Raw genomic sequence first — 72,089 nt, forward strand, 5'->3', positions numbered from 1 at the left:
GCAATTGTTGCTATTTTCATTAAAACCTGTGATATACTATTCTGACAATTCAATATCAAGGAAAGTAACTTTTACCTCCACAATTATTTTGTTCAGAGGTTTTCACCATATTGAAGGAAGTATAGCCAACTACTATATCCACAATATATGGTTTGCTTCAATGATGTTACGGCTCTTTAATGAACATAATTTGAATTGATTTTAAGTATGAATTTCAAAGATACTCTTATATTTGGATTATTTTTTATAGAAGACAAAATAACCTAAGATGAATACAAATGTGATCAGAGATGTATAATGGCCACTCAATCATAGTCACCCATGGTGAGAAGAAATTTCATGGAGTGAGAATCAAAAGGCATTGCTTGTCTTCCCCTTAAAATGAAAATCTACTGGCCAGAATGAGAATGGGTTGCTCACAGGCATGCCTTAATTCACTGAATAATGACTATGCTTTTATGGCAGAAATTCAAGTCAGATGAGGGCCTGAAAGAGTACTCAGTGGGAAGTAACCGTACTTCCCTGGAGATGATGAACTTTGGAACTGAGGTAAGTTGAGGAAAAATGGAAATCAGGCATCCTACTGTATCTGTAGCAAGCATTCACACTGATAATGTAATAGATATTGATGCCTGCCCACAGAGATGAATGGTGAAAGAAGAAAAGAGACATTTTTCAGCTCTTCTTGATTCCATATTATTCTTCTCATGAGTACTGCTTGAAAGCTAATGAAATGATTCAAGAACACCATTACCTCTGGAATGTATCTAATTGGATAAATTGCAGCAGGTCATGGTCCCCACTGATGGACAGGTAGGTACAGTTATGTCCTATGTTTGTTTAAGGAAGCCTTAAAATGTTCAGTGAATTTTGTTATTTTTGAAAGACTATGATAATAATGCTTTTATCCTTATTTCTTTAGACATGTATTGGTATTTCAAGCACTATATCCAAAACCTATCATATTCTATTATCAGTGAAAAACTATAAAGTAACACCTACCTTAAAATAAGGAAAGAAAATAAAGCCTTTGTATTCTCTATAATGTTTATCTGGTGGAGTTGTTCTTCAGAAAACAAAACTTTAATAACCTAATTTTGGTTTAGTTTCTACAGAATAATTTTCTTTATGCTATCTACTGGTAAGTATATTACACAACCATATGAAAAAAATAACTGGACAGGTGCTCTATGTTATTTTAATATCTAACAAAAATTATACTTGTGGTTAAATTTTTAATGTCAAAATATAAGGGTTTTCCAATACAAATCCAGTCAAAATATATGATGTGATGGAAGAAAATGGGCAATTTCTATAATAATAATAGGAAAAATATTCTAGATTTTCATGATCTTACTCCTGTTGAATTCTACATCATTTTCTACAAGGTCAAATTCTATGTCATTTTCTGATTGATTTGCAAGATATCTTATCATTTTGGATTTGGTACTATTAAAGTAACTATAAAAAAGAGGGTGAATGATGATTTTACTTCAATTTCAAATAGGACACAATTGTTTTCACTTCTCAACATTATAACTTTAAAATATTATATTATGTATAGTATTTAAACTATGCATATGATATTCTACAATTATTTTAAATCAAAATTTAGTAATCTGAAGCTTGTGAAAGTGATTTCATGTTTTGATATTAGTGAAAAAGTGAATTATTCTATATATGGACAGTATCCTATTTAAATGAAACACAAGTATATATGTGCAATTAACATGCATGGATGTTCAGAAACCTCTGACAGAATTCATGCTTGTGTGTGTACAAACACACACGCAGATAAGAAAGGTAGCAATATGCCAAATCTCACAAATAATGCCTTCTAATCAAATTACATTATAACCATATTACTGATATAAATTATATATTTGGTATTTTATTTTATTTTACACTAGTAAGTTGTTTAGAATAGGACTAAAGTTTTAGCTCTGAGAGAATTAAACAAAAGGAAATTGACCTGTGAGTCATTCAATCTTATGAGAAGAGTGCTGGATTGTCTTGTTCAAGTTACTTTTACCTGGGGAACAAGTGGACCCAAAGCCAGAATATCCCTGACAGCCAGGAGGCTACAGAGATACCTGATAAAGGGAAGATATAAAATTTTCCCCACTGCACACCTATGGTATTGATGGTGATTGTCATTCATTGGGAATGTGGGGGACTAAGAAAGTTCTATCTCCATCTGGGAGCATTTTATTCTATCTTCTGCTACATGTAGCTCAATACATACAAATATGCTTCCATATCCTCTTTCATAATGGATGCCTACTTATATTTTAATTATATTGGACGCCATTTTTCCATCAATACTATAACAGACCCACCTTGAAGGTGACTTTGATGTATATTTTATGATCTGGAATTATGATTAACATAATCCATATAAAGTTTATCAACCATAATATTCTTAAAATATTCTCCATAGAAAAGAAATAAAATAAAAACACAGATTATTTTGTTACTTCTGTTCTATATTTTGCCAAAGGACTGATAAATATTCCTCATATATATATATATATATATATATATATATATATACATATATGATATATATATATCATAAGAGGATAAATATTCCTCATATATGTGTATATATATATATATATATATATATATATATAAATTGATGAGTAAGTTAGTATATAAGAAAAGGAAAATTCAGTGTTCCAAACAACTAATAAAAGAGTTTGTTATTTTTATCAATAAAATGCAATGTATAGGTATTTTTAAATTTCTAGAAATCCCAAATGATATACTAAAAAACCTAAAGTTTTCCAGAATGGAGTTTCCTCAAAAAACTAAAAATAGAACTACCCTACAACTCAGCAATTGCACTACTAAGTATTTATACAAGGGATACAGGTATGCTGTTTTGAAGGGACACATGCACTCCCATGTTTATAGCAGCACTATCAACAATAGCCAAAGTATGGAAAGAGCCCAAATGTCCATCGATGAACACACACACACAATGGAGGATTACTCAGCACTCAAAAAGAATGAAATCTTGCCATCTGCAACCACGCGAATGGAACTAGAGGGTATTATGCTAAGTGAAATTAGTCAGTCATTGAAAGACAAAAATCATATGACTTCACTCATATGAGGACTTCCAGAGACAAAACAGATGAACATAAGGGAAGGGAAACAAAAATAATATAAAAACAGGGAGGGGGACAAAATATAATAAACTCATAAATATGGAGAACAAACTGAGGGTTACTGGAGGGGTTGTGGGAGGGGGGATGGGCTGAATGGATAAGGGGCATTCAGGAATCTACTCCCAAAATCATTGTTGCACTATATGCTAACTAATTTGCATGCAAATTTAAAAATTAAAAGTTAACCAAAAAAACCCTAAAGTTTTCTAGCTTTATAAATACAAAAAAAGAAAATGTGTCTTTTCCTTAGCTTGATTATGTGCTCTTGTACAGGGTTACAATAATTGAATCTAATTCTGGCATTGTAACAACAGGAGTCAACTTAACAGGCTATTTATTTATTTTTATTTTATAAACCTTTGTAAACATTTACTCAGTTCAAACTTTTCAATGAACTAGATTAATAATCTATTACTAATAATAACATTTATATGAAAGTATAAATCACCTACGTTGCCAATAAAATAATGTAAGCAAATATAACAGGTATGCAGTTGTTCTAATAGACGGTATGTCTTTGGATATGAGTTTATATAATACTATAATTAAAATATATGATAAATACCTGATAAATACATAATAAAATACAGATATAAAAATACATTAATTGCCATTCCAGGAGCATTTCCTATGCATATTCTAAGACCAGTAGTGCAAAGGAGCATTACCACAAGGCCTGTCGTTAGGGCTTTATTAAAAAACAAAATAGTAAAAACAAAAAAAAATTAAAATCATTTCATAATAAACTCACATTCTATGACAAGTTTTCAATATATTCCTACAAATTCTGTCTTTTAGGCTCACAACTTAGCTTTGACACTATGATATTTCATAGAATCGTCTCTCTGTAGAGGCCTAACACACAACTTTAGTATTCCTTAATTTCTTATAGTAGCATAGATTATAATTGTGCTTAAACATGTACAGTATGCAGCTAAATTCCATCAACCTAGGGTCACAAAGATCGCAACCTCAATTTTATTGTGATTGTTTTACCAATCCTTTCCTTGACCCTATCCTTGTACCTATAACTGAATAATTGTGGTTGATCTGAATAAACAAAATAGACTTAAACTAATCTTCCTTTTCCCATGGTTAAAAAACCACAAAGAGACATCAAATGTCATTGTATATACTATGCTTTCTGAGGAAAGAAAGCATTTAATTCAACTAGAACACTATATCCAGAGATTCTGATTAAGATTTTATTACACTTTAAAATGACGAGAGTCAGCTTTTAAGGAAATTTCTTTTATTCTGCAGATTGTCCAAGCCCTTATTTACATAAAGCTACAATTTACAGATTTGGCAAGTATAAAATTCTGCATGCACTCATCAGCAGACATTAGTACTTAGAATTTAAAGCCACAAATTTTTTGATGATAACCAAACTTGGTACTTTTGAGTTTCATCATATAATTACATAAATATAATGTGTTATTATCTTAAAAAGAAACTCCAACAAAACATGTGTATTGTATTAAGTTATTCATAATTCCTCGGGTAGCACTCACTACAGCCAATATTCTATGTGGATGCTGAATAATTTAACAATGGAATTGACCTTTTCCGAGGAAGAACCACCTTTACAATTTAACCTGTCTCTAAAAAGTTAAGGTTTCATGTTTTAAAAGTGTGGACTATGTATTAGGGTAGAAAATGATATGCTATAGTGACAGGCAATGTAAAGATGTCTATAGCAGGGGCTCTGTTCTCAAAGCACCCTGGGATCCAGGCTGACAAGGATTCTACCACCTTGTCATAACAACATCTGGACCACGTGGGATGCCTCACTTGCTGCAACAGGGAAAGACAAAGGGAGAACCAAATGTTTCCTTTTCCCTATGTCCTCTTCAAGTGAGCTACATCATTATCATTCAGAGCTCACTGGCCAATATAAGAAATATGACTTTGCCAAAGTACAAGGAAGACAAAAAAATGTAGTGAAAAAAAAGAATATTTGGTGAGTACTCTCACTGTAATAATTTGTACAGCCCAAAAAGAAAAGGGGGAAATAAAAAAGAAGTCACAATTTATAATACAGATGTTCCTACGCTAAAAGATAAAATGATTTGAAATATAATAAAGGGCTTCAAATATGCATAATTATACTTTGTATTTACATGTCTGTATCCTGATTTGGCTAATAGTAAGTGCTTAACTAAACTGATTTCATAATAGATATTAACCCTTTCACATCATATTCCAGATGATTTTCTCAAGATCCCTGTGGCAGAAATTTAAGAAATTATCTGTTCTGTGATTGAGAAGGTTCTCCTGAAAGAGAACTAAAAGCAATTTTCCCAAAAATTCTCCTTAACCCCCACAACACTCAACTTTCTGTAATGAAAAATAGGATTATAAATCATCTTCCACTCAATTTACCATGAATAAAATTGAAATTTTACAAATTTACAAATAAATGTACAAATTTTATCCAATAATAAATTACAACTGCCTCCAGTAAAGATAAGAAATGAAGCCAATATGAGCTCTTGAAATTGTGAAATACATGTTTGTGTTAAATAAATCAGCTAAACCCTTATGGATGGGCAGTAGGCGAGGTAAGCAGCAGAAATGGAGATGAAAAAGGGTGGAAGAATATGTTGATATAGAAAGTCTCTAAAACAGCTTTTACAAATTAAAATTTGTAACCATTCCTTAAGGAAAAAAAAACTACAAGGCTACAAAAATACTACAACTCTGGAACTTTAACAATAAAATGATGCAGGAAAAGCAAGCAAACATTCACATTTTGCCACTAGGAATAGAAATTGTTAAAATGTTCATTTGGAATTAATTACATCATGGTTATCAAAATTCCTACATGGCATATTGCACTAGTCCTAATAACGCATGCACATTTGTAGAAAAATTTGTGAAGATGTTCAACATTGCATTGATTTTTTTTAATGTTTTTATTTATTTTTGAGACAGAGAGAGACAGAGCATGAGCAGGGGAGGGGCAGAGAGAGAGGGAGACACAGAATCTGAAGCAGGCTCCAGGCTCTGAGCTGTCGCACAGACCCCGACGCGGGGCTTGAACTCATGGACTGTGAGATCATGACCTGAGTGAAGTCGGATGCTTAACCAAGTGAGCCACCCAGGTGCCCCATCATTGATTTTCTATCAAATGTCATGAAGGGGTTCAGGACAGCACTCCCTCTCCCCAGAATATGCCACTGTGACATGTGAGTTATTTTGATCTGAAGACGCTTAAGGATTCTGGGTGCTCAAGACAAATTTTTGTCCCTCCCATAACCACACAGAAGTACAGAATTTGGGAAGGGGGGGGGCGTCCCAGAATAAGAGTTATTAACAGAGATAGATATTTTCTGAATGACCCATCTGTAATGGCAGGACAAACATCTAACTGCCAAACACCTGCTCTTCTCATCTCCCTGTGAGGTTGCATTCCTTTCCTTGCAGTCCCAGACTCCTGTCCCCTTCTCCTTAGTTGAGGAAGACATATATATCTCATTTTGCCTGTCTTTGGAATTTCTAAGTCTGTGTGGATTCCCCAGTGAATATGCTATGGGATGTGATTCTCTGCTGTTGAACTGCCTCATGTCAATTTGATTCTTAGTCCAGCTAGAAGGACCTTTGAGGGGATAAGATTATTCCTCCCCAGCAGTCACAAACAACTTTAAAAAAGAATAAAATAATGAGGCATTATTTTATGAAATACTACCAAGTTGTTAAAGAAAGTTGCATATAAGTAACTTTATGTGGAAATATCCCTGGCAAGGAAGACTCACAAAGGCATAGGGTTAAGTACTTGGTAACAATACTATCACAGCTAATTTTATTGGGTTCTTTCTCCATATGGAGTATTATTATATCCACCCCAAGTGTATTACACTTACATCATCACAATGACTATGCAGTGTAGATAAAATTATAACCCTTCTTTTACAGATGAGAAAACTAAGTCACTGAGACATCTTTCTGGGTCTTGCTTAAGGTTGCAGAACTAGTGAACGGTTAACCTGAAAACCAATCAAGGCAGCCCGCTCCCAGCCTGTGTTATTCACATTAAGAGATTATCTCCGGGGGGGGGGGGGGAGAAAGAAAGAAAGGAAGGAAGGAAGGAAGGAAGGAAGGAAGGAAGGAAGGAAGGAAGAAAGAAAGAAAGAAAGAAAGAAAGAAAAGAAATGAAAAAAGGAGACACTTAAAGAGAAAAAAAATCCTATTTATATGGGAAAAATATGCCTGTAGCTATACACTTGCACAAATGTTTTAAAAAGAAAAAGAGGGATGCCTGGTTGACTCAGTTGGTTGGTCGTCCAACTTTGGCCCAGGTCATGATCTCACGGTTTGTGAGTTCGTGCCCCACATCGGACTCTGTCCTGACAGCTCGGAGCCTGGAGCCTGTTTCAGATTCTGTGTCTCCCTCTCTCTCTGCTCCTTCCCTGCTCTCTCTCGCTCGCTCTCTCTCAAAATAAATAAACATTTAAAAAAATTTAAAGAAAAAGAATGGGAAGATAAACATCAAAATTCCACCTGATGAACCAAAATATAGGCTTCATAATAGCTGCTGCTGTATCTATTTTATATGCTTTCTTTTCTAGCAACAGTGCCTTGTTAAGCCTTAGATAAATGCTTGTTGCTGGTTAATGAGTCATGGGCTAATATATACACAGTACTTAACTTTCTGTAAAGGAATGTATTGGGAAATGTGAAGGAAAGCATGGTGGCATGCTTTACTTCTTTTATGTTTTGATATTATTTGAATTCCTGAAAATGAGACTATATTATTACTTATATAATTTTATGCTATATTAACAGATTTGGAAACTATCTCTAATGACAAGCAAGTTAGAGTTTCTTAAATATTTTAAGTTCATGCCTTTTAGTGGGTAAGATTTTCAGACCATCTTTAGTATTAAAAGAAACACAAAACTTAACAGGCTCTGTTTTGTATTAAGGACATGGTTTATTTAATTTAATAAGCAGTTAAACCTGAATGACTTAATATATTAGCTTAGATGTTTGACATATGTCTCTATTTCCTTTGAAAATTTAGAATACCCTGGGCACCTTTTAAGTTCACTGAGGCTTGGGGGGGGGCTGGTAAAAAGTAACTTTAATGCGTTTGGGAACCACAGTGTTATAACGATATTTAAATTCCTTAAATAAATATTTTAAATGTACATTTCTATCGTCATGTTCACGGGCACAAGCTTGCATGCAAATTTATTTCCTTAGAACATCATGCCTGCTTATGTTTTGCATTTATTTCTCTTGTAATTATTTATTTGTAATTTTAATCTCAAATATGTTTTGGGGGATGTTTGTTTGTTGAAGAAAGTAATGTAGTATTTTTTACAAAAACAGCTACAGGAAGAGGTGGAAGGGGCCTATCATCATGTTTCCCTCATGGAGGGGAAAACGGTGCCTAGAATAAACAGGGCCATGTGGGGGCAAGAGGATTGCAGGCACTTGGGCAGAGTCTTTGGCTGCAGGAAGCATTCTTTGGTTACTCTCAAGAATGGGAAAGAAGTAGCCCAAGGAAAGCATCTGTCTCAGAGCTCCATTCAGGGTCCCCCGCTCTACAGGCTGGTAAGGGGTGGCTTCAGACTTCCAGTGCACCACCTGCAGCACCAAAACCACGCACCGCACAATACAAGATTCACCTAAGAAGAGGTATCAACATTGTGTGGATTGGAGCAAAACTGCAGAGCAGTTTCAGGGGACGTCCGTGGAAAGTTCTGGGCTTCAGAGTAGCTAATCGTAATGTTCAGGGATATGACAGATTTGCAGAGAATGAGTGCCAGATGGAAGGATACAGGCACTAAGGCCAGGAAGATGGCTATAGCTAGGATGGCCAGTGCAATGCGGAGTCCTAAGGGGCCTCTGAGGGAGTCTTTGATGCAGTTGCTGTAGACCCAGAAGAGCAGAAGCAGGAGACAGTAGGGGGGGTGGGGGCAGGAGGCCAGAGACCCCAGCCGCAAAGTAGCAGAGGGATGGGGCCGAGGATTACAATAAGGCCAGGGAGGAGCCATTCAGGGTGACGGTGCCATACAGGGGACAGCAGCCACTGAAGGAACCTTGGGTCCAGGTCAGCATCGCGGCTGCCATGGCCCCACGCAGGAAGGAGGCTTTGAAGAGTGAGAACTTGAAACGCTGCATGATGCAAAGTGTAATGGTGAGCAGAGTATTTTTTCTAGAATATGATGGATATCATAAAAATTTTAGACTCAAAACAAAGTTATATTTATATTTTAAAATTCTTAAATTGTTTAACTTAGATTTGTTAAGTAATTAACTTAAAATTGAATAATTAACAGAATTAGATATTTTTGCTGTTAATAATGTTAATATCAATGCTCAAAATGTATTTTTTTAAGTTTTAATGGTAACGATTTTGTAAGGGATATGATCCCTTCTCAACCTGAATAGTAACTGGCTATTTTATGATAAGTTTCTTCTGTTTTTAGGAAAATAGGTTCAATGTATAGTTCTTTAGAATGTGGCTTATTGTTTTCATGACATATTTATTTCTATATCAATACTTATAATGTTAACATGTCAAAATGAAGTATGAGCTTGATAGCATCTATAATAGCTTCTTGAATAGTGACTCTTATAAAAATAAAGACACAGATGAAGGCTATTTCACATTTCATTATTTTAAAAATGTATTTTGTTTTCCTTATAATGTGTCATATTTTTACAATGTGGAAAAGCCATAAGCCTGCCACCACATAAGACTTCCCCAAAAATTAAACAGTGACTATAGTTAATGATGACATTGACACAAAATAGCATTTTGAAAGCCTTGTGAGTTTTTCTATTAGTGAACATTCTATATCAAAGGACAAAGTTCAGTCCATAACTGAGGCATAACTTAATAGGAGTATATCCACAAATGAGTTAAATTCTCTGTAACTACTCCCTGAGACATTAAATAAAGACAGTATCATCTTCCTCACAAAGTCAATATCATGGGGTCAACTGAGGTAAACCTTATCACTAATGTCTGGCATAAGAAAGTCATTAAGCTAATAAGCACATATTTTTTTAAAAAAAAATAATGTTTATTTTTGAGAGAGAGAGACAGAGAGACAGAGCATGAGTAAGGAAGGGGCAGAGAGAGGGAGACACAGAATCTGTAGTAGGCTCCAGGCTCTGAGCTGTCAGCACAGAGCCCATCACCAGGCTTGAACTCACAAGCCCTGAGATCATGACCTGAGCCGAAGCTGGACGCCTAACCAACTGAGCCACCCAGGTGCCCCAATAAGTACATAATTTTTAAAAAGTTTAAGTAATATAATACCATTTTATAAAGTTGCAATTTATTCTTATTTCTGAGAAATTAAGTTGTTCATCTGTCATTCGGCCTAACTGGCTGACATTTCACCAATATTTACTGAGGAAAATATTTACCCATAATTTTCAACTGTGTCAGTCAACATAGTAAGCACTGGAGATATATAACTGAGCAAGACAAAGAAGGCTTTGCCTACCATGGAGCTTCTTTTTCCAGTATGAGTCTGAAAGTCAGGGATACAGAAAATGAATTACACACAAAATAAATGTGATACTTCAGAGAATGATCAATATGGTGATAAATTAGCATGAGAAAACTGGTGACTGGGAAGTTACCTTAAATAGAATGATCAGGGTAATGAGGTAACATCTGAACTTAGGGCTTAATGATGAGAAAGAACCAGTCACATACACATCCTAGGGAAATACATTCCCATTCAGAGGAAACAGCAGAAACAAAGACAGAGATGGGAAGAAAGCAGACATAACCAGAAGGAAGAAGAATGCTAATGTAGCTACAACACGGTAAGGAAGGTTACAGAGATGTTACTGCAGGAGGAGGCAGGTATCAGATTTTTAAACCATGACACGAAGGTTGGATTTGTTCAAATTCCAGTAGCAAGCCTTTGGGTAATTTTAATCAGGTGGTTGACATGATTGAATCTATTTAAAACAGCAATCCAAATCCAACTAATTGTTAGGCTCTTGTATTAATTTAAGTAGGAGAAAATGGATGTATAATAAATAGAATTAGTGGAGACAGAGGGGACTAAGCTCATTTGGGAAATATTTTGGAGATAGAACCAAGAAAATGAATTTTCTGAAGGCAGTACATGAACAGATACATCCAGGGTAATTTTATGCTGTAACAGAATGCTGATTTTATAACACGAAAATGGATCAACAGATCCATTTCATCAGAAAGGAAGCGGAAGAGAGAAGTTCAAGTATCCTACTTCATGCATGTAAAATACGGGTAACTATTACATTTCCAAAAGAAGATTCTAAGTAACCTGGAAATATGGACATATAAGTATGTAACTCCTAGGAGATATCAAGATTGTTTCTCTCAATCTGCAAATCACCAGAATATAGGATATTTCAAAGCCTTAAGGATGGATGGCATTATAGAAAAAAAAAAAAAAAAAGCCCAGCTGACGCCCTAAAGCAGTCTAGTATTTTGAGGCCTAGAAGGAAAGCCTCAGTTGTAGTTGGGGAATAAAGCAAATAATCAAGATATTCTATTGTCATTGATGCCTGGGATTGGAAGTTTTTCAAGAAATTGAGGATGGAATGCAGTCAAATCCTGCTAAGCGGCAAATTAGGATGAAAACATGGGATTAATATTGTGTAAGATTTCAGTGCTGGTGCCCTTAGTAAGAACTCTTTCACTGGCATGTTGAGAAAGACAGCTATAGTAGAGCTAACCAAAGAAAGAAGAAGAATGAAAAATAAGACAAGTCATATACAATATTTGTCATATTAATCATATTGTCTTGGGGGAAAAATGCACATTATATAAGGTTGTGGTACTTCAACTTATTTTTAAGGTAAAAATTTAGTTGATAATATAAAGTAAGAATTACACCTATTCTGCTCATGAACATACAGAATAGCAAAGTTTTGTTCCTTTTTCCAGGATTAATTAATTTTCATATTCCTTACAGTTCTACTCACTTAAATCCCCATGTTTATATTTACCAAGGGGAAATTTAATTCTGAACAAGCTTATATTTGCATCATTTAAATAGTGCCAAATAAAAATATAATTTAAACCATTTTTTTAAAATAAAAGAATTCCAATTCATTATCAAGAAAAGTTAGGTTTATTGACTGATAATGTGTTGTCAAGACTCAGTTCTTGATAATTTGGTTATACTACTGTAAGACAATCCTTTTGGTAATTAAAAATTCATGTATTTGAGTGTGTGTACAGGGACAGAGAGGGAGAGTGACACACACAGAAAGAGAGAGAAACAAAGAGAAGAGAGAGTGAGCTTTGAGAAACAAATTTTTAAAATGATTATAAGTATTGATTATGTAAAAACATTAATATTTAAATACATTTTAAAGAAGAATCATTTTACTTATCTTTCCATACTAATTATAAGCCAATTTTTAAATGTAAGTGATACAATTATTAACAAGTTTTAGATTGCTCAGTAGAGTTCCGAAGATAAATATTAATGAACACACTATATTGTATCATATGCTGATTGATTCTGGAATGTTGTAGATAATTTTATATATCATATTTTAAAAAGGATAAGCTTAAATTACAAATTAATACTAAATATAAAGGAATATAAAATATTTCTTAGAGAGAGACTAACAATATTCATATTCAATGACTCAGTGAAGGCACATGAAAGTTAAAAACATCGATACCCTTCTTCAAATATTTAGAGGGTCTTACAGAGGAAATTTGGCTTGCATTATTCAAAATGGTCCAATGCATACTCAAAAAGGTATGGTTGCTCCTTCAAATTTTCCACTGCTAATTGTATATGAAGCCAGATGGCAGTAAAGCAGCATCCAATCATGGAAATTCCACAGTAAATTCTTAAATTTTTGAGTGAACTACTTAGAAAACAGAATATTCTTTATTTGTGTTATAGACCTCTTAGCATCACATTTTGTATTACTGCACTGAAAAGATCCTCTTACTACCATATGGTAATAACTGGGTAAAATTAATGAAGTAAAATCAAAACCCCCAAATGCCACACTATTGTCCTTCCTGGAGATTTCGTGATGACTTGATCAAATTAGAGCCCTTTCATAGTGATTCAGTATTAGAGAAGAGGAAGGAGGTTATGTGACATTATTAAACCTGAACTATATTTAAATTTTCACCTGCCATAAAACTTTAGGCTTAAGCATCTATGAAGAATTCAAACTTTCTGTGAAAGGAAAGAGAATTTAATATTTCCTATCCCCAAAACATCTGCCCACACAGAAACATTTGGAGAAAACAAAGAATCAAAACTTGATTCAAAACAAAATTTTCTGAAGTTAAAAAATTGAACTATATCATTGAAAAAGGAGACTCTAACACCAGATAAAAAGATAAATGGCCAAATTTGTTTTAAACATTGACAGATGAATAATCAAATACTTTAATATTGTAAGTTCTTATACATAATACTTGTATGGAAAAGGTAAAATTAAGAAATTAAAATCTGGAATTTACTGTATGAATCATAGCTATCATTAATTTAACTTTATATAATTCCATTACATCTTTATAAATATAATAGTATTTTTAAGCCTGGAGCCTGCATCGAATGCTGTGTGTGTGTCTCTCTCTCTGCCCCTCCCCTGCTCACACTCTCTCTCTCTCAAAAAAAAAAAAAAATTAAAAAAAAACATTAAAAAACTTATTAAAATGCATGTTACATAAATTATGCAAAATATATATAAAAGATAATATATATGTAAGACTTACACTGATAGACTAAGACTAATATGTACATTTTAAGTATATATGTATATATATATGTGCATATATATACACACACACATATATCCTTAAATATATATTCTTCATATACTAGATCTTCTGGCTTACATAGAATATAATTCAATTTTCAAAATATGTTTACATTAAAGATTGTCACAACAATCTATTTGTGCAAAGTATATTTATTTTTAGTATAATAGAAAACAACAGTATATACTGTTTTAAAAAGACATGATTAAAGTGTAATATGTGGATTGCATAAATTTTACAATATAACAATATTTAAGCTGCCCATCTGGGCAGGTATTTTCTGTTTTCTAACACAATACCATCATCTCTCATCTGGACCCTTTAAATACACTCCTAAATGATCTCCTCATTGCCATTAAACTTGTCACCTCTGCTCCCTTCTCCAAATGACAGTAAGAGTGATATTTTTAAAAAGCAAATTTATTCTTGTTGCTCTCTCGCTTAATACCACTCTATTCCTATTAAATGTAGAATGAATTTCAACATGCCTAGCAGAAAGTATCTTGCTTCATCTCAACTTAATTTCATGGAACTCTGCCTCATTCATTAATCTCTAGCTGCTTTCTTTGATCCCTTTTTCTGATGGTCTTTGTTGCTGCAGGGACTTTGCACATCCTCTCTCTACATTATGAATGATCATTCAATCCTTTTCCTGCACCTCACAGCCTCAGATTTAGTATCACTTGTTATTTCAAATGAGCCTAGTTCCACTTTTTGGTGCTTCCATAGGTTATCATTTTATTTACTGTAGTTTTAACTTCATTTTTGGAAAACAAAAATATTGTGTCCCCCGCACTGAATAGAAAATTAAATGAGTTAGGGAAAAAAATCTTACACACTGCTTTATCACTAAAGGCTGGCGTATCATGTGACATAAAGTAGGTACTTAATACATTTTGGTGACTGAAAATAAATTTCAAGTAGTCTCAGTGATCTGTTATATATAGTTGTGTTATAGATTTGGGGTAAAAATTTAAATTGGTAGGCTCAAAAAGTAAAAGCTAATACAACATTTATATAGGCAGATTGTACACAAATAGTTTAATCTTTGATGTAGTATAAGCAGACATTTAGTTTATTTGCTCCCTTAAGAATATGGTATTTTCCAACTACCTAATCATTTAAAAGAACTTGTTTAGGGACACCTGGGTGGCTCAGTTAGTTGAGGCTCCAAATCTGGATTTTGGCTCAGGTCATGATCTCACAGTTTGTGTATGAGTTTGAGCCCCACGTTGGGCTCTGTGCTAAAAGTGCAGAGACTGCCTGGGATTTTCTCTTCTTCTTTCTCTCCCCCTCCCACCCCAAATAAATACACTCTTTAAAAAAATAAAGGAACTTGTTTAAAAATCAGAGTTCTCTCATGATATTGAAAGACCCATGCACTCCTGTGTTTAATGTAGTATTATTCACAATCGCCAAGATACAGAAACAACTTCAAGTATCCATCAGTGGGTTAGTGGGTAAAGATGTGCTGTACACACACACACACACACACAATGCAATATTATTCATCCATGAGGGGAAAAAAAAAGAATCTTGCCATTTGTGACAATGTGGATGGACCGGGGGGCATTATGTTAAGTGAGATAAGTGAGACAGAGAAAGACAATTACTGTATGTTCTCACTGATACGTGAAATCTAACTCAAGCAGAGCAGAACTCATAGAAACAGGGTAGAATGGTGGTTATTAGGGGCTGGGGAGTGGAGGAATTGGGAGGCTGTCGTTTAAGGATACGAACTTGCAAACAATAGATAATGAAGTCCTGAGGATCTAATGCAAAGCATAGTGATTATAGATAATAATACTATATTATAACCTTCAAAGTTGCTAACAGACTAGATCTTAATTGTTCCCACGACAGAAATCAACATGGGGGCACCTGGGTGGCTCAGTCATTTAAGCCTCTGACTCTTGATTTTGGCTCAGGTCATGATCTCAGGATTCCTGGCATTGAGCCCCACACTGGGATCCCCGATGACAACACAGAGTCTGCTTGGAATTCTCTCTTACGCTCTCTCTCTCTCTGCCCCATTCCTCCACTCCCTGTGCACATGTGTGCACATGCTCTGTCTCTCAAAAAAGCTTTTTAAAAAATCAACATGACGTATACCTTAAATTTATATAATGGTATGTGTCAATTATATCTCAATTTTTAAATATTTTTTAATGTTGATTTATTTTTGATCGAGACAGAGCATGAGTGGGAGGGGCAGAGAGAGGAGAGACAGAATCCAAAGCAGGCTCCAGGCTATGAGCTGTCACCACAGAGTCCAACATGGGGCTCGAAACCACGAACTGTGAGATGAGGACCTGAGCCGATGTCAGACACTTAACCAACTGACCAACCCACGTGCCCCAATATATCTCATTTTTTAAAAAATCAGGGTTTCCTTTATTTGTTGCTTATTTGTTGCTTATTTGTTTAGTCTTTTGTTTTTATTTTTCCTTTTTATAATGTCTTAGTATTTTAACACTCAAAATGATAAACTACAATTCTCAAAGCCTGAAAAGCATTTGGACAAGCATCAGTATGTTTTATTCTAGATTGCTCTAATATTAGTGCAAAGAATTACAGTGAGTATGTAATGAAAATTGCTTAGAAGGAACAAATTGAATTAAATCTGTATTTGCTTTTTAAATATTATGAGGTTAACTAAATTTTAAATTTTGCCATCTATGTACCATAGCAGAGAAAGTAGCATAAAAAAGAGCCAGAAAATAATTATCTAGGTCAATTTCTTTAATGATACAATTTATCAGGCTTACGAAAACGTTACCCTGTAGGAAAAAGTAGAGTTGACACACCAATATTTCACTGGCATTATAGTCTTTGGAAAATTGCGTAGTTTAAAAGTAAGATATTTTGGTTATGGTTGATTAAACTATTTAAACAATCTCTGCTAGTGTATGTGGCTTGTCTTTAGATAATCTAAAATAAACACATAAAACAAACAAAATATATTTTTATCCTGTGATTCATTGCTGTATATATTTTCATTATTTGAAATGCACAACATTGTGGTTTTTAAGCTAATTCTATTCTGGATTGAAAGTACTTTGCATAGAACTGACTCAGTCACTATCACACTCTTGCAGTAGATTGATTCACATATACAAAGGAGAAGCTTTGGCCTTTTTACTGTTTTGACTGTATTTTGGTATTAAATTATTTACTACACATTTTAATGCAAATTTATTTGACCTATGGAGTTGATTCTAAACATTATGAAAGGTTTACATGAGGGTACTTTACTTACCTTCATCAATCCCAGCATTATGCTGAATAACGCAATGTTTATAATTACTATTTTAAATCCTTTGATGGAAATTGTTTCTACGCTTATTAATTCAAATAAATATGTCAAATAATAACCAGAATTGCCAATTCCAAACATTCTACCTTCTTCATCCTAGGGACTTCATTAATATAAAGGACAAGCCATAGATAAGATTTGCCATCATGCTCACTTTTATGCACTTTTCTTTGGAGAGCTTTTTGGTTGTTGTTTATTACAATCACACACGGTTCCTCCTAATTTATAGATCCAAGCACTCGGGAACATTAATCTCTTATGATTTTTGTAACCTCAAATACAAGTTTAATTTACTGAATGCAGAAATGCAAAAAATCTTATGGAGTTAATGTGGCTTTTTTTCATTGCATCTTATGTTAAACTCTAATCCACGTTCCTGCAGATTTTATAGTTATTTACCTATATTTTTGGAGGCAAGCAACACAAAATGCCTTTGTACAGGATGAGTCACTCCAAGGAATGTGACTAGAGACAGCATATTAGTACTGCTTGACAAAGCAACTTATTATTTAAGCACAGAAAAGGACAAGAAATTGTATTTGAGTGAAAGGGAAAGGAGAGGCAGAAGAGGAAAAACATCAGTGCAAACTATAACAACCAGAAAATTGGATGAAAAGAAACAAGTCAAAGTTCTAGGAGGAATACCAATATGAGTACAGCCGGCCGCACTACTTATCAGCTGCACACAGGCCAAGCTCCTCGAGGAAATCCAATTTGTTTAGAGGAAGTGACCAAAGAGATAGAGCTAGGCAAATGATCCGAAGTGCCCTGTAACAAAACATACCAGAGAAGCTGCTTTCCATAGTTTGAAATGTTTCCCACTAGGCTTTGTCATTTTTAAGAAACCACCCACTTTAAAATGGCACAAAGAATCCCTAATTCGGACAGAGTTACTATTATATATCATATTTTTAAAAATTATGTAATGGAAAAAGATGCTGACAACTGAACTAGTAAATTCACATTTTTCTCAAGTACTGAACCCTTTAAAACCTGAAGCAGTTTATTCTGAAATATTTTAAATATACCCTTGAATGTTTCAAGACCTCCAACTCTAATTAGGAAAAATAAAAATCAAACAGTATGGCAACACGTATTTCAGATGAAGATTCAAAAGTTAAAAAATAGGCTATATGGACCAGAGGATAGCATTACTTTAAAAGACAAGTGAGACACTGATGGAAATTGGGTAGTATGTCAATAATCTATAAAGGAATTACCAAAGTTGAAGAAACAGGGGCAGGGACATTATCCCTCTCATCTTGAACCTAAAAAAAAAAATGATGTACACCAACTAAAATAAGAAAAATGCAGGCTTAAAGAAAGAAAATAGTTTACATCAAGGAGGTAATTTACACAGTATAATAATCTCTAAAATTGGCCACAGAATCATGAAATCACCAAATTTCAAGAAAATAATGTCTACAGATAGGATTCTGGGTTAGTTACAACCATTGGAATTTGATTAAAAAAAAAAAACTGGTTTGTAGGTCTTGGATAAGGTCTTCTCTCTACTTTTATCAGTTTGGAAATGAAACAAGAGAAGTTGTGCTGTGGAATCATGCAAACCAAAATGACTTTCCTTTACTACAGGTTTCTTTCAATTCTAATTTACTTTGTTAACAATTTCTATATTTTCTGTATAAGTGCCTGAATGGTGCCTATTGCCCATGCCCAGTAGAAATTAATTGCATCACAGTTGCTTAAAAGTACTACAGCATCAAAATTCTTAAAAGCATTTGCAGCCTTAATGTTGTGCAAAATGCTCTATTAGCTACAACTAAATCTAAGCTTATGTTGTCTTTATGCTGAAATGGAGCAGTTTCTGAGCTTGATGAAAAAACGCATTACGTATCCTCAAAGTATCATTTTCTCTTGTGTGTGAATTAATATTCTGACAATAAAATTGTTTTCACGGCAATTATATAATTTTTCATGGTTTCTTTTGTCTGTATTTCCACTCATTTCAAAGGTAGGAGTGTGCAAAACCATTAAATTTCTCGTCATATAATAGAAATATATTTATAATTTCTAATGGAATGTATTCCCAAAATACTTGAGGTGGTTAAGGGATAAAATAGGTAGGAGTTCGTTTTTATGGAGTCTGAGGTGTTCAAAAATACTTAGAAATAATTGACTTTATACGCATGTATCCCAGCTACTTGTGTTTATTTGATGCCTATTATATGCCAAGCACTATTTGAAGATCTTGAAATGCATCTCCTCACAAGACAGACAGTTTTCTCTCCCCCAGAAAGCCTGCATTCTTCTGAGAAGGGACAAAAAAGCAAACAAAATGAATGAATCACTGAATAACCATTTGGAAAATATGAGTCTGTTATTCATATTCTGCAAATAATTAAGATAGGGTAAGAGATGAATGACGGGGGCACCTGGGTGGTTCAGTCGGTGGAGCTTCTGACTCTTAACTGCAGCTCAGGTCACGATCTCAGGGTTGGTAAGATGGAGCCCCACCACCAGGCTCTGCCCTGAGAAGCAGGAGCCTCCTTGGGATTCTCTCTCTCCCTTTCTCTCTGCTCCTGTTTGCTTGCTCTCTCTCTCTCTCTCAAAATAAGTGAATAAACTTAAAAAAAAGAGGTGAATGATAAAGGTAAATGGTTTGACATGGGAGAGTTTTCTAACAAAGCCATAAGTATACTAAGATGAATAATAAAGAAGTGGTCATATAAAGTACTGGATAGAACGTCATTTCAAGAACAAATTAATATCATTTTTGAGGCAGATATGCCAACTTGTCACCAGATATCAGTTCTGTCTGTCTTCATAGAACTCCTTATGGTATATTTTTTCTCTGAGTAAGATTTACACCTCATTTCCTTTTTTCCTGAGGCATGCATATGGGTCTAAATTTGTACCAAATATATGTGTAACTAGAAGTGGCATGCAGCTGATGCCAGAAAACCTCCTTATAGATAACCAGCTTGTGCCCTTTGACACGTCTTTGTCCCTTCCAACTTTTTTTTGCCAAAAAGAAGAAATGGCTGAAATTAAATTTTAACTGTCATGTTGTACCGTACAGTTGAGAGTCTATACATCCATGGTGAAGCATTTAGTGGAAGAAGTTTGATTCCTTCACCATGAGGACCATGAGAATATCATGAAACATAAAGCATCACGTCAGTGATGAACTGATCAACAAAAAGGTGTTGCAGGAAAAAGAGGGGCCATGGTTAATTCAGCTTTTTCCTCAGACAACTAAAGAAATTCCTAGTTTATTCGTTCATATAGGATTGTTCAACTATAATAACACAGAAAATAACTTAGATAACTCTGTCCTGTAAAGAGTAAAGAAAAAAAAAACCTTAAATGTGTATTCTTTATACTTTACAAAAATATCAAAGATTTTGTGCTTCTGGACGAATCAAATGAGAATATGTTATTTGACCTGCCTTCTTATATGAAAAAACACCTGCAGGCCCCCAAATACGTAGTATTACTGCTATACTTTGAATAGAAGAGAGGGGTGCCTGGGTGGCTCAGCCGGTTAAGCACCTGACTCTTTCTTGATTTCAGCTCAGGTCATGTTCTAATAGTTCATGAGTTTGAGCCCTGCATTGGGCTCTGCACTGTCAGTGTGGAGCCTGTTTGGGATTCACTCTCTCTCCCTCTTTCACTGCCCCTTCCCCACCTTCTTTCTCTCTCTGCCTCAAAATAAATAAATAAACTTAAATTTTGTTGAATAAAAGAAAGATAACCTTATGAATAGAAGGTTACCTGACTTGAAAATCTTATCTGATGACTACCTTGAAATGAGACTGGTCGGGTATGGGGGTAGGTGGTATTGATTAAATATTAAGTGGGAGGAAACCGACATTTATTGAGCACTTAAAATGTTTCAGGAACATTAACATATTTTAATATATATCAAGTGTATTCTGAGATGCAGACATTGTTTAACCTATTTGTAGCCAAAATTAGTCAATCTAAGGTAATTTCAATAAATTTTCTAAAGTAATAGCATAGGAGAGCCAGGAAAATAATTGGAACTGATTTACCATCTATCTATTCAATATTAACCACAAAATGATAGTGACTCAGTTCTTTTTTTTTAAACAATCCAACTACTCTCAGTAATAAATCATGACAGTAAAGACTAGGGAGTGGAGGATATCTATGGACATTAAGGAATTATAATTGCATATTTGTCACTCTTACCTGTAATATCAATTATCTACCCCTGAAAGAATGTTTTAATGTATTCACTATTTAATTTCAGCAATCCCAATTTCCTTATCTATAAACTTTAGAAGATGATAGAACTAATGTAGGAGTAAATGAAATAATAAATATGTATCAGAATTTGACAAGTAGTTTTATTAACCACTATTTTAATTTTATATAATAAACTTAATTAAGATGATATACTATTTTAGTTAAACTTACAAGAACATAGCCATAAAATCATCAGAAATCAGATAATTTTTTTCCATTACTGAGATCACTAACTTAATCATATATTGCACATATTTATGCAAAAAAAAGTTTCACTAGCTGTAGCTATGTCAAATATGTATATTGCAGTGTTAAACACAAACCAAAAATCTTCAATTTTTTCCTACTGCCAAAGAGAAAGATAGCCTCCGTATACTTTTCTTTCAGCATTTTCTTAGAGAAACAGTATTTTTAAACTGTATCTCTGAGATATATTTAAATATTTTTAGAAGCCGAAAGAGTCTTTTGCCACTTATGAATTCTACGGTGTCTTTCTTGGGGATCTTCGAGAAGTCTATTCTAAATGTGAACATCAAGTAGAGTGGCACTCCAATGGAAGGTTAGCCTAGGCACTTGATTCCAAGTAGTAACTTCTGCTTGTTGCAAAGACATATGAAGTATTATAGTTCCTTTGAATAAAAAATGGCATGTATGTAATTGATTGTGTCTGTCTGGCTATCTAATAGGGTGAGATTTCTTTTGGTCTTCAGAATCTCTTCAGCAAATTACCTGTGCTGCACATTACAGTCTGGCTTAATGCTTATTCAGTGATAAAGATTATTTTGTTCTTTTATTTTGGGGTAGGTTTATTGGGTTGGCAGGGTATTTTATTTTTAATTATATTTCTTCAACAATTTGACAATGAGGATGGAACTGGTCTGACAGTTTCCCAACTTGGGCGGGCCAGCTGAGGGTCTTTTGGCATTATAACAAATCAGGTAAGAGACCTCAAATTATAAAAAGTCTCCCTTTTGGCTCTGTGCTTTTTGAAATAGGAACCAGACAAAACACACTCTCCAAAATCAAGATTTTATGGTCAAGTAAGTATTGGTAATATAGGTTCTTAAAACCAGTCAAGACCGCCATTAGTTTTGATGGTAGAAAAACATATTAAGCCAGAAATGCCTCTTTCTCAAAAATGGGAATATATTTCTGTCACATTTGCAATAGGTAAACATACATGAATCTAGTTTTGCAGCAACCTGAGGATGGTGCCTCTGATTTGGATGAAATAAGGTATTTATGGGAGTCCTTAGATGGAATTTGTCTAAAATAAATAGACTGCAGGTATCTGTGTGATGTATATCATTCCAAGAGCAAAGTTAAAAATTAGATAGCCAGGAGAAAATCTTGAGAAAAATAGAAAGGTGAGAATTAAAATCATTTTTTTCTTTATAGAACTCTCCTCCTTTTCCTACTGTCCCCACTCTCTTTCATCCTGCTGCATCTGTTACTTCTGTACATTCCTCAGATCAACTTCTAAGAAGAAGGAAGAATGACCTTTTAGATGAATGTGTTCTTGTTTTTTTGTTTTTTGTTTTTGTTCTGTATTGTTTTGTTTTTGTTTTTGTTTTTTTTCATTTCTGGAGCTCCCTGCAATGGGGGATGGGTGCACAATATCTTTACCTGGTAATGAATTACTTGCTTAGTTGGGGACATAAATTTATGAATCTCATGCCCTAGCTCTGAGTTCATTTCATATATTAGCCCAATTTCATCTACAAAAATCCTTTGCGACATCAATGCATCACATATCGATGAAGCAGAAATAAAAGAGATGTGATCAGAGAATAATTGAGAACTTGGATAAAATACTGTGCCCCTACATGAAGGTGATCAGCTGGACAGTAGTTACACTAGACACTTGGAAAAAGGTAAACAGAACTATTAAGTAGAAAAATACTAACACCGAGAAAAACTCAACACCATAAATTCTACATTGTTTTCACCTTAATAGGAAGGAAATCAGCCCTTCCTATTCCAATTGCCAATGGAGCTGATGCCATTGAGAGGCTCCCCAGGCCTCCTAGGTAATTCACCTGCTTTATTCACCTGATAATATTACTAAAGTTTTTTTTTTCTTCTTCCCCTGTGCTCTCATGACAACTATTCACACTCAAGTTAGTGAAAAGGTGGTAGGATAGCAAAGACAGACTATGACTCAAATATTAGCAGCAGCTGCTCAGTTTAAGGACAACAGAGACAAGTAGAAATAAAAACAAACAAAAACACAGCATTAACTGCTGAGTTAGAACTATTTATTCAATATAATCCTTATCCCGATATCCTCTGAAGGCAGAAAAAGAAGAAACAAACACCGTATATCATTATTGCAAGAGGCCAGGACACTGGAAGATGGATAGTAGAAAGAGACTCTGGCAAATGCAGAAATGGAAAGAACAAATATTCAGGAAATCCCAGAAGGATAAAACTCTCAGCCAGAAAATAATTGTCAAATGGCTTAGGTTGATGGATTGAGGGATTCTCAGGGGTAGGAAATGGTGAAATATGTTTCAATATTTTTTTATGCTACCCTATCCTTGCCTTTTCTGGTAAGTATTGGGGTTATTTGTTTCATAAAAATTTTTTGCCTTTGGCATGATGATAAATCAAAATTAGTTGATATTTTGAATCAGGTTTCTACTTTTTTTTCCTTTGTTACTTTTCCTTTTTTTTTTTTTCCTGTAGTTTTCATAGAAATAGTTTCCTCTAACAGAGGAACATGCATTCTTTCTCCTGATTAATCCATAAACCAATTGGGGAGATATTTGCTATACAAAGACCTCCATCCATATTCTGTACTCCAGATGGAATGCTTAAGGAGTTCCCTGGGGCTTAGGGAGGAAGGCATCTAACGTGGTTATTTTGTCCTTTCTGAAAGAAACATGGTATGGTATAGAGTGTCAATCTCACACTATGTTGGGAAAAATGTCCTATATGAAAGGAAATCAATATTACTTTGGGCCCTGAAGAATAATGATATTGGTTTAATTTGATATATAAAACTATTAAAAATAGCTAAGTAAAAAGATTAGCCATGGCCATGTATAAAATAATATCCTTTCTCAAGTGTTCAATTGGAAACAGCAAAATAGTTATAAAATAACTAGAAAACAAGAAGTAAAAATGGAAGTTACTCTGGAATTCTCTCACACTTCCAGGGAAGAAGGAAGGTAAATTTGATTAAGATTGTCACCATTTCACTACTATATGGATTTTTTCAAGATCTTAGTAAATAAATGTGTCGTTCTAGTAACTACTGTAGTTCCTAACCTTGTAACTATTCTGATTTTGGTACCATCATCTGTAAACTTTTTCTCTGTAGTTGATCTATATTCAGCTTTCTATTTTTGCCTATTCCTCTAGTGGATGTCTCACAATGTTTTTTTGTTTTGTTTTGTTTTTTTAAGTTAGTTAACAAATAGTGTAATAACGGTTTCAGGAGTAGAATTTAGTGATTCATATTACTTATATTTAATACCCAGTGCCTATCCCAACAAGTGCCCTCCTTATTGCCTATTACCCATTTAGCCCAACCCCCAACTAATACCCCTCAGTTTGTTCTCTGTATTTAAGACTCTCTTATGGTTTGTCTCCCTCTTTTTATCTTATTTTTCCATCTCTTCCCCTGTGTTCATCTGTTTTGTTTCTTAAATTCCACATGAGTGAAATCTTACATTTGTCTTTCTCTGACTGACTTATTTCGCTTAGCATAATACACTCTAGTTCCATCCACGTTGCTGCAAATGGCAAGATTTTTTTTTTTATTTTTGATCACCAATATTCCATTGTGTATATATACCACATCTTCTTTATCCACTCATCAATCGATGGACATCTGGGCTCTTTCCATTATTTGGTTATTGTTGATAACGTTGCTGTAAACATTGGGGTGCATGTGCCCCTTTGAAACAGCATTTTTGTATCTTTTGAATAAATACCAGTAGTGCAATTGCTGAGTCATAGGGTAGCTCTATTTTAAAATTTTTTGAGGACCTTCCATACTGTTCTCCAGAGTAGCTATACCAGCTTGCATTCACAGCAACAGTGCAAAAGAGTTCCTCTTTTTCATTTCCTCACCAACATCTGCTGTTTCTTGAGTTGTTAATTTTAGCCATTCTGACAGGTTTGAGGTGGTATCTCATTGTGGTTTTGATTTGTAGTTCCCTGATAATGAGTGTATTTAGGCATTTTTTCATGTGCCTGTTAGCCATCTGGTGGTCTTCTTTGGAAAGTGTCTGTTCATATCTTCTCCCCATTTCTTCACCGGATAATTTTTTTGGGGTGTTGAGTTTAATAAATTCCTTACAGATTTTTGGATACTAACCCTTCATTAGATATGTCATTTGCAAATATCTTCTCCCATTCTGTCGGTTGACTTTTCATTTTGTTGATTGTTTCCTTAGCTGTATTGAACCTTTTATTTTTATAAAGAATGTTTTTAAGTGTAGCTATTTTGAGAGAGAGACACTGAGCTTGGAGAAGGCAGAGAGAGAGGGAGAGAGAGAACCCCAAGCATGTTCCACACTCAAGCACAGGGCCTGATGTGGGGCTCGAACCCACAAATTATAAGATCATGACCTGAGCTAAAAGCAAGAGTTGGACACTTAACCAACTGAGCCACCTAGGTTCTCCTGTGCTGAACCTTTTTATCTTGATGAGGTCCCAGTTCATTTTTGCTTTTGTTTCCCTTGCCTCCAGAGACATTCCTAGTAAGAAGTTTCTGCAGTGGAAGTCAATGAGGTTGCTGCCTGTGTTCTCCTCTAGGATTTTGATGGTTTCCTTTCTTACATTTAGGTCTTTCACCCATTTTGAGTTTATTTTTGAGTATGGTGTAAGAAAGTGTTCTACATTCATTCTTTTGCATGTAGCTTCCAGATGCCCCAACACCATTTTCTGAATAGACTGTCTTTTTTCATTCGATATTCTTTCCTGCTTTGTCAAAGATTAGTTGCCCATATGTTTGTGGGTCCATTTCTTGGTTTTCTATTCTGTTCTGCTGATCTATGTGTCTGCCTTTGTGCCAGAACCATACTGTCTTGATGATTACAGCTTTGTAATATAGGTTAAAGTCTGGAATTGTGATGCCTCCACTTTTGGTTTTCTTTTTTGACATTATTTTAGCTATTTCGGGTCTTTTCTAGCTCCATAAAAATTTTAGAATTGTCTGTTCTAGCTCTATGAAGAATGCTGGTGTTATTTTGATAGGGATTGCCCTGAATGTATAGATTGCTTTGAACAGTATTGACATTTTAACAATATCTTCTCTTCAAATCCAGGAGCATGGAATATTTTTCCATTTCTTTGTGTCTTCTTCAATTTCGTTCATAAGTTTTCTATGGTTTGCAGCATAGAGATCTTTTACCTCTTCAGTTATAGTTATTACTATGTATTTTATGGGTTTTGGTACAATTGTAAATGGGATTGATTCCTTGATTTCTCTTTCCACTGCTTCATTTTTAGTGTATAGAAGTGCAGCTGATTGTATATTGATTTTATATCGTGAGAATTTGGTGGATTCCTATCTCAGTTCTAGCAGCTTTTCGGTGAAGTCTTTCAAATTTTCTACATAGGATCATGCTGTCTGCAAAGAGTAAAAGTTTGACTTCTTCCTTGCCAATTTGAATGCCTTTTATTTCTTTTAGTTGTGTGATTGCTGAGGTAAGGATTTCCAGTACTATGCTGAACAGCAGTGGTGAGACTGGACATCCCAGTTGTGTTTGTGACCTTAGGGGGAATGCTTTCATTTTTTTCCCATTGAGGATGATATTATCCATGGGTTTTTGTATATGGCCTTTATGATATTGAGGTATATTCCTTCTATCCCTACTTTCTTGAAGGTTTTTATCAAGAAAGAATACAGTATTTTGTCAAATGTTTTCTATGCATCTATTGAGAGGATCATGTGGTTCTTATCATTTCTTTTATTAATATGATGTATCACATTGATTGATTTGCAGATATTGAACCAGCCCTGCACCCCAGGACTAAATCCCACTTTATTGTAGCAAATAATTCTTTTAATGCATTGTTGGATCCAGTTTGCTAGTATCTTGTTGAGAATTTTTACATCCATGTTCATCAGAGAGATTGGTCTGTATTTCTCCTTTTTATAGGGGTCTTTGCCTGGTTTTCGAATCAAGGTAATGCTGGCCTTGTAGAAGGAGTTTGGAAGTCTTCCTTCCTTTTTTTTTTTTTTTTTTTTTTTTTTTTGGTAACAGCTTCAAAAGAATAGGTATTAATTCTTCTTTAAATGTTTGCTAGGAATTCCCCCTGGAAAGCTACCTGGTTCTGGACTCTTGATTGTTGGGAAATTTTGATTACTGATTCAATTTCTTTACTGGTTATGAGTCTTTTCAATTTTCTATTTCTTCCTGTTCAGTTTTGGTAGTTTGTGTGTTTCTAGGAATTTATCCATTTCTTCCAGATTTCCCAATGTGTTGGTATATAATTGCTTATAATATTCTCTTATTATTGTTTGCATTTTGTGGTGGTGGTTATGATCTCTCCTCTTTCACTCGTGATTTTATTTGGGTCCTTTTTGTTTTTGATAAATCTGGTTAGGTGTTTATCAATTTTATTAAATTTTTCAAAGAATCAGCTCCTACTTTTGTTGATCTCTTCTGGGGTTTTTTTTTGTTTTGTTTTTTTGATTTTCAGATCATTGGTTTCTTTATTATTTCCCTTCTTCTGCTGGTTTTGGGCTTTATTTGGTATTCTGTTTACAGCTCCCTTAAGTGTAAGATTAGGTTGTGTATTTGAGACATTTCTTCCTTCTTTAAGAAGGTCTGGATTGCTATATACTTTCCTCTTATGACCCCTTTGCTACATCCCAAAGGTTTAGACTTTCGTGTTTTCATTTTCATTGGCTTCCATGTAGTTTTTTAATCTCCTCTTTAATTTCCTGGTTAACCCATTCATTATTGTGTAGGATATTCTTTAATCTCCAAGTATTTGTGGCCTTTCCAAATTTTTTCATATGGTTGATTTCAAGTTTCATATGCATGGTATGATATTTATCTTTTTGTACTTGTTGAGGTCTGATTTGTGAACCAGTATGTGATCTATTCTGGACAATGTTCCATGTGCACTTGAGAAAAATGTGTATTCTGCTGCTTTAGGATGAAATGTTCTGCAAGTATTTAACAAATCCATCTGGTCCAGTGTGTGGATGATTCAAAGTCTTACTGGTTTTTGTTTAGGAAGGAGTTCAGTATTTATGGCACAGTATTCCACAAGATTTCAGTACTCTTCTTATTTTATCTAGTCCTTTATAAGGAGACTTATAGAAATTTGTCCCACAAGAGGGATCCATGACTTATTTACTATGTAGATGATCTGCTGATACCCTGGGAAATGAAATAATAATGCAAAACATATACTTCAAATTTGGCTACAATTTCTTGCTTCACAGGGGCATAAGGCCTCACTAGACATTACAATATTGCCAAAGTGAAGTAAAATATTTATGACATCTGTTAAAGGCAGCAAGTATTACAATCCAGGAGTCAGCTAATTAACACAGTCAATGTTATAATCTACGAGCTTGCAAATGTGATAGCCTAATTTTAAAAAAAGCAATTAAACAAAAACCCAAATATACAATTTGGAGACTAGTAGGATATCATAGACAGTGGATCCCAGCTTTTGCAGAAGCAGCAAAACCACTGACACAGTAACTACAAGGTAATTCTCCAGATCCTAGGATAGTTCCTAGGAACTGCAGAGATTTTGAACAACTTAAACTTGCTATTGTCTTTCTCTTAGCTTAGAAATTAAAGATTCTGAAAAACCTTTTTTTTTTTTGTCATGAAAATAAAGGTGCTGCTAGTGAAATTTTAACTCAAATTTGGATGTGGACTAGAGATCAATGGTATTTTTCTTCCTTCTTCTGAAAGAGGTGACACTGGGAATGCCTGGATGCCCCAAGCAGTCCAACAAGCCACACTTATTGTAAAGAGCTCTAGCCCTACCCATGGGTTACTGGAAAGCTGCTACCTTACAAGTGCACAGGACCCAGCATTTGTCAGTGCACTATCAGACTAGCTATGAATGAGCATTATTTTTTTCTTTTTTTTTAATGTTTATTTTTGAGAGAGAGAGACTGAGAGAGCACGTGTGCATGTATGGGAGGGAGAAAAGAGGAGAGAATCCCAAGCAGGCTCCGTGCTGTCAGCGCAGAGTCTGATGCCAACATGGGGCTCCATTTCATGAAATGTGAGATCATGACCTGAGCCAAGATCAAGTCAGTTGCTTCACCGAATAAGATACCCATTTGCCCTGAGCATTATTTTCTAATACTGATATCTACTTAGGAGACACAGTTCCCTAAAGCTTGCTGCATTTTTCATTGTTGTTGTTTTGTTTGGTGTTTTAACCAGATGCTGATCAAATAGAGGATCATGACTGTACCATGCTAATAGAAGGCACTAGTCCCTCACTGGATCTATCTGATGTATCTGTATTTGGAACAGGAATATGGCAGTATTTACTTATGAGTCACATCCTTGGGACAACAATTGCCAACTTAAGTTATCCAACGTTGTGGTTATTTCCCTTGAAATACTGAAAGCTTGTATTTTGTCTGAAATTAAGTAGGTACAAGTAGCTGAATTTATGGCAGTTATAGGAACTAAAATTGTTGGTTTATGATTTAAAGATTATTATACAGACATACACAGTGAGTTTATGTGTGTTTGGGAGTGTTTGGTGTCTGTCATGCAAGAGGGAACATTTAGAAAAAATAGGGGATTCTTGACTTTGATGAGAACTAAAATGTCGCACAGAAAATTCATCACTGATTTGTGAGAGGCTTTATAACTAACTGCCTGCTTAGATATCAGTAATGCAATGTAGAGCTCACATAGGGCAGAAAAACATTTCTAAAGGCAATAATTTTGCTGACAAACTTAAAAAACAGAAAAACTTCAAAATATGGCAGACTCCAAACTTAGAAGCCCCGCTTTTAACACAATAAAAATTTTCATTTATGTAAAAAAAAGTCACAAAAGGAAATGAACAAATGGACTTACAGAAAGAGGATGAAAATAATTCAATGAGTAATAGGAATTATCTGATGAAATAGTTTCTACACCACAGTCTTTATTTGCTTGGTTAAAATTGTTGTGTTGCCTATACAAGCATCTGAGTACCTAGGCTCTTAGTGTACCTACCAAAAAGATAAAAGTATTCAAAACATATTAAGAAACATTCTATATGTCAGAATTTTTTATAGTCCACTCCTAAGGTATTTTCAGGAAGTTGTCCAACTTTAGAAGTTACCTGGTGATAGCTGCATTTCACAGAATCACTGCCTATACAAAGGAGGAAATGTGGCTTAATTATGGAATACACAAAACTCCCACTTTGGGGTATCAGAGCATACTGAATCAAATTGGAGGATTATTCCTACTGTAATCTAGAAATTTACGAAAGTTTTACAGATTCCTATTAGTTATTTTCATATTTCCTGATCTTCAGTTCTTTGGACAAATGGAATGGATGAACCAAACTCAAAAACAACAACTACAAGTACAAAAAACCCAATTTAACAAAATGGCCTAGAGATTTACTATTAGTTTTATTAAGAACTACAGTAATCCTGCTTGCAGGGATGGTGCCTCTTCTTTTGGGCTTATGTTTGACAGGCCTATACATTTGGGTCTGAGAATCTGTCCTGTGCTAAATTTAATTGAATCTTCTTATAATCATTTTCATATTTAAAAACTGTATCTCTCTAAGAAACCAGAGGCAAAGTCAAAAGGACCTGAATGGACCCACATGAAGAAATCTGTCACCTTTATCTATCAGGGGATTTCATCTACGTAACAGTATTCCAGAGGAAAGATGGGCTCTCCCCATGCTGAGAGGGAGCCTTTCAGGTGCTGCTGACCAGTCAGAAAGCTATAAAGTGACATGAATATCCAGCAAGAATAATGCATCCCATGAGATGCCAGCATAGAAGGAGGACTGAACTGTGGCCTCCACAAGCACTTGAAAACTAAGTCTTCCCCAGTAACTGATACTGGTATTGAACTCAAACGAAAGGAGGTATTCCAGAGAACTTGCTACTATTCTCATATTTTACTTTGCTTTCCTACTTCAGTGATGGCTTCTTCAATTACTTTAAGGATTTTTTACTAGAAGATAAATATTAAACCTATTGCACTATTTTCCCTCATAGTCCCAGTAATGATTCCTATGCATATAAAAGGGAACAACTAGAGTACTGAGCCTACGACCACATCAAGAAATACAGAAAGATGTTGAAGAAAAGAAAAATTTCTCATTAGAAGACAAACAATTTAGCATTTATGGACAGAAGCTGCAAAGGACAGATCCAATATCAGTTAACAATGTGGAGGTTCTCTCCAGGAAGAGTACAAGTAGATAAACAAAGGTAGATGTCTATTATTCACAGAGACCTAACTGACATCAATATAGCTATACATTTTGACCAATGTGAAATTGGCCCATATGTTGTATTTGTCTTAATGACTTAAAACAATTAAAGCTATGTAAATTAAACACTGGAATTACAATCGATATTCGGTGAGTGCCTCATAATAAGACTTTGAAACTGAATAATGGCAATGAGTGTCATTGTGTTTCACATCTGAGAAAAATTATTTGGGGAAAACTGAGTACTTACTGACGCACCTAGATTAGTGTGTAAATATAAAGTAACTTATGTGATTAACAAAAACTCAAGAGAAATGCAGTGAGGTTTATAAGAAAAACGCTTAGATAAAAATTTAGATTATCAAGCTCCAGGGTCAAGCATAAAGACATCATGACAGTTTGTGTAATTAATGTATGATAAAGAAAAATTTTATTGCACTGCTAATCATCAACCTGCTTTAACCATTCATTATCAATATATTTAAGGGTAATTCCCCCAAGGCAAATATTGTACTTAATTTTTATTTTTCATTTTTTAAGTTTATTTATTTATTTTGAGAGAGACAGAGATGGCATGAGCATGGGAGGGGCAGAGAGAAGGGGAGACAGAGAATCCCCAGCAGGTTCCACACTATCAGTGCAGAGCCCAACATGGGGAACTGTGAGATCATGACCTGAGCCCAAACTAGCAATCAGATACTTAACTGACTGAGCCACCCAGATGCCCTGTACTTAATTTTAAAAATTTTGGGGGCGACTGGGTGACTCAGTCGGTTGAGCGTCCGACTTCAGCTCAGGTCACGATCTTGTGGTTTGTGAGTTCAAGCCCCACATCGGATTCTGTGCTGACAGCTCAGAGCCTGGAACCTGCTTCTGATTCTGTGTCTCCCTCTCTCCCTGCCCCTTCCCTGCTCATGCTCAGTCTCTCTCTCTCAAATATAAAATAAACATTACAAAATTAAAAAAAAATACATTAAAATTCATCCTGTTGTAATTCCAATAATTGTTTTGCTTTGCACTCTATTGGAGACTTACTGGCTATTTATATAGTCAGATTTTTCTTTAATTACCCAGAGAAAACAAGAAGTAGTAATGATGATAATGACAAGAATTGTAGTGTTACTATCAAATAGAAACAAATGGCAGACACATCAGAAAGGTAAATACTAATCTAAAAATAATAAATTTCAGATTCCCCCAATCCCAAAAGAGAAAGACAACCTATCTTTTCTTTTAGCCTCCCCACTCCAAAAAAAAAAAAAAAAAAGGAAAGAGAAAGAAAAGCACAGAAAAAGAAAACACTTGTGTCTGCAAATCATTTCTCTATATCTTTGAGAGATGTGTTTATTTTTTTTAAATATACATAAATGAGGCTCTTGCCAGTTTTACATTCCAGGGCTTATCTTTTTTGAACATCTTAGAATATGAATATCAAAGAGGATGGCAACCTGTAATCTACTCTCCGTGGGAGTTTAGCTGAGGCACTTGGTTCTAAGTTACAATTTCTGTTTGTCAAAAAGATACAAGAAATAAATGCAGTTATAAAAATAAAATCATTTCCTAAAATTGATATTAATAAATAAGGGCAAACATGCATTTTAGAACACTGACATTATTTAAAATAATAAAATTGATGGCCTAATATTTCCCTTCTTAACATACCTATTTTCATTATTCATCATTGGACTCATCTCCATTTTTGGGTTTTCCATGTACCCACAAATAATGATGAAGTATTTATAGCACCTTTATTTCTGATCTTGGTAAACTATATCATCACAATGTCTTTGTGTGAATACATGTACTTTGTACACTTGAAAAATTTCTATTAAAAAATCTACATCAACGATACGATTTTTATGTTCTTTTCCTAATGTTCTCAAATATTTTGTGAAAAGAATAACTTGGGAAGAATCTTACCATTAGATAATTTCTCAGAACTCCAACTTCTAAAAACATGGCTTCAAATGATTCAAGATGCCTGCAGTAGTACTGTTTTTTTGTTGCTGTTTTGGTTTTGTTGGCTCACATTTTAGTGCATCCCTACAGTTTAATACATAATATTGTACTGTGTTAATATATAAATACAATATAGCATAGCTATTGGGGAAAAAAACAGGTGAATACTTAATTCCTGAACAGATTTTAAATTTTTATATTATTTAAGAGTAAATTTTCTACGTCTACTTCTAAATATTCCCAACAGAAAATAAGTTCACAACTGTGTCCTAAAGAAGTAATTACCCCTCAAATTAGTGTGTCCATAGCATCTAGTATGTACCTATAAAGTTCACCTTTTCTTTTGATAAAACTACATAGCTAACTTCAGAAGATCTTAATTTTTATGCCGCTTGATGTGGAAAATTCCCTAGGATTCATGGTCTGAGTTACCACTGAGTAGATGTTATCAATATTTCTTTTGAAGAATATAATGGATCCAATAAAGTAAGAGGAGAGACTGCCACAATGGGACTATGAAAGAATGAATAGTTCGTTAGTATAGTGACTCTTTCCTTTCATCTGCATCTTTTGGAATTAGCATACAGTACAGGACTTGTGTGCTGACATTTGTGAAAGGGTTGGATATAGGAGTTTCTTGAGATGATGTACTTGGATATTCTTGAAAGTGCTTACTTAGCAGTTTTAGGTAACTGGTTACACATAGTTGATACAACAAACACTTGGATCTGCTAACATTTGATTAGTCAAAGGGACTGATTTCCTTTAGAAACTGTAAAACAGGTCATTAAATTGGCTTAGTCAAGATTTACAACATTAAATTATCATTTTAATTGTATTAATAGGACTCTTTGTTGCTAAGCAATAAAAAGCTTATATGTCCTCTTAACCAGAAATAGTTAATGTAGAGAGGAGACAAAGATGATACATATTTTACACTAAGAAATCCAGTGATACAGATTTGTATCAATTTGAAAAAAATTTAGAATGTGCTACAGCATTCATCACACTACAGGTAAGGAGATTTTACTTTAAGTTGAAACTTCTGAATAGTTTCACACAGTTCATTCTAACCCCAGTATAGCCTAAATAATAAAGGTAGGTATAACTTCAAAAAGATAGACTGTACAATTCTGGAAATAAAAATAAATAAATAAATAAACATGATGTATTTTATAACCTGTGCCACTCTCCACTCTGCGGTAGTGGCAACCTTTTGGATATGAGAATCTGGAGATAATTTAAAGGTAAATAGGACCACTTTGTATCAGAGAATTTTAGGAAACCCCCTCCATTATCATTTCTGTCATACCATGGGTTCTAGGATATGAATAGAGAGTTCCTGCATCCGAGTTTTATGTTGAGTCTCACATTTACATAGCTGCTAAATTCATATTTCCACTCACATCTGTCAAGACATTCAGTGATTCCAGTTACTCTCTATGGTGTGATACTGAAAATGAAGGACTGGGATGAGAAGAAGCAAACAGGGAGATACTTCAGGTAGTGATACAGTAAGTGATATGCCTAGGAGTAAGAAAGGACATAGAAATCATTATGATAAAAGTAGTGGGGTGCTCGGGCGGCTCAATTTTTTAAGCATCTGACTCTTGATTTCAGCTCAGGTCATGATCTCATGGTTCTGTGTGACTGAATCCCGCATTAGGCTCTGCGCTGACAGTATGGAGCCTGCTTGTAATTCTCTCTCTCTCTTCTCTCTGCCCCTCCACTCTCCCTCTCTCTCTTTCTCAAAAATAAATAAAACCTTTAAAAAAACTTTTAAAAAAGAGTAAGGGCTGCAACAGACTTATGTTTAGAGTTCTATGAGACCACATATGGGAGAGAAATATATTCTCTCTTGCAGTCAGAGAGCCTGAGCGAAGGGATCCAAGCATATAATCTTAAAGACAACATTTAATGAACATTATATACAGTTAGAAAATGAAAATATCTTTAGGGAGTTCGACCTCCTGGTCACAGTAAAGGAGAAATGGAAGAGAAGTTAGGGTGTCAAGATCACCCTGGAAAAAACTGTCAGGCAAAAAGGTGTCATTAAAGTTTGGGTGCTCAGATGGGCATTTGACATTGCTTACCGTAAAGAAGAAGATTTCTTGAATGTGTGTGTGTGTGTGTGTGTGTGTGTGTGTGTGTGTGTGTACACCCAGTGAATGATGTAGTAAATAGCACAAAATTATTTATTTTTTTTAATTAAGAATTATTTCTGTGCTCATGGTATATTCTCCAGAGTATATCACACACTAGGAAACAAATCAGGCCTCAACAATTACAAAAAGATTGAGATCATACCACTCATCTGACCACAACACTATGAAACTTGAAGTCAAGCACAAGAAAAAAATTGGAAAGATCACAAATACATGGAGATTAAATGCTACTAGGCAATGAATGGGTCAACTATGAAATCAAAGAAGAAACTAAAATAAATAAATAAATAAATAAATAAATAAATAAATAAGAAAACATAATAGTCTAAAACCTTTGGAATACAGCAAAAGCAGTTATAACAGGGAAGTATATAGCAATATAAGTCAACCTCAAGAAGCAAGAAAAATCTCAAATAAAAAATATAACCTTATACCTAAGGGAGCTAGAAAAAAAAAAAATGAAGCCTAAAGCCAGCTGAAGGAAGGAAATAATAGTGATTAGAACACACAAATGATATAGAAACTAAAAAACAAAAAATAATAGAACAGATCAATGAACCAGGAGCTGATTCTTTGAAAAAAGTTAATGAAATTGATAAAGTCAGATTTACCAAAAGAAAAGAGAAAGGACCCAAATAAAATCACAAATGAGAGAGCAGAAATAACAACCAATACCACAGAAATACAAGCAATCAAGAGAATATTATGAAAAACCATATACCAACAAATGGGACAACCTGGAAGATATGGATAAATTTTGAAAAACATATAAACCACCAAACCTGAAACAGGAAGAGATAGAAATTTTGAACAGACTGACAACCAGCAAAGAAACTGAAATAGTAATCAAAAATTAAGTCCAGGACTCAATGGCTTCCAACGGGAATTCTACCAAATATTTAAAGAAGAGTCAATAGATACACTTTTCAAACTATTCAAAAAACAGAAAAGGAGGGAAAACTTCTAAATTAATTCTATGAATCCAGCATTACACTGATACTGAAACCAGATAAATACTACACTAAAAAAGAAAGCTATGGGGCAACATCCCCAATGAACATGGATCCAAAACTTCTCAACAAAATACGAACAAACCGAATCCAACAATACATTAAAGGAATTGTTCACCATGATCAAGTGGGATTTATTCCTGGGTTGCCAGGGTAGCTCAATATTCACAAATTAATCAGCATTATATACCACATTAATAAAAATAAGAATTATATGATTAATTCAATAGATGCAGAAAAAGCATCTGACAAAGTAGAGCATCCATTTATGGTAACTCAACAAAGCAGGGTTAGAGGGAACATACCTCAACATAATTAAAGGCCATATACATTAAAACCACAGCTAATATCATCCTCAATGGGGAAAAACAGAGCTTTAGCTCTATAGCCAAGAACAAGACAGGGATGTCCACTCTCACCATGGTATTGGAAGTCTGAGCCACAGCAATCGGACAACAAAAAGATATAAAAAGTATCCAAATCAACAAGGAAGAACTCAAACTTTCACTATTTGTAGGTACAGGATACTCATAAGGAAACCCAAGAGACTCCACCAAAAAACATTGCTAGAACTGATACACAAATTCAGGAAAGTCACAGTATACAAAATCAACATACAGAAATCTGTTGCATTTTTATACACCAATAATGAAGTTATGGAAAGAGAAATCAAGGAATAAATCCCATTTACAATTGTACCAAAAAACATAAGATACTGAGGAATGAACCTAACCAAAGAGGTGAAAGATCTGTACTCTGAAAACTGTAGAACACTTATGAAAGAAATTGAAGAGCACATAAAGAAAAGGGAAAGCTTTCCATATTCATGGATTGGAAGAACAAACATTGTTTGTCTATACTACCCAAAGCAATCTATACATTTAATGCAATCCCTATCAAAATACCACCAGCATTTTTCACAGATCTAGAACAAACAATCCTAAAATTTGTATGGAACAACAAAAGACCTTGAATAGCCAAAGCAAATTTCAATAAGAAAAGCAAAGCTGGAGGCATCCCAATTGTAGACTTCAAGTTATACTACAAAACTGTAGTAATCAAGACAGTATATACCGGCACAAACACAGACACATAGATCAATAGAATAGAATAGAAAATCCAGAAACGAACCCACAACTGTATGGTACACTAATCTGAGACAAAGCAAGAAAGTTGGGAAAACTGGACAGCAACATGCGGAAGAATGAAACTGGACCATTTTCTTATACCATAAACAAAAAGAAATTCCCACTGAAGGGAAGACCCAAATGCAAGACAGGTAACCATTAAAATCCTGGAGGAGAACACAGGCAGTAACCTCTTTGACACTGGACATAGCAACTTCTTTCTAGATGAGTCTCCTGAGGCAAGGGAAACAAAAGCAAAAATAAACTATTGGGGCTTCCCATCAAAATAAAAATCTCTGTACAATGAAGGAAATAATTAACAAAACTGAAAGGCAACCTATGGAATAGGAGAAGATTATTTGCGGATGACATATCTGATATAAGGGTTAGTATCCAAAATACAGAATTTATGTTCCTCATGTTCAAAAAAGTTTAAAACAGAACTACCTTACCATCTAGCAACTGCCCTACTAGCTATTTACCTAGCACGGAAGGATGTAAACAATAATGCAGTCACAGGCCTCAACTGATCCTGTGGGGATCTCTGAAGCTGAGCTGACCCTTCATAGTGACCCAAAGTTGGAGCAAGAGTACTGAGCTCCGGGGCACCTGGGGGGCATAGTCAGTTAAGCGTCTGGCTTCTGCTCAGGTCATGATCTCAGGGCTCATGAGTTTGAGCCCTGAATCTGGTTCTGTGCTGATAGCTCAGAGCCTGGAGCCTGCTTTGGATTCTGTGTCTCCCCTTCTCTCTCTTTCCCTTCCCCATTCATGTTATGTCTCTCTCTCAACAATAAACATTAAAGATATAGATATAGATATAGATATAGATATAGATATAGATATAGATATAGATATCTATCTATATCTAGATAGATAGATGATAGATAGATAGATAGAAAAGAGTACTGAGAAGCTGTATTTGTGAGGGCTGCCATAAAAAAAAACACAGACTGAACAGTTTAACAACACAGATTTGTTTCCTCAAATTTCTGGAGGCTTAACTTAAATCAAGATGTTGGAAGGTTTGGTTTTTCTTGAGGCCTCTCTTTGTTGCAGATGGCCCCACCTGTATCCTCACATGGCCCTTTCTGCATGAATGCACATCCCTGATATTGCTCTCATAAAAACACCAGTTCTGTTGGATTAGGGCACCATCCTAATGATCTCATTTAACCTTCATTACCCTTTTATAAGCTTTATCTCCAAATAGTTACATTGGGGATTAGGGCTTTAACATGAAATTTGAGGGTACATAATTCTGTCCCTAACAACTGTTTTAACCCTCTATCATTCCATCACCACATGTGAGTTGACCTGGGAAGTGGGCAATTCCTTGGTTTGGGTGACGTTCCTCAGCTCAACTAGTTATTCTCTCAATATCTAAATCTATAAATGAAATGAACATGCTTAGAAGTTGGCAGAAACATTACACTGATTCTTTGATCTGTAAATATTTATCATAGTAGGAAAGTCCAAATTGAAGAACTGAAAACCAGTTCCTCTCCACCAAAGTAATAAATCAAAAAAACAAACCATTTTTCAGAAAAAAAAAAATGGTAGATCAAATAATTTTAGAGATACAAGAATAGGATCATCCCTTGAGAAGACAGCCACCTACTTGTAAGGTGATAACGTCAGTCAATGCTGCATTCTGATCAGAAGAGACCCATATTATAGATATTGGTTTGCCTTTTCTGCAGAGAATACTTCAGCCAGTGGTACTTCCCAAGGGATCATAGAGTATCTAATCCCAGGTAGCGTACCTTCTAACAGACCCACCTCTTACAATAATATAGCAATAAGCACAATCAGAAGATGCAGGGATTGTAACACTCACTCCCTCTGCAGAAACTTCTGGCCTATTAGAACACTGAAAGTCTTGAGATAGAATTAGGTGACATTTTGATGTTGACACCACTGACATAACATACGTCACAATGGAGAATATACTTTTAACCAAGAGTCAGTATATGTGTTCTGGCTTTGGTAGGTTAAATACATGACTCTAGGAACCGAGGGGTGGAAGCAAGCCCTATTCTCCATTACTGCCAATGACACATTTGAAAATGTCTGATTCCTAATTCCTACAAATGTAGATTTCTTACAAGAGCCTGGGTTCCAGAAAGGCTTATTTCCACCAAGATACATTTTAAGAGTTTAACTAAATTTAATGGTGTTGCTTCGCCTTGTCAAGTTGATTTCTAATGTGAGTCCAGCAAAGGCAAAGAAAACCATTCCCCTATTAGCAAGAGTAACTGAATCTGATTATCATGAGAAAGGGGAGTAGTTGTAAATTAATAGAGACAGTCATAAATAGATTTGGGATTCCACTGGATACACTTGTGTATCTCTTGGTACTTCTATTTACAGTATTTAAAATGAATAGCCATAAGACCATCAGGAGAAGGTCCTGGATCACCCCTCCAAGAAAACCTCTTCAACCAGAGAAATATACCTGAGGGGGCAGGTGGGGTGAACTTGAATGAATGATACAGAAGTAATATATAATTTTGATCCCAAATTCCACTGTGGCAGAGCATACCAGATTGTCTCCCTAACTCATCTCTCGTAAGTTTCTTCTGCAAGTGGTGACTTAAAATAACCTGGGTGAAGCTCTGCCCAAATGGAGTAGTTAATGTGAAGAGTAAATGAATATGAGCAACACCAAGGGTAAATGCCTGAGTGGTCATGTCCAGATCCCTTTACAAGCCTGAGGCACCTGTCCAAGAACTGTTGCAAGTACTGGATGCTGATGGCATGTAACTGCAGAATTTCTCCATTTTCAAGAATAAATAACTCTAAACAACAGCTATCTTGCCTGGAAGATTATTCACCACCATGGAGCCAGTATTCAATGAATGAAAAGATGACATACTGTCATGAAAGTACAAAAGACCTACAATAAAAATTAATAAGTATGCAAGTATGTAAAATCCATAGAAATTAGGAAATATTAAGTACCCTATTACTTTTGTTACATCAACATTATCAGTGAACATGGAAAGGCAACATATATTAGGAAAAAAACCAAACATATCAACCTCAATTTTTCTCACTTCAAGTGACAGAGTGATTGGGTTCCTAGATGGCTTTCCATACACAGCCCTCACCCAACACACACACACCTTTTTGTTTTGCCTAAAAGTATTTACAAATAAATCAATTTTATTTTTTTAATATTGAATTATTTAAAATATCCTATAATGATCAGAGAATACTAATTATAACTAATGTAATAGATCACATTTAAAGTTTTTTCCTGTCATTTAGGTTTACTGCATATATTAAAAGCAGATGGGCTGAAGCCAAAATATATTATAAAAATGGAAATAAAGTTTATGTATTAATGGAGATTTTATACACTCAGAAAAATACTATTAGTATTAGAATTGAAGAAATAATGAACTGTGTTCTCTAGAGTTTTAGGAAGAAAATGAGATTTAAGGGTCAAATAGTCTTTAGTTTCCTCTTGAGAAAGTTTTATATCTTTCAATTTCATATAGTGTAAATATAAAACTTAGAATTTAGAAAAAACAATATTTTTAAGGTACTATCATAAAAAATTAAATTAAAAGAAACATTGGATTAGAATATTTTTGAATAAGGGAAATAATTGAGTTTATATAATTATTTTGTGAGATTATAAATGTAAAATTATTCACATATAAGTGATGAAATTACAATTTTAATCTTCATATAAAATTTGGAAATGTAGAATTTATTCTGACATATAACAAGGAATACTGATTTTTTTAAGCTTTCACAAAATAACTATGCAAATAGTAATTGGCATAAAATGAAAAAAAATTTTAACATATTAGCTTATTCCATATGCACACACACAGAAATTAAAACACTTTATATTTTCAGATCCTTGGATCATCTTCCTGATAGGTTAAATCTATGCCTGTATTTGAAATATATTAAGTAAACTAAAAAATATGTTCAAATAATTCTCATTAAATCTGTAACCTGGAGAATCTTTGAAATATATATTCACCATAACCAGACGTAAATTTATTTAAAATAAATGTTAAGTGTTATTAGAAACAGTCCATTAAACTAAGAGTTTAAAAAGAGGAAGGAAGTTGGAAGACACAAGGACACTTCTACTAAACACCAAGACCATATGAATGTTCATTCATCCTTCAAATATTTGTTGAACTGTTACAACAGTACATTGATAAAAGTGATTAAAATTTGAAATACTCATTCACAGGTTATTTAATAGCCACTGTCCCAACCCTCCCATGAGTGTTCGTCCATGCCTCAGGGCCCCAAACTCCCCATAATTAAAGGCTCAAATCCAGATAAAAACAGGTAGTATCTGGGACACTATTTCAACACTATGAATTTTATCTACAGTGAATACCCAACACTAGTACACTGGTTTTAAATATTTTGTGTGGTATTGTGGATTTGTATTGGGACAACTCAGCTAGGTTGGGACTAAATTTCCCAGATTTCTCTTTCCTGCTTAGTATGCCGTTATTGTGAAACGCAGGTATTTTCTTTGTGATATTGAAGATGGACGTGAAGCAGCAGACTCATTCTTTTTATAGTCAAAGAGTTAGTGCAGAAATTATTTATTGCATAATTGGGCAATCGCTGTTGATATGAGGCAGCAAGCAGACCCAAAACATCCCTAGTTCCTGATAGATTTCTTCCTTACAGGTGTCCAACTCCTGGACAATCATCAGATGTACGATTTGCTTCATGATAAATGGCATTATCCTCTCCTGTGGAACCCTGTCATTGAAGGTGAAGACATCCAGGTATTTAGAGACTGAGGACGGTTCCAGGTCTTCTTGTGTGTACGAGCATACCCACCTGGTTTTACCGCTTTCCTTGCTTTTCCTACTTCCTGTTTATCTTTCCTTACTGAAGGCCCTACAAACTTTAGAATCTAGTTCCAGATATGGGAGCAGCCATCTCAATCTTTTTAACTATCCCCTCTGCTGTCTATAATAAATGCTTTCATCCATACTCTCTAGTGAGTTCTTCTCTAACTTTCTGATACACAATTTTGTACAGGGAGTGTTTCCAGTAGAACAAAACCTTAGAAAGAGATCATTTGGTACACTTCATCTGCAATGATTTCTCTTATAGGACTATATTTCAAGGCATTAATGACAGTATTTCCAGTGATAAAGACAGTGCTAGTAGTTCACGATATATGAAAAAACATGGAAAGTGCCAAAACAATGACGTGTCACTTGTAGATACCTATAATCAAGTGTCTATGAAGATTATTAGGTGATAAATTATTTGCTGCCATAAATAATATAGTGGAAATAAAGAATATAACTGAGTTAGACAACTGCTTCCAAATATACAAGAAAACTCAGAGTAAAAAGATGAGCTCATGACTTTAACTACTGAGGTCTTGCTTATAAATGCTCTAAAAGAAACTCGTAGCTGCAAGGTTAAGAATTCTGAAAACAAAGCCCCAGATCTAATCCTGCTTATGACTGAATTATGACAAAAGAAATTCCAGAATTTCGAGTGTCACTTTTTGTAGGAATAGGACTTCGAAAATCAGAATGCATCTATAGATAAATTTGAATAAAACCAAGGAACTTAAATTCTACATTTTTCTAATCCTCCTTCACTTGTGGAAACATCTCATTATACCCTCAATGAGATTAATCTTCCCTTGACTGAAAAAAATATATGACAACTTCCTCTGAAATAACTGCTTTTCAAAATACTGATGATCCTCTCCAAGACGTACATTTATATTACTTTTCTATTGTTTCTGTGCACAAATTACACCAAACGTTGACAAGTCTACATTTCCTTCCGGAAGCTTTAAGGGAGAATCTGTTCATCTTTTCCACCTTCTAGAGGTTGCTCATATTCCTTGCCTCAGGGCCCTTTTCTCCATTTTCAGAGACAGCAGTGTGGTGTCTTTCAGTCTCAGATTCTGTTTTCATCATCACATCTCCTTATCTGATTGTAGCCTTTCTATTTTCCTGTTAGGCCCATCCACATAATCCAGGATACAATTCCATCTTAATTCCCTTAACTTAATCATTTTAAAGTCCCTTCTGCCATATCAGATAACACATTCACAGATTCTGGGGATTAGGACATGAACACCCTAGGGTAGTGATTTGGCTTATTATACTACTTCAGTTCTCATTAATCCCATATTTATCATCAGACTTGAGTTAAAAAGAACTTTCAGGATGAATGACAAAGTATAACCTCATTAGGAGATGAGGTATATCAAAGATATAATTGCATGATTTTGCCACATGGTATCAAAAGAAACCTAGGGAACATGTGTGGGGATGTATTTTAAGATTGGGGGATCATGATATAGGAAAGAAAATAAGCTGGACTGTCGCAGATTTTGAGTCTGGAGTTCTCTCTTGTCCAGCAAGAGAATGGGTGCAGAATTGAATACGAGAGAGGCTAATGTCCAGGAAAGCGACAAGAGCCCTGAGTAAGGGTCTCACTCTGTATTTATTAGGATCAGAAGGCTTACATATCTGATGAACGTGCAGAAAGAGAAAATAAAACAGTGATCATTAACTCATGCATGTGAGAGAAAGGGATTTTCAAAGCTATGCAATGTTAGCAGTTAGGGTCAAAAATCAAAGTCCCAGTGCGGAGCAGAGAGCTGTTTACTGCAGACACCAGGCACTGTGTCTGTTTATCTTAATTTTTCTAGGGGTTACCTCAGGGTTAACAAGACATTTTTATCACTAATAGCTCTGGGCACTTTCACCCTGCTGTGGCAGCTTTCTGCCTCTTCCTGTTCATCTACCTGTTCTCGGACAATTTTGTCCTGTGGAAGCAGCTTTCTCTTCTTTGCTTTGTTCTATGCTGGGCTTTTTCACCCTGTGGCGGCTTTCTGCCCTAAGCCTTAACCCATTGGTGCAAGCTCAGAGAATTCTTGAACTTCTTCCCCATACTGGATCACATTGAGTTTATTAATATGAGCTCACTCAATAGAGATTTACAACTAGCTACAATTATGTGACTGAATTTAGAATTCAATAATGTAATAGGCATGAGTATTTCCTACTTGTTATGAAGTAAATAATTTGTCTATATATTAATCTTAATTCTCTCCTTTCCTGTCACATTCTAATTCTAATTGAAGAAGAAATTCTACTCAACTAGAAGTGGGGGGGGGGGGGCGGAACTCACTGAAGGTGGGTAAAAAACAAAAGTGCTCTCCATCCTATTTGGAGAGAAGGTTGCTGTGTTCTTAGCTCTATGAACAGATATTTTGTTAGGGAGAAGAATGATTTTTCGAATATATTTATTTGCAATACATATTAAATCTGATTGAAAGTAGTATGCACAGATACCAAGTTGATAATGTTTGATTGTGGTAGTTTTTGAATAGCATCAACCTAATTAAGCCAGAACTCCACTTCCTGGCATTCTCTTCTTTGCATTGTTTCAAATTATCGTGGGCCATAATAGATATCTTATGAGATTTGAAAGACAAAAGGGAAATAGTCATTTTTCAAAGGCCATGGGGGTTCTCTCCATTTTTTTAATACCAGAAGACTAAGATTATCATTTAAAAGGCAGGGGGATATAGAGAAAACATTCATTTAGGAAGACAGCCTAAGAGGTATGAGGTACTCAGCACTGACTAGAGAAAGTAGAGACTTGCAAAGATGAGGCAGGTTACTATGTGGTAGCATGATGAAGTCTTCATCAGATGTAAAAGGGAAAAATTCTAAAGCACTTGAAAAGAAGAATGGGTAGAATAATATAGCTACATTAAAGAAAAATAGAAATTCTGGAATTAGGACTGGAATTATTAAACTTTCTGTGCTTGATTCCAGATTTTGTTGAGGTTTTCTAAACTACAGAAATATAATCCATATTTACAGAGTCAATCTCCATGTCGAACTTCAAACATTATAACCTACTCAGAATATTTCTCATTTACCAACAGATATTAATCTTCAGGATTCAGAATTGAGAAAACAGAATTCTCTGGAATTCAATAAAATTCTAGAACCAGGAATCATTCTTGAACTATATCTAATATGTTTGATACTTGTTACTCATAATTACAGACATCTACACATTACTTAAAGCATAAGAAATATTAAGTTTATTATTATATTCAATGGACTGCAGCCCATAATGAGCCCATAATGAGCACTGATGCACTGAGAAATACCAGCAAATATTATTGGGTAGTATTCAAATAAACATGACCTTTAAATTACCTTGTAAACTGCTGAAGTTAGAGCACAACTGCTCCCAAAACAGGTTATACTTTGGAACATCACTCGTAAGATTTGTATATGTGTACCGTGTATATAGGCATATTAATATACATATTTCCTTTGAAAAGTGATTCACCTTTGTACAATAGCTGGGTCCACAAACAAACACTCATAACATGGCGACAACTACAAGCGGGACTCATTGATTAGACCATGACCACTTCTTTCCCGTTTGGTCTTGCTCTGACTCTCAGAAGTGATCAAGGGTCCTGATTTTGATTTGGTATCGGTGGATACCTGTGAATCAGTAATATCTCTGTTGATTGTCAAAAATCTAATTATCATAAGAGAATTACATTTCCCATGTTCCTAAACAATTTTCCTCAGACTATAAGATTCAGAGAAAAACATACATTTCCAAAGACTGCCAAGAAAGAGTTCTCACAAGGAGAGCATTCTACTGGACTTGTTGGGGTCTTTACATCAGTTCCCCCAGATGAAGGAAGAAACACTGGCCCCCTTTTACCTAAATGCGAGACAAAAAGGAAGAGAACTATCTTTCAATCCTCTCTTTTATTTGCCTGCACTGAAGCTTATAGGCATTCTGCCCTTCTTCTTTCTCCTCAACTTCGCTTTGTAGTTTCCTGATCTCTCTAGCTCAAGCAAACAAAATATAATCATTTAACTTATCTAAACTTTCTCTATGGGTGGGGAATATTTGGTAATCCAAACTATTTTTTTTATCCAAACTAAATCCAATTGTACTTTGTCTTTTCACAAAGTAAAGATTTAAATAAACAGGTAATGAGATCCTTATTTATACATATACAGACTTTTTTAATAAAGCCATTTAATCTTGCTATAAAATACAGGTTGCTTTTGGTAGGAATATCAGCTGAAAAAAGTATATGTGAAATTATTTCATACACTGTAAATTAATATATATCCCATTTAGAAGGCACAAAGAAAGGAAAACACACAAACGCAGTCCCTTTTTTTCTAGAAAAACAGAGCAAAGAGAATTATTCTGTGGATTTTCAGAAGAGGTAAAATATACAAAAGGACCTATTCTTGTTGTAGAGATGGGAGGGGTGAAATAATTTAATTTTATATACATTGCATTTGAGATAGTTGGGTGGCATACAAGAAGGCATGAGTTATATTAGCTAGAAATGTGGAGTCAAATTTAAAATGAAGATTCAAGAAACATAAGCACTTTGAAGCAAGAGAGAAATGTCTCATGTATCAGTAAATGCAAAATAAAGATACAACTAAAGGAAACACAGAGTGTGACAGTGAGATTTAGAAAAACTAAAGAATACATTAATACAGAAGATGGCATAGTATTAGCTGGGATAAAAACTGAGCATCAAATATTGAAGAAAAGTTAAAGGGGATGAAAACTGAGGAAATAAGTACAGGAGATACTGTAGGATAAGTTAAAAACAGACGCCAGGTTACTAAGTGTTAAGAAAAGAGCACACTGGAGCTTTAAAGACATTCACTATGGAGGAACTAAGTGGACTCCAAATGCCCACTAAATCTTTCAGATACATCTTATTAGTCACTAATTCTTAGTGTGGCAGTTGGGAAAAACAGACATGTAATTACATTTGGTAAATGATCATACCATTCATCCTTCTATAATTAAATTCTTATTACTAAAATTATTGATATGAACAAAGAAAAATAAGTGAATATTTATTTCTAAATGACCTTTCCTAGAAATCAACTGAAAATTCTGTTCATAATTTTTGTCAGTAAAAAATATCTTCTCTATTAAGAACCAATAAATGCATGACAAACTCATAACAATTCTCTTAAAGAGAAATCAATCATAAAAAAAATACTTCTAAAACCCAACATCAATCTATCATCACCTTCATATTTTTCTTTCTCCAAGAAAAAAAATCTAAGCAATGGATTTATCTTACTGTATCTCAACGTAAAAATTTCTGCAAGGAAAAATAAAACATATGAGGATTGCCTTGATTCTCAAAAAGCACATGAGAATTGCCTTGATTCTCAAAATCTGCAAAAGGCTAAAAAAAAAAACCAAGAAAAAGCATTGTTAGCTTCTTTCTTTTAAGAATAATCACAAACTATCAGCTATAGTATATGTAAAATGTTTTTACTTTTAATAGGAAAATAATAGAAAATTTTATTTGTTTTTAGTGATATGAACTCATAAAATAATCTGGGACTGGATAAATAATGATAAAATAATAAATTGAAGATATTTTCCCATGTGGCCACTCAAATCAATGAGAATCGAGGCCTCTCAGCACCTCCATGACTCACTGCTACAGGATGCAACACTATTCAAAAAGCCCAGCCATGCATGTACCAAGCACTGCTCTCGGCAGGAAAGACATTCTTTTAGAACTAGGGACTCAGCAGGATTGTGAGATATAAACTCTATAACAGACACAATTGCTACAAACATTTCTTTCTTGTCTCAGTAAAACAATATTCATTCTACATTTTATATTGAAGTATTTATCATATATACAATGTGCATATATATGTTATATATACACACGTGTGGTATATGATATACATATACATACAAAACATGTTCATTTACATATGTAGTTCATCATGACAATATATATACTGAAGCAGACACTATTCTCCAATGGAACAAGTTAGATGCATAATATTCAGTTAACATATCACCTTTTGTTACTATTCCATAATAATTGGAATTTATAAGCCCCTTCATGGACTCAAACAATCAATCAGTCTATCAATAGGACCCATATATATTGAACACTATAAATTGAGCTCCATGCTAAGGACTCTAGGATTTAAAGAGTAATTGAAGTATGTCTTGTTTTAAACCTGTAGGTGCTCAAAATTTAGTGGAGTAGAGGACAAGTATGTTAATACTTAATATCTAACAATATAGCTTTATATTAGAGTATTATAAAGACCTAAATTTTAACACTTCTGAAAATTCACAAAATGATTTAATTCCTCTTCTTACTCCAGGGAAAAAATAAATTTCTGGTATTTTCTAGTAACGAAACCTCAGGAAAACATTGACTTTTGAAGCCTCAGATTCTTTATCTATGAACAGAACTAATTAAATTTATTTTTAATTTTATTAAAATTAAATTAATTTTTATATTAAATTAAAATTTTTAATATTTTATATTAATTTATAAATTTATATTAATATAAATTATAATAATTTATATAATAAATTATTTATAATTATAATAAATATAATAATATATTATAATATATTAATAAAATTAAATTTATATTTAAAAACAGAGTATAATAACTGTGACATTTATACCACAGAAAAATGGTCATTGGGCCACTGGTCAGGTATTCTTACAATAGCCCTTTGCAGAGGCACTAATAATAATGTCACCATTTTTAAAGTTAAGAAGAGAGAGAGATAAATAGATCATCTACTACTCTGATCTTATAATGTTCAGTGCTTTATTTACATTTGTTTATGTTTCTATTCATTTACTTTTATCTGAATAATATCCTAACATTCTTCCCATTTTTTGCATTTCTTAATGAAAGTGTTTCATGGATTAATACAGAAGGTGAAGGAACAAGATACTCCCTTTCACTGCCCCTAGAAAATGCAAAGAAGGGAGTATGAGCTAAGCTTGGCCACCAATTTGATGCTTCTACATATAACCTCAATTCTTCAAGGCAATGCTATGAAACAATGAGATAACTGAATGTTGGTTATGGCTCATATATAGCAACTGAAACCCTCATTCATTAATGGGAATGTAAAATGACACAATCACTTTAGAAATCAGTTTCTTGCAAAACTAGACACATCCTTACTATACCAATCCAGCAACTGTCCTCCTTGGTATTTGCCAAAATGTGCGGCAAACTAAGGTCCACAAAAAAACCTAAACACAGGTATTTATAGCATTTTTATTCATAATTGTCAAAACCTGGAAGAAGCCAAGATGCCCTTTAGTAGGTTAATGGATAAACAGTCTTACATCCAGACAATGAGATGTTATTCAGTGCTAAAAAGAAATGAACAATCAAGTCATGAAAAGACATGGGAGAATCTTAAATGCATGCTATTAAGTAAAATAACCCAGTTTAAAAAGGCTACATACTGCCTGATTCCAACTGAATGATGTTCTGGAAAAGGAAAAACTATGGAGATAGAAAATACCATTTTACTATTCATTCAATCCCCCCTCCCACCCCTCAATTTCCCTAATGAGTATGAGGTGGCAGATCATTATCATTTGGATAAATTTGCATTTATAATAATTAATGTTAAGTATCTTTTTATATGCTACTGTCCATTTGCATATCACCCTTGGAAAATGTCTATTCAAGTCTTTTGCACATTTTTTCTAATTAGGTTTTGCTTTTTGCTGCTAAGTTGCATAGGGGTATTTTTGCATGTACTAGATATTAACCCTTCATCAGATTTAAGACTTGCAAACCTCTCTCATTTAATGGGTTCCCCTTTTACTCTGTTAATAGTGTCTTTGAGGCACAAAAGTTTTAATTTTCATATAATCCAATATATTTATTGTTCTTTTCTTACCTGTGCTTTTGGTGTCATATTCAAGGAATCACTGTCAAGTCCAATGGCATCAGAATTTTCCCATATGTTTTCTTCTAAGAGTTTAGATCTTATACTTAAGTCTTTGATTTTGTCTGTGTGTGAGGGGGGGGCGGCATAAAGGTCAAACTCTATTATTTTTCATGTGGATATTCAGTTTTCCCAACACCACTGACATGGGGAAGCCAGAGAGAATAGGACCCATTCCCTCTTTCCTTTCTTTCCTTCCTTCCTTCCCTTACTTATTCCCAGTCATCAGTTACCTTTTTTAGTTGTTTGAGATATCAGTTTGTAAACTATTTTTTTTATGTTTATACTTAGAAAAAGTCCAATAATACATAAGAATTTGTTCCAGAGTATCAGAAAAAAATATATATAAATTATGTTTCTACCATTAATTAGCTTTGAGGCCTTAAGAAAGTAAAACATGTTCTCTAAACCTCAACTCCATAATCTGTCACATTCTATTTGTCAGGTTAGCCTGGTATAACTTTTATAAATATTTCAGAGGATTAGGAGAGAACTAATACATAAAACTAAAAAAGGTTTTACTTTTGATATTGACTAGAAAGTGTCTTAAAATTATGTAATTCAAAAATTAGGATAATTTTCCTCCATATTGACATAAAAATATAAATTTAAATTCCCAGTCAGGTAAAAAAAAAAGTTTTAAAAGTAATCTCCAGGAAAGCTAATTGTATTTAATATACATTTTTATGTATGAGTATGTATCTTGAGGAAATCGCAATACATACTAAATAGCTACTTGTTTCACTTCATAGGTTCAATCAACAGATAAAATCTGTTGTTTTACCTTTGCCACTGGATCCTTCTATAACATGTGTACAAGTTTGAGTGGGATAAGATGACACTTGATCGAATATTAAAGATTCTAAACTCCATGGTCAAGAGCAATTTCATTCTAGGAAGTCAATGTGTCAACTTTCTAATGAAATGCATTCTTAAAAAAAAAAAAAAAAGCATATTTACTAGGCAAATTTGGGACCAAACTAATGGAATCAAAATGGAGTTGGCATTAAGATTTATTTAAGAACACAGTATAAAAGAGCAGACCAAAAAGAATCCGTAAACCAATATGAAAAGGAAAACGAAAAGGAAAAGGAAAAGGAAAATGTTCATCATTTGTTTATTACTCTGTGAATCAAAGGAATGAGTGGTTCACATTACACTGCAGAAAAGATGAGTCTCAATATGAACTAAAAGATGGGACACAGAAAATGTCACTGGTCATCTAAATACGGTGATAGAGACAGGTTATGAACTATCTTTCATATATACCCTTTTACAATGTTCCTTAGTAATGAATGACATAAACCTATCTCCCAACATTTTTTAGCAGAAGAGATAAACAGGTCATTTTTAGAAGTAAAGCCACAGTGAATATAGGTATAGGTATATTTGTATTAAATATTTAATCATTGAATTTACTTTACAAAAGAACATTGGTAAATTTATTTCTTTACTTGGGGGGGAGGAGATTACATCTGTATTACATATATTAAAATAATCTCCTCCCCCGCCAAGTAAAGATGTATTAAACAGCATAGCATATAACTGAACATTTAAACATTTTTCTACCAGAGGTTACTGTTCATTATCGTTATCAATTCTATGACTAAACATAACTAAGACAATGACATGAATAAATGCATAACAATGTATTAATTATAAATATTTCACATCAGTTCCAACATATCTAACATGCTAAAAGCCTGCTTCTAAATTTCTTTCATGCATTTTACATCACTTAAATATTAATATGCAATCAGGTAAGACTTTCTTTAAAATGGAGTCTACTTGAAAATACAGGGAAAACTGATTATTATAAAGATTTTGGTAATTTAAGGGATTAAACACATACCTGAACATCAAAGGGAACAGCTGCTTTGAAAACAGAAATATCAGCTTGAATCATTTAATGACAGTAAATATATTAAAAAGAATCAAATATATTTCATTTTCTGTTCCTTTTGCTTATTAGAAATTGTAGGTTATGCTCCCTGTCATGTCTTTAAGGAAGCTACTATAATGCGTTGTTTAAAATTTTTTTTTAATGTGTATTTATTTTTGAGAGAGAGAGACAGAGAGACAGAGGGACAGTGAGACAAAGCGCAAGCAGAGGAGGGGCAGAGAAGGAGACACAGAATCTGAAGCAGGCTCCAGGCTCCCAGCTGTCAGCACAGTGTCTGACATGAGGCTCAAACTCAAGTGAGATCATGACCTGAGCCGAAGTCAGCCTCTCACCCAACTGAGCCACTCAGGAGCCCTTAACGTGTTGCTTTAAATTTCAGTGTGTGAAGGGAAATCCTGCTCTAAAATTGTCAGTCTGTGTTTTTAATCAGCCTATGTGCTAAAACAATAAACTGGATTACTTTCCTTCTGCATACTACTCAGATACTGTATCAATTCGGGTGTCAAAATATGTATCATTCAGGGATCATCCAGGGGAACAAAACCATTAGGTGATATATACTATGATTTATTGCAAAGGAAAAAATTGCCTTATGTGATTGTTAGAACTGGCTATGGATGTCTGACATTGTAGGTAATGTCAGGAATGGTAAACTGGGAGTCCCTGGCATCAGGTAAAGCTGCAGTCCACAGGCACATTTTTTTTCTCTTTTTCAGAGAAGCCTCAGTTCAATTCTTAAGGCCTTTCAAAGGTGAAATCAGGCCTATCCAGATTATCTAAAATAATATCACTTAAAGTCAACTCACCTCGACTTCATCATCATCTTTATGAAATACCTTCCCAAGCACCACTTAGATTAGTGTTTGAAGAACTGGGGACTCCAGCCTTGCCAACATGACACATGAAATTGACCATCATAGTCTACCTCTTCTCACACTGGCACCTCATCTCCTTGATCCATAATTAATATCTAAACAAGCATACCAACAACATATGGGATACAAACTACCCCACATACAACTAAACACATGCTCTTTCCTCAGAGAAGGATGCGAAGTCTTTGGCTGATGGATCACTGCACTGGTGGTGGGGAGGGGTGGTGGTGTGGTGGTGAACCAAACCTTAAGCTGAAGAGTATGGATCTTTAGCAGTTCTGCATAAATTAGATTGCTGAAGTTTGTCATGGACTTTAATCCCAGGACATGGTAAGAGATCCCTAAGGACTCTTCTGTATTCCAGGCATAACTTTCCTCATCTCCACTTTATGGTAATGACACAATTTCCCTTCCATAATCAATGAAAAAAAATCATCCCATTTAGTACAATAACTTTTTTTAATTTTTAAAAGAATTTTTTTTATTGATTTTTGAGACAGAGAGAGACAGAGCATGAGCAGGGGAGGGGCAGAGAGAGGGAGACACAGAATCCAAAGAAGGCTCCAGGCTCTGAGCTGTCAGCACAGAGCCTGACGCGGGGCTCGAACTCACGGACTGTGAGATCATGACCTGAGCTAAAGTTGGACGCTTAACTGACTGAGCCACCCTGGCGCCACCCCCCCCCTTTTTTTTTAAAGAACAGGCTGGGTCTGTGTGGTTGTAAGTCTGAACTTGTTTTTTAATGTTCATTTATTTTTGACAGAGAGAGCGTAGGAGGGGGAGGGGCTGAGAGAAAGAGGGACAGAGGATCTCAAGGGGGCCTCTGTGCTGAGAGCAGGGAGACCCATGCAGGGTTTGAACTCATGAACTGTGAGATCATAACCTGGGCTGAGGTCGGACATGCAACCAACAGAGCCACCCAGGTGCCCCAATAACATTTTTTATTGACTGTTGAGTTAGAGGCATGAGAAATCCAATTGGCCGGCTGATAGTTAAATTTCAACTTAAGTGGAATCATTATTGTCTCTCATGTAAGAAGCATTTCTCCCTCTGACACTTCTAGACTGACAGAGCCTAACGGAGGAATGACAAGTAAATTTTTTGCCAGTGGATCATAAGTGGGGCTTCTTCCATTTCCACATACTGATTCCTGGACCTGCAATTCTTGGCAATGGGAATAACAACACTATATCCCGGAGACTGATGTGGAGCATAGACAGCTTCCTGGAAATCACTTCCCAGTCCTACAAGGCACTGCCACCCAGTTGGTGCTGTGACTGTCTTCAAAGGGCCATTCTATTCTTCTATCTAGTCAAGTGCTTCAGGATCATGGGAAACATGATAAGACAGATGAATTCCATGAGCATGAGCCCATTGTCATACTTCATTTATTGCAAAATGACTTATTTGATCAGGAGAAATGCTATGTGGGATACCATGAAGGCAGATTAGGCACTGTATAAATCTACAAGTGTTTGTTTTTGCATTCAGGGAAGGAAAATACATATCCAGAGTAACTATTCCAGGAACTACAAAGGGGTACCCCTGCTATGATAAAAACACTCCAATGTAAGTAATCAACCACCAGGTAGCTGGTTGACCACCAGCTGGGAATGAGGGTCATACTGGGAATGAAGGTCATATTGTAGTCTTAGTGTTGTTCTTTGCTGCTGGTAGATTAGTCATTCAGCAGTGGCTAGAGCAAGGTTGGACTTGTTCAGAATGAGTCATCCTACACACTTGCTTGTTAAAACCCTCCCTTGCTAGGGTCACACTTTGGTGACAATTCACATGGCACACACTTATCTTCACATTGATTCCTATTCATAAAGAACTATCCAAATACACCCTCCCCAGAGCTTCTTGATACCAATCTCCCACTAATGTGTCTTCCCAGTCCCTGGCCATCCAGCCAAACCACTGGTCACAACCCATACAGACCATTTCTTCCGACTACTTATCCTTCCAGGCTAAATGAACAGCCAGGTTTACCATTTGAAATTTTGCTTACTGAAAGGATTTTATCTCTGTCCTTCAGAGCTATCCTAGAAAGGAGCCATGGTGCTCCAGTTGTCTACTTTGGGTGGTGCGTGTATGTTTTGCAGAAGCATTTATAAGCCAGGCTAAAGCTTTCCCTTTCTCAGTCCACTAGTTATAATGGAATCCCCATGAGTTCACAGATAAAGATTAGGAGAGAGAAAGTAATGTAGGAGTGAGGGCCATAAAAATTTGTGTCCCTATCTTATTCTTAAGCTGACCATGAAAGCAAGAGGCTGATCTCATATCACTTTTATTTGATAATGGAGTGCTGCTGGGAACACTCAACATTATGGTTGAGTCAAATGACACCCAGTTGGTAACGAGCAGCTAAAGTTTGGTGAGTAATGGCCCATGAGTAAGCCTTCAGCCCTTACTAAGTTCCAGTAGCAAGCCCAGGCTGTTTTTCAAAAGGAGAGTAGTTACCCATATAGGTTAGTAGAGTAGCAAGCCCAAGCCGTTTCTCAAAAGGAGAAACGCTCTTAGCGCTCCTAAGAGTCAGCACAGTGATTACCTACAGGGACCTTCCAAGGGTTCCGAACAGTATGACTATCTCTCATTGGTAGTTTAAATAGCACTGGATCTGGTGGATCATGAGGCTCAAGTGGGAAAGTATCTTATACAACATTCTAGACCTGTTGTGAAGCCTTCTCTTGTTTGGAGTCCTACTTAAAAATAGAAGTTTGGGGGCTTCTTGGACCAAATTAACACCAAAATGAGAAATATGTTGCCTCTAAAACTCAAATAATCCCACTGGACATTGTACCTTGTTTCGTCTAGAAGCAGACAGATGTGACAATTTATCTTTTACCTTAGAAAGTATATTCATACCACTGGAGCATTAGAAATTCCCCTGAGGTATAAGGCTCTTCTGTTTTTAGATTATCTAACCTCTGACATGCAAATTTCCTACCGATATGTCTAGTATAGTTGTTATTCTTGCACCTGAGGTATAATCAGCATAAGTTCATCAATGTAATGAATCAATATGATATCCTATGGAAGGGAAAGATGATCGAGTTCTCTGAAGACTAAATTATGCCATGAAGCCATGGAGTTGATATACCTGTGAGATAGTACGGTGAAGAAGGATTACTGGCCGTGCCAAGTGAAATAAATGAACAAACAATGGTAACACTGACAAAAACATTTGACTGATTATAGATGCATACCAGGTACCAAGGTATCTGCTGATGTGATAAAGCGATAAAACTTCATCTGAAATAGCAGTTGCAACTGGAGTCACCAACCAATTAATTTTAGGAGTATGGTCATTGTCCACATCTACTTTCTTCACAAGCCAAACAGGCAACTGAATGGCATACGGAGGGAGTCCCAACCCCTGCATCTTCTAAGTCCTCAGTGGTGCCTCTAACCTCTGCAATCACTCCAGGAATGTCACCTTGCCTTTGGTTTAATATTTCTGTCAGTTGAGGTGTTGTAGTGGCTCCTATTTGGTCTTTTGTAATATAAAAGTCCTCACTCCACAGGTCAGGGTACCAATGTGGATATTTTGATAGTTGCTGAATATGTTTTTCTCCCCAATTATACATTTTAGAACTGGAAAAATCAAGACAGAATGGGTTCAGAGTTCCACTGGGCCCACTGTGAGACAGACTTAAGTTAAAATTCCATTGATCACCTAACTTCCAAAAATCATTACAGGGACTCATGGGCTCCAACAGATGTTTTGATTTCTAGGAATTATTACCAGTTCACAGCCAATGTCTAGCAATCTCAGAGGATTATGATTATTTCTCTCTCCCTATTGCACAGTCACACTAACTTTGTATAGTGCCTATGGAAAAGTCAGAGATACATTAGCAGTACTAATTGAGAGTTTAGCAGGGTTCTTGTTCAAGGGGACCCAGACTCTTTTTCCTTCAAAGGGTTCTATATCTTGTAAATTGCCTCCAGTTTGAGAACTAATGTAAGAGCCATGACTCTGTTTAGGCAATTAAAATAAGAATTCTGCTCATTCAATCCTGAACTCCTTTGCTTACACAGATCAAATAAAATATTTGATAGACTGTCCTATTTCTCTTCTGGGGATATTATGATTAACTAGTCAATGCATTGCCTCAGTTGTCCATTATGGTAAACACACCTTCCTTGTCTTTGGTGATTACATGTCACCAGTTTGTCCTTTTGCTCCAGGATCCAATTACATCCAGTGAATTTAGGGATTCTAGTTCAAGGGTAGCAATTCTTACTGTAACTTCTGACCTACAAAGAAGAGTGAAACCCCTGAGCTCCTCAAGTATGGTGGGGCTTCCCTCACAGTGTGGTGAAAGCGTATGTCCTCTGGATCTCACTGGGGTAGATGAAAAATTCTTATAAGGTAATTACACTCTAATAATCCAACCTCCCTAAGCTTTGCTATTTTTCTCTATAGGCTAGGAAATTTCTGGTATTTCAATCTACTTATTTTGGGTCCATGTTTCAGGAAACCACGCAAACGGCTTACAGCCTTTTCTAAATCTTCAAGCTAAAACATTGAATCTGGAATCTGTTTAGTGGGCACAAATCAATAAGTTCATCTTGACCCAAGTTTATATTCCTTCTACTATGATCCGAAACCCTTTTGATCATTTTCCATCCATATTCCTCAGATTTCTTTTAGGATAAATTAGGGAAAATATGTAATTCTGTTGGTATACTGAAGAATTCTCTGTGGGTCAAGCTTTGTTTTTTACCCTTTGTGGCCATATGGGGCATGTTATTGGTCTAGAAACAAGAAAGGTAATGGAGGTAGGACCTAAAGAGGATTAGCAGTTCCATGCATGGCAACTAATTCAGTGGAGACCACTTATTTAGGCAAAGAAGTGCTAAACTTCATAGTCAGCTATTTCTTTTTTTTAAGTGTTTATTTATTTTTGAGAGACAGAGAGCACAAGTGGGCGAACAGCAGAGAAAGGGAAAGACACAGAATCTGAAGCAGACTCCAGGCTCTGAGTGGTCAGTGCAGAGACCCATGCAGTGCTGGAACCCACGAACTGTGAGATTGTGACCTGAGCTGAAGTTGGACCCTTGACCGACTGACCACCCAGATGCCCCTAGAAGAGTTATTTCTACAGGCAAAGAAGAGTTGGTAGAATCTAAGTGTCAAAGTCCCTAGACTTATCAACATCTATCTATATGTTCCCATTCCAATTTTCAGGATGCCATTTTTACACCCCCCCCCCCATACATGTCATAGCTTTAACAGAAATTTTACTAATTTGGAAACTCAATTTGAGTTGTAATTTAACCACTCACAAAAAAATGACTTTCAGAAAGTTTGGCCCTGAGTCTCCAGGGCATAGACTTTATTTGGGAGCAGATATAGAAGACTTAAGATCATTTATGTGGAACTTAAACTGGTAATCTGAAGCTGTGAGATTGTCCCATCCTTTCCTCATTTTTTTTTTTTTATAGCTCAGTTATGAGCAACTAGCCAATCCCATAAGCTTTTAGTTTGAATGTTCTAAGTATATATTTAGTGAACAGAATCTCAACAACTATATGGATATTTTTAAAGAATATACAATGAGGGATACTGGGTGACTAAGTTGGTTAAGCACCCATGTCTTGACCATGAGATCAAGCCCCATGTCAGGCTTATTGCTGACAGTATGGAGCCTACTGGGATTCTCTTTCTCCCTTTTTCTCTCTGCCCCTTTCCCTCACTCATGTGCACAGGAGCACACACTCTCTCAGAATAAATAAATAGATAAACATTAAAAAAATAATATATGATGTATTTTTCTAATGGATATTGCCATATCATGTTGTGAAACACCAGTGCTCTCTTCACTCTTGAAAATAAAGTCTTTAGTGGCTTTGTATGTAATCTGACTAAAGAACAAATTTTAGAAGACACAGAACCAATCCAAAAATCACATTCTTAAAATTCTTTTCTCTAGAACCACTTTTGGTAACAAAGTCAGTATCAGAGAATGTTCAGAGAAAGAGAACTAGCGGAAGATATATATTAAGGGAATCCTATAAATACCTGGTTAACACAATTGTGTGTCCTAGCTATACAAGTATGAAGTCCCTAGGGCAAGGCATATAGAAAGGCTAGCTAGAATTCTTAGGTTTGAACTAAAGCTGCTATCAAGAGGCAGAAGTTATGCCTCTTCAGATAAGTCTCAGCTCTGCTAGCAAGGCCTTTCAACTGATTGAATCAGGTCCACATTATCAAGGATTAAGTTTCCTTTAAAGTCAGCTAATATGATTTAGTCACATCTACAAACTACCTTAACACATTATAATCAAACACATATTTGTGTTTGATTGAAAAACTGAAAACTATAGTTTAGTTATACTGACACAAAAGGTGACCAAAACTATTACATTTTAGTATTTCTTTCTAGAAAATGTAATAAATATTAAACATAAACTAGAGAAGAGAATTTATCTACTTGGCATACTTACCTCTTCTATTTTTGAAACATTCTTTGGCTACTTACAACTTTAACAGTTAGAATACACTATTGTATCAGACCTGTCTTGTGTATCACCTGAAATTCTCTTAGCCCACATTTGATCTTAACTATGCTATGGTAACTAATCTTGCAGATAGACATTGGCAGAACCTTGCTTCAATGCCATCATGTGATTTTAGATTTCTATGCCACACCTTCTGTAACACTGTGGAATCTGAATTTATAGCAACACACTGGGTTCTTGAACATTTAAAAATCCAACATTATAAGGAAATTGTGCTCCATACTAGGACCCCTGACCAATGAGGAAAATGAACCAATAGAGATATGCTTCCCTCTATCTGTCATGTTAATACTTTTGAGGTATTCTCCTACAACTCCCCAAATGATCTCAGCAGAATCATGCCCCAGTTAACTAAAGAAGAAATAAGGTCAATAGCTTTTTTATTTATTTTATTTCTCTATTTTCTTACTCTTCCCCAGTTTACTTGTCTTCTTCCTCAGATCATTTTTTGCATTAAAATATATGCACTCAAGTTCTATGTCAAGCTCTGTGTTGTTGGAGAAATCAAAACTAATGCACTTGGTACCAAGGGTGGCCCTAGAAAGACCTTCAGAATGGTATTTTAGAATATGACTTCTCTCTCTCTCTCTCTCTCTCTCTCTCTCTCTCTCTCTCTCTCAAAGTGACGATAAGGACTCAATTGTTGCTAGTATGTACAGTGATAAAACCTTTGGACTATAGGCGAATTATTGATATTTTCTCATGAGGGACAACATGGAACATGGATGTATGTGGGAGCAGTGGCATCTGAATGGAATCTAGCTGTAATGAGGCTAGGAGAAATAATGAAACTACAGCTCAAGTGCAGCACATGGTGATTTCATACATACAGCTGATGGTTATTTCCCACACTGAACTGCATAATTGAGATAGAAATAGCAACAGGCAAAACACTCACACTGGTTCTGTGACCTGTGGAGTTTTGGCCATTATTTTAGAAAGAGCCAAGTCTGAAAATACCTGCCCCACACCACTTGTAACTAAAACACAGAATTCTTAATAATACATGAATCAAGAAAATCCATAAAATAAGTAAGAAAAAAAGACAGTAATAGATTTCAAAACATGTACCTGGACCTAAAAGCTCAGACGGAAGTTGATAGTTAAATCTCTATATAAGAAAAGTGATGTCAGAAGTTATATGATTTATTCTTCACATCGAGACTTTATGGGAAAGCCAAATCAAACTAAAACAAAATGTATTAGGAACAAAATAATAAAAGGCAACACAAAATTAATGGACTGGTATCATTACAATGGAGAAAATCAACAAAGGAAAATGTTTTTTTAATGATAACATCCCGGGAAAGATTAATAAAGAAATAAGTGAGAAAATACAAATCATATAGTCACATAGCAGGATAAAATGCTATATTCTAGAGAACAGAGATGCATTAAAAAATAACTTGGTATGAAAGGAGAGCTTTACCCTAATACATATAAAATTGGATTAAATAAAAAACAAATTTCTCAATAGCATAACTAAATAAGACTGAAGATTATAGATTTAGTCTGATTCACACTAATTAATCTATTGTTAAAGATCATCCCAACCCCAAAACAACCTGCACAAATTTATAGCTTCATTGGCAAAACACGTGAAACATTTAATGAATAACAAATTTACATTAATTCTTAATAGGAATAGAGAAAACATTTTCTGATCTTTCACGAGGCCAGGGTAACCAACCTCAGTACAAAATGTTATTTCCTGAACATAGATGCACACATGTAAAACATATATGAAAATCAGATCCAATAATATATAAAAAGATAAATCAAAGCCAAATTATTTTCATACCAGACATATCTATGTAGAACAATATTAAAACTCGATCAATGTAACAGTGATAGAAGCAGAAAAATCTTAAGCCAACATATCATCCAGATACATTAATAGTAAAGATGGTGAAGAACCAAAGACAACAAATTTTAAAAGGAGCCACAGTAAAGCTACTCATACAAAAGAAACCCAAATATCTGACTGTTCAGTGGAAACAATGGTGGTCAAAAGGCAGGGTCACGGTGAGTAAAGAACTAAACAAGAATCTTAAAAATGATGAAACTATCTTTCAAACATTGAAAGCAACGGGATTCTAGTTTCAACACTGACATGAAAAAGCTTGGAAGTCTTCAATACCACCCTTACCACAAGAAAGATTTCCAAACTAAGAATCAATAAATTTTCTTGGATCCATCAGAGAAAAGAGATCACAGACCAAACTGACACTTTGAAATCTGGGGAGACTGGCAAATTCACAACATCACAGAGAAAGCTTACCTGGAGTCGAAGTTCCTGGGGTCATAAGCTGGTAGAAACATGTAAAAGGTAATTTTGACAAATTGCTGGAGAATGTGTGTGAAACACAGTGAGTGTGAATCTCCTAGAGTTTTTGGTCTTAGGAGAACCCCATTATTTTTGAGGGGTTTACCTCTAAGAACCCCACTAGTTCCTCAAAAATAAAGGTATATTAAAAAGAAACCTCACCTCGTATCTCTGGCAGGAAGAGAGGAAAGTAACCATTCTGAAGTATGCTGAGAGTGTTCTCCTTAGCAAATGCCTACTTCCAGTGAAAAAGACATTTCACTTGGTGGAAGGGCATTTCCTTGACTCCAGCTCCTTCTAGCCTTCCTTTTTAACCTGTGGGAACAGAGAGAATAAGGAAACACTTTTAAAGGTTGCAGTCCGGAAACACAGGCTCACTAAGATGCTGAAACCAAATCATTTTCCTCTCCAATTCTTTACCCCTGCATCCAAGGCTCAAGTATGCGAACAGAGGATTACAGCCGAAAGAGCCACAAAGCTCAACCTTTTTTTAAGAGGAAGGCTCACACACACACACACACACACACACACACACACACACACACACACACACATACATAATACACCTGAAACTAATGTTTACTGTATGTTAACTAACTGGAATTTAAATAAAAATTAAAAAAAAAATAAATACTCTTTAAATAGGGGGCGGGGGAAGGTGGGCTTAGGGAAAACAAGAGACACCTGAGAAGACAAAAAAAACAAGAACACCTGAGAATCATGAGGCCTCTTCCATTTAATGCTACAGTAAATCTTAAAAACTGCCCAATGTTAACCCTATGACATAAAATCTCACATGAAAGACTTATTTACATCAGTTCCTATTATGCAATGTTATAAGTTGAATTGTATAGCTAAAAAGATATGTTGAATTTCTAACTGTGGTACTTGAGTATGACCTCCTTTGTAAATAGGGTCTTTGTGGGTATAATTACGTTAATCTGAGGTCATACTAGATTATGGTGGGTCAATCCTAATCCAACGCTTGGTATCTTTACAAGAAGAGGAAAAGTTGAACACAGACACACTTGGAGATAATGCCATGTGACAGTGGAGGAAGACACTGGAGAGATGCATCTACAAACCAAAAAATGTCAATGGTTTCTAGTAACAATAAGAAGCTAGAAAAATGCATGGAAGAATAACAACCTTCAGAGAGAGAATGGGACCTTCCAACAACTTTATTTTGGACTTCTAGGTTATTAAACTATGAAAGAATAAATAAATTTGTTTAACATCACTCAGATTGTGGTGTTTTGTTAATGGCAGACCTAGAATATTAATAAAGATCTTGGTAATGAGAGTGAGGTGCTGCTGTAAGAAATACTTAAAAATTTTGAAGTAATTTAGAACCAGGTAATGAGTCTCAAAGTGTTTTGAGGTTCATGATAGAAACTTATTCTAAAGTTTGTATGGAAAGGCAAAAGACACTGAACAGTCACCATGACAATGACAAAAAAAAACAACAAATTTGGAGGACTGACACTATCTAATATCAAGATTTACTGCAAAACAACAATAACGAAGATGCTGTGGTATTGGCAAAAACAAAACAAAACAAAACACCAGCTATATGAGTGGAAAATAACCATTTTCTAGAGCGCCTACAAATAAATTCATACAGATACAGTCTACCAGTTTTTGGCCAAGGCACAAAGAGAATTCAATGGAAAAAAAAAAACAGTTTATTCATCAAACTGTTAGGAAAAAAACTGGACATGCAAATGCAAAACAGTTAATCTTCACAAGGAATTCACAAATCTCACAAAAATTAACTCAAAATGGATCACAGACCTAAATGCAAAATGCAAAATTAACCAAACTTCTGGAACAAAACATAGGAGAAAACCTAATTGCTCTTAGGTTTCCCAGTGAGTTTTTAGATACATCATGATTTATTTAAAATAAAAAAAAAAAAACCTGGACTTTAGTAATTTAAAATCTTTCACTCTCTGAAAAACACTATCAACAGAATGAAAAGCAAACCACACATAGGAGAAAATTTGAAAAAAAGATATCTGGTAAGTGATTTGTATCCAAAACATGTAAGGACTTTTAAACTCACCGCGAAAAGAATAAAAGTCTAATTTAAAAAAAAAAAAATGGGCAAAAGATCCGAACAAAGAACATATACAAACAAAACAGTACTCAAAGTAATTTATCAGTAGGGAATTGCAAAATAAAACAATGAGATGTTGTTGTATATCTATTAGAATATCTGCAATACTAAAAAGAAAACTCAGTAAATCTGACACCACCAAATGCTGGCAAAGATATCAAATGGCATGAACACTCTCTCATTGCTGTGAGAATGCAAAACTGCAGAATCTTTAGCCATTTTAGAAGACAACTCGGCAGTTTCTTATGAAAATAGTCTTACAATGCAATCGGCAATTATGCTTCTAGGTATTTACCCAAGTGAATTGCAAATTTATTTCTACAAAAACAATGCACATAAATGTTTCTAGCAGATTCATTCAAAGCAACTAAGATGTCCTTCAACATATAATGGATAAATAAAAATACAGCATATCCATACAGCAGGATATTTTTAATGGTAAGAGGAAATGAGCTATCAACTCATGGAAAGACGGAAAAATCTTCTAAGTAAAATAAGCCAGTTTTAAAACGCTACATACTGTACGTTTCCAATTAAATGTCACTTGGAAAAGGCGAAATTAGTGCAAGAGTAAAAAGTTCAGTGGCTGCCAGTGGTTTGAGGGTTAAAAAGGAAGGTCTCAACAGAAAGCACAGGGGATTTTGATGGTGGTGAACTATTATTATTATTTAATGGTGCCTATATGGCATTACGGATACGTCAAACACAGCATAAAGAATGAAACTTAATGGACAAGAATTTTCTAAAAAAAGAATTTAGGAACTTGAAAGATATGAGGAAAAATAGACTTTGGCCAGTGAATCTACCTGTATGACAAATGTCTGAAAAAGAAAAAGGTGCTGATATAACTAATTTTGGAAATGAATGGAGTTTTGAGGACTAAAGACAAAAGAAACTACCCATCAATATGGCATTCTGGTTGCTTCCCATGGAGCAGGGGCTAATATTTCTGATACTACTACACGTGTATGCTGATAACTGAATAATTAGGAGCTCAGTTTCTCTCTGTTATGCTGGGAATTTACAGATAAGCAAGGAGAGATGCTAGAATGATCCAATTGGTGGATGATGATTTAGAGTTGCAGACAGTGGTATAAACTCATGTTTAGCAGTGCCAGAGTAGGAAAACCTTAACTGTAATTAATGAATTGCTAAAGATTCAGGGTGGACAAGTCTGAGAGTTAAGAACTCCAGAAGGATCCAGTCATAGGTGGTCACACACTTTTCTGAGATTAATTTCCAAAGGCTCAACCATATTCCCAGGGAAAATATCGGCGAAATGTCGCCTCTTGATTACTAAGGATTTTGAGGTATATCAGAGTACTCTGTTCTTACACAAGCCTGCTCTCAGGAGAAACTAGTAAACCAGAACTCTAAGCTGCTGGGGTATTATCAGAGCCTAATTTACCTTGGAGAAAGGAAATAATTGAGACTAGTCACCTATGGTCTTCCACATAAAAGGGAACCACCTAACTTCAGCCCATGCTAGCCATCCTGTATAACCTAAGGTGGAAGAAAAATTAAAAACACTTATGAAGTTCACAGTCCAGAGGCACAGGCTCACTGAAAAAGTGAGCCCTAATCACAGGACTACAGAATGCTTCCCCTCCCACCATGCCTCACTGCAAATTCCCAAAGGTGTACTTAAAGCAGTTCCTTTTACATGGTGCATCAGGTCTGGTTATCAAGAAAAAAATACAAATATTACTAAAAGGCAAAAAATTCAACTTGAAGACACAGAGCAAGCATCAGAACCAACATGGCAGGATGCTGGGTTATTGGACAGGCTACTTAAAGCAGCTATGATTTATGTGCTAAGGGCTCTAAAAGGGACAGCACTGAAAGAACAGATGGACAATGTAAGCAGAGTGATGGAAATGCTAAAAATAAAAAAAAAAGGCACAAAGATATGCTAGAGATCAAAAACATTATAACGGAAATAAAGAATGCCTTCGATAGCTTTTTTTGTTTTTTGTTTTTTCTTCACTAGACTGAACACAGCTCTGGAAAGAATCTCTGACCTGGAGAATATATCAATAGAATCCTTAAGTACCAAAGAGTAAAGAGAACATAATGAAAAATAAAAACTGAACACAGTATCCAAGGATTGTGTGGCAACAACAAATGTAGCATTTGTACAGTGGGGAGACCAAAAACAGAAGAAAGAGAGAAAAGGAAGAGAAGAAGTATTTTGGAAAAAACAGTGACTGAGAATATCTCCAAACTAATGCCACACACCAAACCACAGATCCACCAAGCTCAGAGAATACCAAACAGGATAAATTCAAAACAAACAAAGAAAAAAAAAAAACTACACATAGGAGCATCATTTTCAAATTTCAAAATATCAAAGATAAAAAAAAATCCTGAAGGAAAACTAGAGGGGGGAAAAAGCACCTTACTTACAGAGGAAAAAGAGTTGTATCTATTTCTCCCCAAAACCATGAAAACAAGAAGAGAGTGAAGTGAAATATTTAATGTGCTGAAAGAAAAAGAACTCCAACCCAGAATTCTGCAGTGTGTAAAATTATGCATCTAAAGTAAAGAAAAAGACTATTAGACAAACAAAACTTGAAGGAAATCTTGTCAGTGGACCTGCCTTACAAAAAATGTTAGAAGTTCTTTAGAGAGAAGGAAAATAATAGTTTGGAACTAAGATCTACATGAAGAAAGGGCATCAAAAAATTTAAGTAGAGGTAAAATAAAAACTTTTCATATTCTTTATCTGAATTGATCTAATAGCAGTTTGTTCAAAATATAGCAAAATTTGGCCCTCAAAAGAGAAATCTGGGTTGGAAATATACATTGCATGTTTTCCAGCATGTATTTTAAATTGTTAAAAATAATACCAACAAAATATTTGTATGTACATATATATACATACACATACAAACACATGCTTATTTATAAGTGAAATGAATCACAAAAGTAATGAAAGTGATGGGAGGAAGGAATTAGAACGTTTTGTTATTATAAGGTACACTCCGTGTGAAGTAATAGGTGCAATTTAAAAATGCACTTGGATTAGCTGTAAATGTATACTGAAAATTCTAGCGGAGCCATTAAAGAAAAGTTTAAAAATATATAACTGATATCGTGAAAAAGGAAAGAATACAGCATCATATAAAAACACTCATTCTAAAGCACAATAAATAGAAAAAAAGGTGAAATAAAAAACTAGGAAGAAAGAATAATGGCAACAAATAGAAAACAGTAACAAATATGGTTGATATTAAACCCTAACAAATGTGGTTGATATTAAACTCATCAATACTCACATCAATACTCACTTTTAGTGTCAATGTCTTAATATATCAATTAAAAGAGACTGTCAAAATGAATCAGAAAACATGACCCAATTCTATGTATTTCTACAAGGAACCTACTTTAAATATAAAAACACATAAAGGTTAAAAGTAAATACATGAAGAAAGTATGCCCTACTCATGATAATCAAAAGAAGTAGCAGTGCCTATGCTTTCAGGCAGAGCACACTTCAAGAATGTGATCAGGAATAAAATAGAATAGAATACCTGTAATCCTTCAGTAAAACATTCAATAAAATATCCACTACAGTACTGTTTGTGAATTGTAAGCCCGTAAATTGAACACTTTATGTAAAAACTATTTATATATTTATATATAAAAATATTTATGTATGTGAATGTACATATATATATATATATTTGTATGTGTAAATTGTACTTTTCTAGAACATGAGTAGTAAAATGAGCACCTTGTTACATCTCATAACAGAAGAAAAGTAGTCTTTTTAATATTCAATTCATATCTTGTGTAGTACCTGATTTTAACTCATCTAATCATGCATTACTTTAAAAATAGTAATTAGGGGTTTTTTTTTAATAGCAAGAGGACATCTTTTTAAGTTTACTTATTTATTTTGAGAAAGTGAGAGTGAGAGAGCATGAGTAGGTGAGGGGCAGAGAGAAAAGTAGGTAGAGAGGATCCCAAGCAGGCCCCGCACTGTCAGCACAGAGCCCAATGCAGGGCTCGAACCCACAAACCGTAAGATCAGACCTGAGGTGAAATCAAAACTCCAATGCTTAACCAACTAAGCCACCCAGGCTCCCCATGATTATTTTTTATATTAATCAGTAACTCATAAAGTAGTTCCTAAAAGTTTACCAGTATTATATAAATTATAAGATGATTTGAGAAAGCAGGTTAGAGCAGAGGGGAAATGAGATTAGGAAAATTAAAAATGCAAAAAATATGCGGAATAAGAAGAAAAGAAAATTAAAGAAAAAAATAGTTACTTTGTGGAATGAAATTACATTGTGATGCTTTGAAAGTTCTTTTCTATATCAAGTAAAGAAGTAATAGATTCATAATTTCTGAACCTTTACCTTCCAGACAATCTGAAAGGTTTGTTGTTGTTGTTGTTGTTGTTTGTTTTGTTTTTGTTTTTTTTTTTTTTTACAATTTTAAAGGTTAAAATTGTGTTTCTTTCATAAGGGAGACTTGTTTATTACAATTAAAAATACTACCATGAGTAAAACCTTTTCTCCTCCAGGAGGAGAGAATTGGGCTTGAAAGAGGAGAGTAAGTCAATTGAATTGTCTTCAAGTATTTATGGGGAAGAGGACCTGGAGGTGGTTAACTTGCTGACATAAGGAAAAATACAAAGTAACCTGGCTATGCAGCATGGACTTCAAAGTAGTCTCCCTTCCCCTTTTTCAGGCTGAATATGTAACTCTCTAATTTTTAAACTTGCTGAAATATAGTAAAGAAAACAAGGAAATATAGTAAAGAAAAAAAATCCCATGTCTATTTATCATCATTTTCTTATTGTAATCTAATCATTTCCACACTCATTATTTTACTGCAACAGCTCTCCCGGTTTACCTGCATTTACTAGGACTCTTTCTTGCTGGACATTTTGTTTTTCATGTAATATTAACATCTTCTATTTTTATTGTAAGGCTGCACTTTGGCTGTTTTTTTTTTTTCTACCTCTATTTCTCAAACCAAATTAATGTATTTCCTTTTTCTCTTTTTATATTTTAGTAGATGCTCAAGATTTATTTTTCTTTTTCCACAGGGGGGAAAAAACCCAAGCAAACATAATTTAAACTTCCATCTTAGGCAGCAATCATATGTCCCTGTATTCAACTATGTAGCCATGTTCTTCAAACCCTTGATGAAAGTTGTATCTATTTTTTATCACTCACTAATTACTTCCCTATAATTGGGACTGCCTCCTCCTACTCCCCCAAAATATATTTTGCTCAGATCAATGGTGACTTATGTGACAGTGAATCCTATAGCGGTTTGTACTCCTGGCCACTCTGTTCTTGAAACCTTCACCTTTCTTGGACTCTTTGAGTTCACTCTCTTTTCTTACGTCACTGACTACCTCTCTCTAGTGCCCTCTTTTTTTTCTTATCCTTTTTGGGTTCCATCAAATCTTGTGTGTAGAACATGATTCTCCTTATGTCATTTTTTTCCACAATAAACAACAGTATGTCAGTGAATTCAATTATCACTTTTATCAGATTTATTTTACTTTAATGCTTCTAGCAAACTCTGTCATCTGAGCTTTATACCTATGTATCTCTATTTTTCTAGGGCACCTTCCTTTGAAGTCTCAATTCACCTCAAAACTAACAAGTTTGAAATAAAACTCTTGAACTTCCCTTTCCATGTTTTTGTACTCTTGTGGGGGTCCCCTATCGTGATACATGGCATCATCATAAATATTTAAACTTGAGAACCCAGGAACCAAATTCAACATTCCCGTCTCTTCCATTTTTATTCAAGCTATCAACATTTCTTGGTCTTTTATATCCATTGAATCTATTAGCTTTTCTTCCTCTCCTATCTGGCAATTTCCAGCTACCATAAATCTTGGTATGAAATATTGCGCCTATGTAGTGGGATAAATCAGTCTATCCTAGTATATACAAGGTTGGCCCTAACTAAGCTATTTCCTCTGTCAAATAGAATCCACTCATCAAAATTCAGATCTGATCACACTGCCCTCTGCTTAAAATATCTTAGTATCTTTTGTCCTTAGATAAAAAGCAAAATGTATTAAAATAGAAAACAAGATTAGGTATTCTAATCCTCCCTACTTATCTAACTTCATGTAAACATATTCCCATCTTGACCTTGGTGCCCCAGATATACTACATTGATTTTATTATTACCTTGTATACTTCATGTTCATTCTAGCACAGGGCTTTTCCAAAACACTCGTCTCTCAGACTAGCAATTTCTCATTCATTCCTCCATTTGCCATGTTACTTCTGTTTTGTCTTCAATTTTATTGTTTAAACTTTATTTATTTTGAGAGAGTATGAATCCACGAGTGGGGGAGGGGCAGAGAAAGAGAGAATCCCAAGAAGTTTGCACACTGTCAGCCCAGAGCCTGATGTGGGCTCAAGAACCATGAGATCATGACCTGAGCCAAAATCAAGAGTTGGACACTTAGCCAACTGAGCTACCCAGGCACCCCTTCTGTCTTAAATCTTACCTCCATTATGTCATTAGGTGATCTTTTGCTGACCTAACTATAATGTGCTTCATAATGCAGTTTATAACACCAAGGGCCTTCCTATTTAGCACTTTATAAATGACTTTTAATTTTCTATTTATTTGTGTGATTCTTTGATTAATATACATTCCTTACTAGATCTTATGCTATGTTTTATCAGCAACTGTCTTTTCTTTTTTCTTTCATTCTATTCCCAGTATCTAGAAATAACCTGAAAGGTGAAAGGTGTCCATAAATATTTGTAAAATATATTAAATGAAGAGACAGATAAATAAAATAAGGTCCATGTAGTCACTAAATTTCTTATAATTCACATAGACAGTAAAACCTTGGTTAGTTTGCAAGCATAATTCTTTCTGGAAATATGCTTGTAATCCAAAGCACTTGTATATCAAAGCAAATTTCCCCATAAGAAATGGAAACTCAAATAATTTGTTCCACAACCTGAAAATATTCATGTAAAAATGATTAGAACTTTGTAATATAATATAAAATAATAAAGAAAATACAAACTATAAAGAAAAACAAACTAACTTGCACTTGACTTTGAAACACTTCATGACTGGTGTGAGGGAGACAAGAGAGAGGAGGGTTACTGTGCAGGACAACTTTCACGATCACTAAAAGAACCACTGCATTCTATTAATCAATGGAATCTCTTTCTTTTAATGCAACATTAACAAGGAACTTATCCAATCACACTTGCTTTTGCCTCCTTTTGAGGATTTCATGGAGATGTGACATTGCATTGTGGTTAAACAGATGCATTGCTCACACTGCTACAGCCTCATCCGGGTGGTGCTTTTCTGCAAAATTTTGTGCTGTTTCCAACACTTTACACATCTCGCTAATCTCA

General features: G+C 34.8%; 1 pseudogene; it reads right to left on the bottom strand.

Moving 5' to 3' along the window:
• Nucleotides 1–8,661: 8,661 nt before the first annotated feature.
• LOC102953933 lies at nt 8,662–57,125 on the bottom strand (annotated as a pseudogene).
• Nucleotides 57,126–72,089: the final 14,964 nt, after the last annotated feature.

The sequence above is a fragment of the Panthera tigris genome, chromosome A1 (assembly GCF_018350195.1).
Source record: "Panthera tigris isolate Pti1 chromosome A1, P.tigris_Pti1_mat1.1, whole genome shotgun sequence".
Classification (NCBI taxonomy): Eukaryota; Metazoa; Chordata; class Mammalia; order Carnivora; family Felidae; genus Panthera; species Panthera tigris.